Genomic DNA, 72,089 nt, shown 5'->3' with positions numbered 1-72,089 from the left:
ATGTGATAATTTTTTTCTGGTTTTATTTCTTTTTCCTTTCTGTAAGTTAATTTTCCTGCAGACATGTGGCTGGTAGATTTGGTATGAGCAGGTGTGCAGGAATGCATACYAGAGCACAGGATCACCCTGTGCAGCATCCCGTGGCTGTTAATGTCACATGGACTGGGGCCTCTGTTCTTGGTTAGACTTTGCTGCAGAAGTAGCCAAGCTGGTGGAACTGCCTTGGCATTACTACTGGTTCATTCTTACTTTTTTAGGTGGCATCTCTAGTTTTCAGGCAGTCTTCTAGCATTGGAGAGGAGGCACAGCGGAGGCTGGGAGATGGTCACCTTTAGGATTTGTAACCAGTGCACCAGAGCATTTGAAACCCATCTCTAGGTGGGGAGGTCTGCATGGGACCTGCTCGTTACTGCTGCAGGCTGGAGTTCAGCACCATCACTTCCACAGGGGAAAGTTACTTTATTTCTGTGTCTGTAGATCAGGTTGAACAGATGCTGCAGTGGTTGTAGGTAAGTCTGGAAGTGGTGGCAACAGTGAGGCTTGCTTCACTGTTGAAAGTATGAGTGATTGAAATATTAGTGTTGGCATGTTCCACAAGGTAGGCATTAAACAAGAGTTGCACACTATTGATTAAACCTTGTCTGTGTGTAGACTCAATTTAACTCTGTCCTTGTGAGCTCCCTAACTGCTCCTGGAAGCTGAAGGTGCGATCCTTGGCTCTTGGGCTTGTGCTGTGATTTCAGAAGAAGTTGCTTCACACATGCAGTCCAATCTGAATCTTTCTTCTTCCTCCCCTGCATGAGGTAGGGTGTCCTAATGTTAATGAAGAGCCAGTAATGTAATAATCAGGAAATGTAAAAAATKGATGCAAGCTGCTGCTGTGTGCGATAGCAGCGTGGCTGATGGGGAAACCATTTMTTTTTCTATGCAGRCACACATGAGCTGAAAATGTAACTATGTATGTGGCTGTTTAGTAACTTTCTGCCTTTGACAATTATTTGAGGCAATAGAGGTGAAAGAAGGTAGTGCTGAATGCTTGCAGGTGGTGTTGTCTGAAGTGGTTGAGAAGAGGGAAGGGATGAATTACAACAGATGAAACTTCATGTAAAAAGGAAGTCTCGGGAAAGGTGGTTTGAAAGGTGGGGAGCTGTTTCATTAGTCATGAGTGACACTGCCCTTTCTCTTGGTTGTGTTCATAAGAATAGTTTGGCTCACTCAAGCCCCAGACTTGTGCCTGCAAGCAGACACCACCCAGCAGAGGAAGAGCAGGGCAGGCGTGTATAATACTTCCCACAAACATACACCCAGCCTCTGATTTTCTTTTTTTTTTTTTTTTTTTTCCAGCTTGGGGGATTGCTTGAGCCTGATGTAGTTGTCTGTTTTATAATCCTTTATGGATCTTTGATCCAAGTACTTTTCCAATCTCCCTTTGATCCTGTGTAAGGTCCTTGTATCCACAGAAGCCTGCGATCCGTCAGGACATGCTGCATGCAGACCTCTGTCYGTTTTGGACCCTGCTCTGTACCAGCCTTGTTTGGCAGCCCCTGGTTTGTGTAGTGGAAGAGATAAGATTCGTTATCTTTTTTCTCCAGGCTGCTTAGGATTGTGTAGATGCTGTGCCTTCCTCTGCCATACACTTGTCCACATGTTGTGCCATGTATAGTGTGGACCTGTGGTATAATCTGGTCTTTTAAAATTTCCTGTTATRTCCCAATACTTCTCTTCTTGTTACCATTCTGTTCCTCACTGAGATGCYGTGTCACACTTTGCAGGAGTTTTTCTTCACTACTTAAACTTTCCAAGTCCTTTCTGGATGCAGGAAGCAGGGCTGTAYGTGCAGAGGTGTTGGCTGTGGCTGTTTTCCTTCCTGTTTGTTTCCAAACAGTTCCTAATGCCCACTTGCAGCAAGAGCACAGACAGGAAATATTCCTCCCTATTGGCACTGAGGGCTCCTGACCTTTGTCACAGGAGCAGAGTGAACTGCAGCAGGTGGTATTCTCAGAAGCCACACAAACAACTTTGTTTTTTTTGGCTAAAATTTACCCATATTTTCTGTGGTTCGGGAGGTCAGGTGCAGTAACTCACACACTTGCTGTGAAAATGCTTTCTCAAAAGCAGAACCTTTTTTTCATTCTTCTGCAGCATGAAAATCTGAAAATTTGAACATGTTTTGAGGTGGAGACAGGTTAATTTTTAGTGTTTAGCTATATTGTAAAAGAAATTTAGTTTWAAGCCTCCAAACAAGCAAACTCAAACCCCCAACAACTTCTTGTCAAGCTGTCCAGTGCAATTTGAGTTGGTGTTAGAGCTGTGCCAAAACTGCACGCAAGTTTACTAATTCTAGGAATAGTATCAGTAAAAGAGATGACATTAGAAAGTGYGCATAAGGCCTTCCTAGAAACAACCCTGCTGTTTATTCAAGCAGGAAAAAAAGCCGCTGTTGCAAAAGATAAGGCATTTCTGCAAAGTGAATAAAAATTATCTTTAAGCATGGGACAAGTTTCTAGCTCATGACATTGCTGAGCAGTAATAATATAAAGCCCCTGTTTTGAAGGAACAATTGTACGTGAAGTTTATTTGTAACAACAACTTGGCCTTGTAAATTTTAGAAATAACAGCTTGAAGAGAAGTCTAATTCACTGGGACATTGTTACCAGTTGCTGTGTTTAAATAGTTTATCCAGTGAAAAGTGGGTCATGCAATGGGGTTTTTTTTAAACCAAATATTGCTTTTTTTGGCTTCTGGAAATTATAGGTATGACATACATTAAGTAGCTGATTTYGAGCACCATTAGGCTGTTGTTGGCTGTAGAAAGTACGTGGAATATGTGCTTGGTGGTCAGCAGGTAGCTGAACACCTTGCCAAATCAGGATGTCTCTGTGTCAGGGCCTTGTTTGGGACACCCAGATGCTGCAAATGCACATGTGAGGGATGCAGCAAGTGGGTTGTGTTTTGATTTGTACACTCAATGTCTGCTGGGTGCAAATTAAGAAATTCAGCTTTTCTCAAGTAATGTTGCTCGTCTCTAGCAAGGTTTAATGCTGTGCCATTAAAATAAGGACTCAAATAGGACAATGACATGGAACAGTAACTGTATTTGGTAAGATTTGGAGAAAAAAAATCATCTCACTAATTTGTGAAGAATGTATTTGGGGAAATGACTGCTCCCTGGCCTRCCTGCCATGGGGAGGCTCCATGTGGAACTTGCTGCTGTGCTCCTGCCCAGGCCCAGCCACAAACAAAATGCTTTTGGATGCCACATTGTGTCCTGAGGTTGTGCTGGGTTTAGTGCTTTCCTGAACAACAGGAATATTGTGTGGCCATGTGCACAAAAAAAAGTCTAGGGCTGCTCTGCTGCTTTTGATCTGCRTAAATCAGATTAATTCTGATTTCCCCCTAACCTGAAGTTCAGGAAATGGAGAACTTCAGCAATGTTCTCCAGAAAGCATTAAGCTGTCTTAGTCTTTGACATGGAGATTTTAATAATTTAATTAYCTTAAATTAATATCTTCTGTAAGAAAAGCTTTTATCCTTTTAGGAATCGGTTGTAGAATTATGTCAGTGAAAGTCTTTCCTGCAAAAACAGGTATTATTTAGGATGTATTTCTTTGAGAGAATTAGGGTATGTCTGCTGTGTTCTTAAAGCGTCTCAGTATGTTTGAAAGTGTCCTAACTTGTATGGCCTTGATAATTCAGATGCAGGAAATGAAGTGTAAATTGGCTCTATTCTCATCTGATACATTTTCAAGTGGAACACACTGGGTTTGCATCTAATGAATTAAAACTGATTTATCTCTCTGCCCCTAATTTTTGTAAAACTATGTGATTTTGCGTAGAAAACTTGTGGTCTGCTTTCTCAGTGTATTCCTTAATTTTAAATTGAGCAACAGCATGCTGCCATCCTGTTTTAAATATTTGCCCCTTAGTTTTTCTCTTCTGCCCTTGTTTTGTTTTTCCTCTGTTCCTCAGCAAAATTCAGACTACTGCATGTAGTTTTATAAACCTGATYCCATGCTAAACTGATGAATTGAAATTTAATTGTGTAATGAAGAGAACATTGCTTCAGTTTTCCAAACTTTGCTTGTATATTTTGAGAGGTGAACTCTGAAATTTTTTGGATGCTTTCTAGACTCGTTTTCCTTATCAAATACTGATTAGAAGTTGAATTTGTATTGTCAATAGTCTGAAGCAGTAGAGGTAAATTTTGAATAATGGCTGAAGCATTTGTGCAAAATCTGTTAATGAAGTTTGGAGCCCAGTGTAAGGTGCAATGCAATGAAAACTACCTAGAGTAGTATATTTCTGGGCTGCCTTGAAAGGTTTTTTTGCAGTGGTGTTTTTTGCTGCTTGTTTGTTGTCATGATCAGTTATCAGATTTTTTTTTTTTTAATTTTTTTTTTTTTTTTGACTGAGTAGATTTTCTTGGAAGAGCTTGTGACAGTACAGTCCAGGAACAGCTGTGTGTTTACACTGCAAGTGAAAGTTCTGTCTGATTTGGCCACCAAGTTTTATTTGGTGGCATTTATGTTTGAGAACTTYGGGGGAATGTTGGGTTACTCTGTGAGCGTTGTACCTCTTGTCTCTGCTAGTTCACATGTCATWATTTGTTTATCTTACAGAAGAACTTCTTCATCCCTTTTTCTGACAGCTTCCTTTACTATTCAGTCAGTTCTGAGTTAAATCCATTCGTATGGGATCTGGTATGAAGTGCTAATCTGGTTTTTATTGTTGATCAGCAATTCTCATATYTGTAGTATTAACACAGAAAATTGATGTCTGRTGAATCTTACATWATRAGACTGATATAAGAAGATTYAGTTTCAGAGAAGYGCTGCTGTTTTCTTCAAGCACTGCATGGCTTCATTAGGTTTTCTTCATCAACTGGTTAATGAAAAAATGGAAGCAGATCAGGTATGGGAGAGAAGAGCCACCAAGGAGCTTAATTTATCAGTGCTCTTGCAACCTCTATAAATCAGGCCACGTCCCTGCCAAAGGATGCTTCTGCTGAGGGGCCGCAGCGGTGGCAATCCAGGTAGCAGCAGCACAACAGACACTGGCCTTTACAACAATATTTCATGTTCTCACATTTAACCCATTTTGGACCTCTTTTGATGAACAACTCTCGTGGTGTAGGAGCGTCTTGCTAAACCACCCTGGTGCCAAGGTGACCCCAAGGTCCTGCTCTCTCCCGGTGGGCAGTGGCAGCACTGACCTGAGACTCAGTGAGGGGGGTGCTGTGACCCAGCACAGCTCCAGGGATGTGTGGGGAATTCAGGAATCAGTGTCAGGGCTCATGACTGTGGCTGCACAGCTGCCTCGGCCTGGGCTGCAGACCCCACTGTTGTGCCATGGGATGGATGCCTGGAGGTTGTGCTGGGTGACCTGCAGGCCTTTGGCTGCGATCCTGCTGCAGCAGGAATGGGCTCCTGAGGACAGCCCTCGGGAATGTTGGTGACTGCAGCACTTTGCAGCAGTGATCTCGCAAGACTTCAGTCTCCTCTTAGATTTCAGATGAAATTATTTTCTTTTATGTGGTCAAATTTCACAAGTTGCTCTTTGCTTTTTCTATCTGAGGCTGGTATATGTGTCCACACACACACACACACACACACACACACACACACACATATATCTATAAATGCTTGATACTTTTATCCCAAAAAAAAACCTGATGACTGAGGTCACCAGCCAGTTGTACTGCTCCAACTGCAATACTGCAGTTTCCAGTTTTAATAAGGGGATTAGAGAAGTGGTGACAACCAATAGCTCCATGCATGAAAGACTCAAGGCTTTATGAGACTGACATCAGCTTCTAGGCAATGTTTATGTGAAACTCCCTTATGTTTATTTACAGGTCACACAATTCTGTCTTACTTTAAAAATGAAGAAGAAACGTGTTGAAGTGTAGTTTGTAATCACAGGGGCAGCAAATTAATGAGCTCTCGTTTAGAAAGTGCAGAGTTTGGGAACAGAGGATGCTGCAGGGAGGTCCCAGGCTTTCTTCTGGTTTCCTATAAATTAATCTCTGCTGTTTGGGGTTCTGCTTGYGCTCTCGYTTTAGAATTGGTTGTCATGCTGCTGCCTGAGTACACCAGGCTGGTTCAGAGAATTAAACTTAGGACTTAAGCAGRCTGGGGTTTTTTTTGCTCTTAAACCTTTCCCCTCCAAATATCTTAAACATAATTTTGCATTAGTTTATGAGAATTTTCAAAATGTTTTAGGTATAAATACTGAGTTCTGCCATATGGGGTTGTCTGATTCAAGCAACTGGGCCTTTGCTCTTCAAAATGTTTTGGGGATGTGCTTGRAGAGATTAGAATAACTTGTCGAACAGCTTTCAGGTGTGCCTGGTGTGTAAGGCGTGGAGGAAAAATACCCTGACAAAAGCAGAGACAGTTTTTGAAGTTCCTTTTATGTGAGCTTACAGGTCCACAGCAAGGAAAGGGTGGGGGGATGCTGGTAAAGTTAATTTTTATTGAATATAAGTTTAATATAGAAGCTTTAAGTGTTTTAATGTTTGACTGGTATGCATTGTTGAGGTGTGATTCATTGTAAGCTGTGGTGCATATTTTTATCCTTTGGTCTTGCAACAAAACAATATTTTTCTAAAGAGGAAAATGATTTCAAAAATAATAGCTTCAGTTGGCTTTTGTGAAAACAAAGCCATTGCTGACCACATCATGCTCTGTGTGTACCAAGCAATAGCTTTTTGTAGTGATCTTATGATGTCTGTGAAATAACACAAATAGAGATTCTCAAGTTGTGGGTTTATTTTGGCCATTTCTTCCTTTAATTGAGGAAAACTAAGTTGCTGTATTTTTGAAGTCTCTGAGTATTTGTGGAACTAAACACAGCAGCCTGGACTTTGGTGAGAGCTGGGTAGGATTAAAAGGGAGTTTCTCCTGGAGGGGAAAGGACCCCTCTGTACTTCCACACTGCTGCCAGTTCTGTCATCAGTTTTGCCTCTGTCCCTGGGCCATGGGCAGCCTTTGCTGAGGGCTGGAATGGGCAGGGCTGCTCAACTGAGCTTTGGGTTGGTTGGTTTTTTTTTTTTAAGACACGGTACTTTTAGCTAGACAGAAATCAGAAGTTCTTTAGCACAGGGTGGAGTTTGTGTGTGCATACCTCATGATTGGTTTGTAAGTAAACATACAGGTTTGCACTATTACACATAATGCTTGTTCTTTCCGTGGTTACCTTTTCTTTAGCGTATCCCTGGGGTAGAGGCAAGGAAGAACTGTGAGTTCTTTAGCAAGGAGATGTAACTGATTTCCTTGGGACCCACCAGAAGAGCATGGGCAGGATTAAACTCTGAAACCCCTCCTCGGTACCAGGGGCCTGTGCTGCCATTGCTGTGCTGTGTAATGAATTGTTCTCGTATTGCAGCTCTTCTCAGGCAGCTCCCAGAGCAGGGAGAGAGCTGGCACTGTGTGGCTTTGAGRGAAAAAGTAGCTGACATTTCTGTATTTGTTGTTTCCTGAAGACAAAGTCTCTTGCACTCGTTTCTCAATGAGAGCAGCTGGCTGTTTCCTTCTTCACTGTACTGCAAGGAAACATTCTGCAGGCACACACCTCAAACTTGGAGAGAAGGTGAGCACAGCCACCTGACTGGCAGAGGACAGTGCCCTCAGTCTTGGCTGAGAGGACAAAAATGGTGAAGAGGATGGTGGAACAGTGGACAGTCTGGGAGACAGAGAGATCCACTGTTTTGATTGGCAGTAGCCCTRCAGACTGAAAATTAGAGCTCACATTGGCTCAGCTGGGAGCAGAAGGGGTTTTGTAGGGAGCTGAAAAGTGACTTCTTTTGTGTTCCTCAATTGTGTTCACACAACTGCAGAAAGCATTTGCATGTCCTTCATCACTTTTTTCTATGTTGGGAAGCTCCCGAGTTGCTCTCACCTCAGCATGTGTGGGGTTAATTGCAGAGCTGGAGGTGTGCTTTGAGGGCAGACTCGCTCCTGTTGTCATTTCTGCCTTGTCACCCATCTGTATCTTCCTGCATGATGTTGGTTTTTGCCCATCATTTTACCAAGTGCTTTGACTTCTGCCTTTTCCAGTCAGTTTGAAGCCCCTGAAGAAGGGAAGTGGCTGTAGCCTTGTGCTTTTGTATTGGGTGCCTTCAAAAACAGATGAGTGTACTCTGAGGTGTTTTAAATTAATACTAAATAAAACTTTTTTCCTGAAAAGCTGAGGACAGGGCATGCAGCTGTGATGATTTGCTGCTCCTTGTTTGGAGCTGGAGGTGCAGGGAGTGTTGGTGTTGCAGCTCAGCCCTGCTGTGAGTGGCAGTGTTGGCCACAGCCCTTGTCACTCGTGTGTGAGTGGTCCTGCCTGGGTCCCCTGGCCTTGGCAGTGCACTGGGGGACAGTGCAATGGCAGTTTTGGTCCATCCCCAGCACGGGCTGCCAGGATGCTCTGGCTGCTGCCCCAGTTCCTGTCCTGTGTACACGTGTCAGTCTGGCTGCAGCAGCTTTTCAGCGCTTGCTTCAGACTCCATCGTTCTTGCTTCCCTCAGGATCTCTGCAGGGYTGGCATTTGGGAGTGTCCCCTCCCTCTSCGAGGGACCCGTGTTCTGCAGTCAGCAGCTCTCATTCCTGCAGTGGATAAGCTCCATGTATTTTCCTCCCTGGAAAACAATTTTTTCCGATATAACTTGCATTTGAAATGTCACTGACTTTTTTTTTTTTCCCCCCTCCTTTCTAGACTGACTGCATTGCCATGGAAACCATTGTTGAAAGAGAAGACTTTTCTGCTGGTAACTCCAGAAACTGTGTGGTGCTTTTGGAAGCAAAGCTCAGCTCCAGCCGGCTACTTTCATTTCCACCAGCACGGACATAGACACACATCTTTTTAATTTTTTTTTTTTCATAGACATCAGCTCTCTACAGTTGAATTAATTTGAATTGAGATTTTTTCATAGCTGTGCTTTGGTGATGGAATTTGGTCTTTCATGTCATATCTATTTGGGAGGCAGTGTGAATGCTAATAGGAGATCCCTGTATGTCCCTTTCTTCTTCCTGCCTCTTTCATTAATTTTTAAGAAAAATTTATATTCTGAGAAGTCAAAGCTGGTTTCTGATTGTCTGTTTAACATGGGTTTTACTTCTCTGGTACATTAACAAGTGGTTAGCTTAAAACATGTATTGTTTAGAAATATTTTGGCAGTTCAGGATTTTTCCAGGTAACKGGGCAGAAGGAGGGAGGGAGAGGTGCACATTAGCTTGAGGGGTGAACCCGTGGGACTGGATGGGTCTGAAGAAAAGAGACCTCTTCTGCCTTTTTTTTGTTTTTTTTTCAAAGGTTTTGCTTTTATGGTACAAGAGGTATTTCTTGAGCATAGGCTAGAGGCTTTTAAATCAAGTGTCTGTCAGAGCTTAAACGGAAATTTTTTTTTGCTCAGAATTTTGGTATGTACAAAGTAGGATTAATGGGCTGGTTGTCTTGTAGATTGTTTATGTTCTTGTTTATAAATATGAATTGTGTAAAATGAGGTTTTTGTTCATGGATTCGAATGAGAACTGCGGAGTCGTATCCAATGTTTGTGACTTCTGCATTAGACTTGTCAGTTGTAGCTTTTTAAAGGGAAACCACCCTAATTGATCTTACTTTCAACCAAAGTCCCACTTTTAATTTGGGACTATTTTTGTTCTTTCTTTCTGRCATAATAGGGAAAAAAAGTAAAAAGTTGGCTCGTGAATTGTCTTTATCCCACTGACAGAAATGTGAACAATGACTATTTGACATTTTTAAAATAAGCCCTGATTTTTCTACAATTTAAGTGCTTTACTCTTGTACTGAATTTTTTTTTGGTTGAAATGAGTTTAGCTTTTTAACACTGCTATGAATTTAAAAGAGCATGACACTAGTCATTGGTACATGCAATGGATTCTAAAAGGCACTGATGATTGCTAAAGGGTTTCAAAGTGGTACACAAATCCTCATGCTGTACTGCACCACACAGCTGGGAATCCTCCACATGTATATTGTACAACGGATGTGCCAGGCTGCCTCACCTCCAACAGACAACCTTTCGATTGCCGGTACAGTGTGTGTAACAAATTAGACACTGTCAGCTTGGATTGTTCAGTGATGTGTACCCTGGTCCATTGCTGARTAGTATTGAAATATACATGTCACTAAAATATGAGGTGATTGTTTGAGTTCTTTGTTTTAGGATACATGATACCAATCAGTTTATGCAGTGTCTAGTGACAGGGAAAATTGTTGCTACAGGGTTTTAAAGCACAGACCTGTTTTTGATTCTGGAAGAGAAGTTTCAGTTGGTACAATTACTTGCTGCTAAACATACAGGAATTAAAAACATGACCACTCTTACAGACCATGATACTGTCTTGCCATATAGCTGTTGGTTGGTCTCATAAATGAATAATGCAATACGTAGACAGCTTTTTATAAAGCTTTACATCTTTTCTAAGAAATCAAAATTTGGATGAAGATAGTTCTAAACATTTAATGTGAAAGGAAAAGGTTGTTTTGAAGAAATTTGTTACATACTTATTTCATATTAGATCCCTGAGGCTGCCATTGTACAATATACAGCACTGATTTAATACATGCTGAATAAATAAGTAAATGGGTAACCTCAAGTATAGTGGTACAAATACTAATAGGTACGGCATAATAAATATGCAATCTTTTTGAATCTCTTAGTTTACAGCAACTAATTTATTCAGTATTGTGCTGGAAGAACATTTTCAGATGATGTAAAACATATCACTATATATACTACCTTCCAGCTACCCGTTTATGCTGCTGTATAGTACAAAAATACCAATGATAGAACAATGTTTGTCCTGTAAATTTAATTTGATATTGGACAGTTATTGTCTGTACAAACTAAAACATATATGGTTGAAACTGTTCATTATATTTGCTATTTCTGCTTCACAGATCTGTTTTAAAGTTGAGCTGATTGATCTGGCTTTGTCTTCCATTGTAAATATTGTTCTGTTGTTTTCTTTGTAAAACACATCGCGTTTGCGGTTTTGGGAGACTGGCTTGAAGCTCTGTATAGTGTTTATATTTATCTGACTTGGCTTTCCATAGAGCTACTTGCAGTAAATACGTGTTCATGTACTGCTGTGTCTGGGTTTTATTTTTAAACAAACTTTTGGGGTTTTCTGTCAGAAGTGCATTTCCTACTGCTGTGGCTGTGTCTCCTCAAAGTGTCCTTGTGTCCTTGAAAATTTTTCAGAAGTTTTCCTACTCTTTCAGAGCAGTGATTGCCCATCTCTCCAGTGTTCTTTGYCTTTCCACTTAGTTTAGAAGGTAACATACAGAAAAATGCTCAGAAGTTTTCTTTGCCATGGATTCATAGTGCCTGYAAACAATTAAGCTTTGTAGTGAAAAAAACCCAAACAATGCCCARTACTTTTTCCGCTTTAAATGTAGAACACTGGCAATTTTTTGTTCATAACTTTGTCCATGACTGGATGTGAAAGTCTCATGATCCAAAAGACTAGTCCTGTGAGAAATTTTTATAAGTTCATTGTGAAAGAAGGGCCTGACTTTAGGGTACAWGGAAACAAGTGTGTTCTGCTGTTGTATCTTTTGCAGTGACACTCTGGTTTTAAAGTGTCACTGCAAAAGGTATGTTAAATAGGTCTCAGTATATGAAACGCAAATACAAATAGAGAATTTCATCATTTCAACTAATGTACCCACCTGTAAAAACAACTGAAGTCAGAAAATACCAACAAAAGGTAGTGCTTATTGACTTGAAGGATAGGGCAGTAATTTTCTACAGAAAAAGGCTTTGCTTTCATCCACAGATAAAGGTGGGTGACAGTAATCACTGAAATATGTTGGATGGGACCTTTCTTTTAAAATTGCCTGAATTAATTCTTATCCTGTTACCCAAATAGTACATTGAAACAACCCCCTGGAAAGGTCAAGTTTGCTGTAAGAATAGGCTTTTGCTCAAATAAAGCAGCCCCTTTCTCAGGGCCCCTTTAAAGAGTGTACAGCCTATAGTGGGAGGGAAAAAAGGAAAGGACTGCTCAGTCACAGCAGAAAGAGCCCTACCAGCAGCACGAACAAACAGTGATAATTATCCAAACTCTGTCCAGGCTCATGTGACAGGGCCACAGTAAGTGCTTCAAAATATCTTTGACTGCATCTGAAATGGGCCAATGACTGGAGGTTGGTGGGGTTTTTTGTTGGGGCACACGCAGTTTTACACTGATTTTTCAAACGCCTTTGGGTGACAGATCTCTCTTGCATCTGAAGGATGGAAGGCCTCAAAGCCAGAGGGCACGTTAGACTTCCTGACTGAATCTGAAGACGGGCACTAGAATACATCTTAGAAGTCTTTGGCAATGCTTTGAGCAATTCTCATGGGCTGTGCATYTCCATGAGCTCAGTGGTACTGGAAAAAAACAGTGATGGGTTCACAGCAGGGGAGAGTGACCTTGTTAGAGGTACCAGGTTTCAATAGTCTCTAGTGCATTTTTTTATCCCTGCATCCTGTTTTGGCTATAGCAGCAGTTATAGATTTATAGCAGTTATATATTACCTATAGAATTAACCCTTGATTGTCCATGCAGAGCTGTGGAGCAGTATTGTCTTGGGGGAGAGCAAGACATCGTCTGAGCTTGCTGTGCATGTCTGGAAAGTAGAAACTTCTCCCCATCATCCCCTTTTGGTGAAGAAACACACCAAGTTGTGTCTGGGTTAATTTACAACTTCTAAAAGCACCATTATGGTTACAGTGTGACAGCTCAGGGGGCACTGGAGCTGCTGTTGGCAGAGCAGCCCYGACCCCCATCCCATCTACACCCGGGGCAGAAAGGCCTTTGGAAGGACAGCAGGGTCAATTACTGACCAATTACTGTCACCTCAGCTGAGGCTGTCCCCAGCACTGCTCACCTGGCTGCTGCAAAGGGGTAGAGTTAATCATCTTTCCAGAGCTAGGAGTTCTAGATACTTACCCTACATTTTAAATGTGGAACACGCACTGCTCCCCTGAGCTAGTAACTCCCCGGTCTCCCAACAGCAAGTGCCCTGCTTTCTGTCAATAGACTAACCTGAAAAGACTAAATTATTCCAGTGTCTTGTGCAGTTTTCAGCTTGTGCTTCTAGTGGAAGTAATCATGGCAGCAAAAGTATTGTGTGCCCAGCAGTGGTGGGTTATCTGAAGAATAACTTTACTGTTAAAAGGGAAGGATCTGTTAAAAACACATAACTGCGGCTCCCAGCATCAGAGTCCTGAACCTGGCACAGCCCTCCCTCAAGTGTGTCCCAAGGATGGCACAGCAGCACAGTTCAGGCAGCAAACTGCCTAAAAAAAAATGCAGCTGGGTATCAAAGTACATAGAAAATAATTGCAGAACATCTGATTTTAAAACTTGAGCATTTGTTGCTTGCAAAACCAGTATGTTGTTTTTTTCAGGTTCTAGAACTACTTTTAAAAATAGATCTTTCCTGCACCCTTTAYTGGAAATGGTCCCTAGAAAGAAATTTTACAGCAGAGGACAAAATRCCACAGACTCAGAGCTTCTGCAGCATGACATTTGTGTGTGACATCTAGTTCAGGGTACAGAAGTGTTGCTGCACTGCCCTGTGTGCCCATTTTTGTCCTTGAACTGCAAAGTGGTGAAGTAGTTTAAATCCCACCTTAGAAGTGAATTTGATGTTGAAGGAAGCTTTTTCTTCTTTATAATAGGATTTTTAGAGGGAAGAAAGATACTGGAAAGTCTGCCTTAAGCAGTACTCTTTTTAACATTAGAAGAGTGTAACTTCAGCCTTGATTGCTAAATCCCAGTTTTAGAATTCAAACTGTTCCTTTAGAAAAATACACTTTTTAACTCATCATTGTGGTTGCAATTGACAGCAGCTTACACGAACGGGGCCTGGAGGGGTGAACTGGGCCAGGAAGGGTGATGACCCCACTCCTGGTGAGCTTTCCTGCAGCCCAGGGCCAGACCTGGCTGTGCTGCTGTCACAGCTYGGGCCAAAGCCACACGGTGCCCTCGAGTGGTTGCAGTGTGTCCCCAACAGCTCAAACCTGCCAGGTGCCTGTTGAGATTAACTAAAACAGCCTAAAGTCTATGAGAATAAAAGGTTTCACAAAAACCATACCAGACATCAGGAAAAGAGCCTTAACAGGAGCTGAAGTGGTGTCCAGAGCTGGATCGTGTTCAGGTGTTGCYGAAGACTTTTTTTAAGGCACCAATGTTCAAAGCAGTGTTTTCCTTTTTTAATAATAAAGCTACAAACACAGACTTTTACCTGTAGTTTAATGTTTATATAGTGATGGATAGCACCTAGAGGCCCCAACCAACATTTGAGCCCCCTCAATGTCTCTGCCCCAAGGAGCTTACAGTCTAAGCATCAAGAAGCAGGAGAGAATAATACCATGTTTTCTTTTATAGGTCAGTGACTCCRATCCAACACAGGTCAAGTGATTTACCTGCTCTAAGGCACAGAAGRTGTAGTGGGAATTAACCCAACATCTCTTGAATTCCTGCTGCAGATCTCAAGTTAAAAGATGTTCCTTCCTCTCTGGACCACTTTTCTCTTAGTAAAATGTAGCCCCTTTGGGATACTGAGCCTGAAGCTGATTAAGTTCAGGACCCTTCTCCAGTCAGGGCCAGAGCTGCAGGGACTGAACAGAGAACAGAGCTGTCACAAGTGCAGCTGCTTTACACACTTTACTTTTCTGTGGTCATCTCACAGCTTTGGGCCCTGAAGCTGCCACAAGACCAGCAGGTCTGGGTGCTCTTTACCTTAGCCAGGGAATGGGATCTCCTGTCTTGGCTTTACACCCTGTGAGAGAAGCCCAGATCTTACAAAGAAGCACCAGTKRCACACTGCTGTRACAAACATGGTCCACTGTATGTCCCCACATCTGAGCATTTAGTGTTGGYAAACACAAGATGGGGTGGTGGTAGGGAAGGGTAGGAGAGTCCTTTCCTTTGAGAGCTCCTTGGCCTTAGCATCCATTCTTCTGCTTTTTTGGGGCAAGGGATTGGCTGCTATGTTCATTTTAGACTTCTGCAGGGCCAGCAGTAAGATAAGGGCTTGTGTTTACATGAAGAGACTTACTATTTTATTTCAGCTTTGGTAACAAGTTCCTGACTTGGAGGTAGCAGCAGGTTCAGTTTATTACTATATGCATCAGCAAACCAAACTAAACAGCTGAAAGATGCACATTGCTGAATTGCCCACTCTCTACCAACGTATATAACTGCAGCTAATGGAAAAAAGACAAAGCTATTAATATTTTGCACTTTAAACTAAAGAACTTCAGTTTCATACTCAGGTGAAAGCTTTTGAAATCAGCACCAATCTCATTGTATATCACTGCCACCTGCTTAGTCACCAGTCCTATGTCTTTTGTCAAATGTGCATAAAACAAGGAGATGTCGGATGCTCTGTGTTTACAGGGATAACTGGAAGGTAAGAACAAACAGCCATTAGCAGATAAATTACTTAACAGTATCCAATAAACAAATACACATCACCTGTATAGAGCAGTACGTGAATTCACAAGTTAGCTTGTATTGATAGTCGAGGTGGCAATATACAACGAAAATATTAAAGTATTGTCACTTGACAGAGTCCTGCATTGTCAGGGAGCTGTTTATACACAAGGGTAAATGAAACGCTCTGACCATAGAAGCTGAACAGTCATGCATACAAAAGTGATCACTTTTCAGCTATTGCACAAGTAGTGACACTCTTTAGACATACACAGGAGGATTTTTACAAACTGACATCAGAAAGACTGCATGCACCATCTTTCAAGGCCTTATGTGAACTATACGTACACAAGAGTTGCTGCATACTGTAAATACATTGTGGATGTGTATAAATTCACATAAGATTAAAACATTAATTTGTAAATAGGAAGGTTTCCACCAGCTTATGCTTTATTTTATTCAGAAGGTTTCTTAGTGTATACACTATTTTGGATAAAACATGAGACCACTTCAGACTTGAAGTTTCATGTAGGCATCATCCTAAATGCWTTGGTAACTGGATATTCCCAAAGGACAGGTTTGGTTAAACCAAACTGGTTACTAAAATGTGAATGTGACTTGTATTCTTAAAAGAAGGATACAGAATATGGCTAATAATTCACATATTTTCACAAGATATAAAAACCCTTTTCAAGTGGATTGGGATTTCTAAGCACAAATAAAAACCACTGATAGCTTGGTGTACGACATTTAAAACCCTGATGAAAATTACTTCAGAATAATTGTGCATTCCCCAAATATATCAGGTTGGCAACTGAGGAAGGAAATGAAAAACTAAATGAATAAATTGGCATAAGAGGGGTGAATTCTCTCTGTACCACAAGTTTCATAATAAAATACTGTCTTTTAATTTTAGACATAAGGATTTTTTGTATCAATCTGGTTTGTTTCTAAATGACTGAACGTTTAGACTAAAAAGGTGTTTACACAATATACACATTTCATTACTTACAAAGAGAAATAAGCTTAAAATTTCATATTAAAAACCTGGGATACAGTAGGGTTAGTAGCACCATGAAAAATTTTTTCAAAACTGCAGTCTTGTTATTTTAAACATAGTCAGTGCGTCGTGTTCTTCTCTGTTCTCTTGGTTGATCAAAAAGGTGCCATTTTGGTACAGGGAGAGAAATGAAAATTTTCATCTTCTGATTCTTTGTGAACCTCGAGTGTTCTTTTCTGTTTCCAAGAGGTCAATTCTTTCACCTTAGTCCTGTCGTCAAATACATACTGAACAACCCTTAGTTTGGCACGTGAGTGAGGTACACTTGAATTTGCACGGTTAAAACAGTTTGGATTTGTTTTTTTTCTTTTCTTTCTGCACAGTAGCACCATTGTTGCAGCTGGAAGACAGTGCATCTTAGGAATTTTCAACTGTTTTATAAAACATTCTCCAAGACGTTACGTCTTCTTCATGCAAACTTGACAACGACTAATACGCGTCCTCAAGTCTCCAGCTTTCAGTGTCTCTGACTGAGGTTTGCTGGTTGACAGACACAAAGGAAAGGTTGGATTAGCTTTTTCTTTGTTTCCAGTTCCTTTCGACTTCTACTTAATTCACAGTTTCATGTAATACTTAAGCATGTGAGAGTGGAATGAATCCTGAGAATTTTGAAATTGAGAAAGTTTGAGGAGCTGAGAGACTCCAGCTGAAATGCTGACTGCAGAGAAGCTGAGGACAGAATGGCCCCTGGCTTCCTTGCAGCCAAAATGTCATCCTGATTCCTTCTGCACAGTGTGGAAAAAATGCTGGCCATGGAGGGTAGGAAACSTTCATACAAGATTTTTAGCAACAAGTTATATGAACCTCTGCCTTAAAAGGTTTAAGTAGAGTTGATCTTGCCTGTCACTCCTATCCCTTGCATACCTGTGAACTACCTGTCCAAATATTTGAATTTATTGAAAGGTTTAGCAAGAAAAAAACCAAAACAAATCAACAAAATTGTTGATTTTGGGCTCGGAATATAGTAAACACAGTAGGACTACTTTCAGAGGAGGTACTAACAACAAAATGTGAATAAGAATTGAAACAGAAAGAATCTGACTCCTTGCAAATCAGAATGTGCCCTAGCAAGTTTTTACATAATATTAAAGGCTTACCAAAGAAACACTTGAAAAACTGGTTGTGAGGGGGAAAACAAGCTAAATTATTTCCCTATACTCTGTAAACAAATCTCTTTTGATCTTTGGAGTAAATGCAGTTTCCAAAGCATTCATTCTGGAATAAAACAAGAGACAAGAAACAGGTTTTCTTACCTGAACATTTCTGACACCTCTACAGTTGCCAGCCAGAAACTGTATGAATTGGCATAATAATTACAGGTGCCCCGACCATGGCATTCGATGAACGGTGCTGAGCGGAATTCTTCCAAACAGGATCCAGGCGATGCCAAGGCCTGTCCAGAGCCCTCTGCTCCTGCACTCGTGTGCTGGTGGAGGAAAGAAACACACAAACAAGGATCTTAGGTGCTAAAAATGGAATAGCACAGCAGTCAGCTGTGGAGACAGGCGGGCAGTAGCTGCTTCTGGGGTAGAAGGCAGTGCTTACCATCATGAAAGAATAACCAATCCAGAGGGAGTCCCAGCCTGGAGGACATGAAGGGATCTGAATGGTCTGGCTGTGGACAGCTATCACCATGGCAGGAGCTTCACAYACAACACATCTGCAMRCAGGGGAAGTACCACAGAAACACATGACATTACAAYGTAATAGTARTATAATATCATGTTTTATTAAGAATTCTTACACTGAGAAAGGGAACAAAATTCACCTGTGAGAGACTATCCTATTAATCTAGATTTCTACTTCTTATGTATTTTGTAACTGCAGTAAGGGTGTTTTGGAGCTCAAAATCTGTATTTGAGATCTCAAAGTCTGTATTTTCACTGCATTGGGTAAAATASTGCAGCAGTTCCTGAAACAAAAACTGGAAGCTCCCCATGAAAGTGCCTTAATCCTAAAGCCAGTGGCTCCCATGTGCTCCTTCCAGTCCACGGTGATCTCACACTGCTGATTAGAGAGATTGTTTGGTTGAGGAGAGCTCACACAGGCTCTCATCATCACTGCTGCAGGAGATGAACCTCTGAAGACAATGAATACCTTAAAATAAGCTATTTTCCCAGACCAAAACATGACAGATTCATCTCCCAATACCCAACCTGCATGCTGGMAACACATGGACAAGATGTGCCATTTATCCCAATATTACGGGAGATGCTCCTTTGCCTCACCGGCTAATGAACGGCTGGATGCTCTGCCCAGTCAGTGGCTCCATGCTCATTGGCATTGGCTCTGGGGTTGACAGCCAGTAGGAATAGTCATTCCTTGATGCAAAGTTACAAACATTGTTGATGTTGCAGAACATGAAGGGCATGGTGCTGAAACGTCTAAGACAGCTCCCAGCAGTACCTACAAAGTAAGACACATAAAACGTGACAGTGAAGTTTTCACTTCATTGCTTTTTATAGCAATTTTTGAGAACAATAATTGTGAATCCTTCCTCTCCCCCTGTGAGTGCACAGCTTGTGCTATCAGATTGTCACAYGGGGGAAACTTCATTTCTCTGTTTTGGTTTACATTTTGTCATCCTGAATTATAATGTGCAACCTCTGGAGGTAGCAGATCTTAGTATGCAATCCCCATCRTCATCTACAAAATCTCTTAAGACTCTTGTGTCTTCAGAGAACCAGAGCATGAGAAGAAGCTCTTGCAACTTTTTTCCTCTTAAAGACAGAGCACGCAGAACAGCTCACCCAAATCCTGGCCATGTGCTCTCTCATTTCCTTGCACRTATAGAAGAGAGAATCCATCATATATTCTTGCTGTTCCCTGTGGACAGAGTGGTGTATCCCTGGTCTGGCTGTGCCGGGTTATAAGGAATCCATGAGCGACAGAGGCTGTTCCAGGAGGACCAGGTGGGCCCTGTAAGCCATCAGGACCAGGAGGTCCTTGTATTCCTCGTGAACCTGTTCACACAGGAGAAACACAACACACACTACTGATTAACACCATTGCTCGCTCTTTTAGGACCACCAACATAGCTCTGGTCTTGTGTTGAGTGCTTGTGAGTTGGGGCACCTCATATTTGCTAACACTGTCTTCCTGAATTTATTTTTTTTTTCCATTTAAGCTTGTTTGAATCAGGGAGATTGTCACAGGTGGTTGTAACAGTGGAACTTCTCTGTGTTGTGGAGGTGTTGTGAAGTTAAATACACTCAGGGCTGTCAGGCACTATGATAACTGCAGAGGACACAACAGCCACTGGAATGACTTCAATCAACTTCCCACTTCTTCAGCTATGTGTGCAGCTTAAGACAGTGTTGAAATATCTTGCTCACAAAATAAATGGCAGAGTCAGAAACAGGGGCAAGTCTCACTCCAGGGCATGCTGTGGTTAACACCTGAGCCAAAGCCCATCAAAATAAATAGAAACKCTGCTGCCCGTTTTGGAGTAGGTTACAAAAAGTGGAAATAAGCTTAAACAGCCTTGAATGTGAACAAAAAACAAATCAAATGACTAAGCAATATATCAGAAAAGGCTGTTCTTGAACAGCAGTATCAGGAAATATAAGTACAAATMCTTAGAATGTGTTATTCTGTAGTCATTACTTACATTTTTTCACTAAAATAATGCTAACAGATTTCACAGAGCTTCTCAGAGAAAAAGAAGAGCCATTATGAATTTTTATACTCTTTTTAACTGTTTAAATTCTAATATTTTTTCTCACAAGTTGCAATAGAGAGCTACATAATATCTTTAAAATATTGTCCCAGTGCCTAGACTGATTTCTCAAACCCTAGTTCATTGGTTCTAAGGAATTACCTACATGGGAGCCCAATTTCTGCCTTTTGGTGAAATTGTTTTATAAAGTCTGTTTTTCCCCATTCATAATTTCCATGGAAAGTAAGTTTTATTAATTTTTTTCTTGAGTTTCTTACAATTTTCATTATCTCCTGTGCATCATCTCTGCTGCAAAGACGATACCATTAAACTTGAGATAAAGCACTTGACAATGTGATTCAGCAATGACCAGCAATGTGTTGGTGCTGAGAATATTCCAAATCAAACTATGTTCAGCTGCTTGTAATATTTTTGCATTACAAAAACCCTAAAATTATGATTTTATCATTATTCCCATGAAGCAAAGATCTTACTTCCCAGTATTAGCCTCCACTCAGAAATGGGAGACTCTTTTTCCAGTGAGTCCTCATAGGATAAACGCCATACCTGGCTGGCCTGGAAGGCCTCGCTCTCCTTTACGTCCTGCTGGACCATCAAAACCAGGAAGTCCATCTCGCCCTGGGTCACCAGGAAGACCAATTGGACCTAGAACACACAAAAGCAAGACTGAAATAAAAGCTCTTGAAATCTCACTACAGAAATCWTTAAGATGTCTGTGACTGATCTGTTGCTTCTTTGTGACACCTAAAAAAAGAACAGCCCATTAAATCAGACATAGATGGTGTTTATCTATTATCTATTAACCCTGCATTTCTCTCTTGCCTCTTGCTGAGCTCAGTAACATCTCTGCAGCCTRTGCCATGTCATGGGCACTGCCAGCTGCACTCAGATACACGGGYGGGCATTTCTTCTGCAGCCACCTTGGATCATACCTGGCAATCCCTGTGGCCCTGGCAATCCAGGTGGMCCTTTGGACCCAGGCTGTCCTGGAGGACCCGGGGGACCAGGATCACCTTTGACGACAATGCTTCGTCCAATGGTACCTGGTAAACCTGGCGGACCTGAGAGAGAGAGGATTAGTATTAAATAAACCAAGGTGGAAGACAGCATTAAAAACAGGTTATTTCAAAATCAGATGCCAAGAGTTCCATCAACCCAAAAATAAGTAAGTGTATATATRGAATAAAAAAGTGCTCCCTCAAAGGACCCCTCTTGCAGGAACTAATCCATGTAGACTAGATACAGAGTACAAAATACATTAGAATTACTTGCARAGGTCTAGAAAGTACAGCCTGGAATTGCACTGAAGATCTCGCTCACTTTGCTGGCTGAGACCAACTCAGTCCTACACCCGTATAACAAGTTCTACTGGCAGAGAGCAAAAGYGACAGTGTCACTACCCAGGACTCCTACCTGGTGGGCCTGGCAGTCCCTGGCTGCCTGTGAGGCCAGCGGGTCCCGCAGGTCCAGTGGGACCCTTCATACCTGAAACATCAAATTCACACAGTTACCCAGTGAAAGAACATGCTGTTTTACAAAATCTGCTGCAGGAATGGCCTAAACAGGCTGTTACTGTGTCTGGAGGTTTTCATTTGAAACGTTGGTTAAATASCTGGGAATACCCAGTGAAATACCTGGGAATCCTGGAACGCCTGGAACCCCRGGGTCACCCTTCATTCCATTCAGACCCGGACGACCAGGATCCCCCTGAAGAGAAGAGCCTTGYGTTATTCCCTCATTTCAGCAGCTCCAGAGAAGCAGAATGAACAGGTGGCTGGGGACAACCAAGCACACTCGGGGCTGGGGAGGGCTGAGGCCACGGGGGGCTGTCAGCAATAGTGGGAACACGAGGCTGCATCGACAGCTCCAGCTCCCATGGGAATGTGGCACGGATATCCTGCCCACACACTGGGGGATGGCTAAGGAAAAATCCTCATCCTTGCTACAAGACAGGGTGTTACCTACCACATTGTGGCTTTCATTTTACAATGTTAAACCACAYGTTCCACCCAAATATGTACCATTTTTATTGAATTTACAAAAACTAACTAGGGGAAAACTCCATTTCTTGTCCTACCTGGCGTCCAGGTGGTCCTTGATCTCCCTTTGGACCAGTCAGGCCAGGTGGACCAGGTGGACCTGGGTTCCCTTTTTCTCCTTTAAGTCCTCCAGTGCCTGGTGGCCCTCGTGGACCTTCTGGGCCTGGTGGACCTGAACATTGCAGAACAAATATGCACAGATCAGYACATATCAATCATTCTATCAAGTTTTTGCCTTCAGTGTTCAAAAGAAAGAAAGAAAAAAAAAAGACACTTTGGATTAACTTCCCAGCTCTATTTCAATGCTAAATTCAGGGTAAACGAAAAGGAATTCCACCACGGAATTATTTGCACTACCCAAATCAGGAACCAAGGCTCCTTATCTAGCTGATGAAGCAGGTCTTTCCAGAAGGCAGTGCAGCTCAGCTGCATTAGCAGCATGTAGTCACCAGACCAGTGCCTTTACTAGGAGCCAAGAAACCCAAAATTAGATGGTACAAATATCCCCTCTACTGATCTGCACTTCATTCACCATGTCTTAAGTGCTTATTAACAGCCTGAATTCCTTTTGTAAGCTAGTCTCAACAATGTAGAGTACTGCTGCTTTTTTGTTAGAATTTGRCATACCTATTAAGGAGCACACGTGTACTGTCTCCTGACTGCTAGGCAGCAGGAAGCCCATCATTCTGTCTTGCCTAAATAACAACCTGAGCTGCAGGAGCTTCCTTAYGTTGCATGACTCTCCCTCCAACTGATTTTTTTATCTTTAGTAGAATTACACTGTATAAATCTAATAGAGAAACTGGGCTGGTCTTTAAATATTTTGCCTTTTTTACAACTACATTAATCCAAAGCAAAGCAATGGGTATAAAAGAAACTTTGATATGTAGATRACTGAAAGATGAGACCTCCACCTTTGTCCCACCATCTAAATGGAAGGTAATCAATTTWAATTGATGGCAAATTAAACCATAAGCAAGTGCAGCAACAGCTAATAACRTTTTACAAGTCAGATCTCATAACTGGATTAACAAAAGGATTTATTTGCAGGACAGTGCTCTAGAACATTCTGTCTTGTAGTACACATCTAGCAGCATTTATCAGCGTGCTGGATTTTCAGTTCTCCTGCAGCCTTGAGTACCTTAACATCTCCTTTGACATCCTCATAGTCTAAACTCCGTGGATAGTATGATTTGTATCTCCACAAGCAAATTCGGGTGCAGAATTCCTTCCCTTTTTAAATCAACAGCATTTTTGTATCAGATTTCACACATACCCTGTAGCAGCTTCMGCTACAGAAAACATCCCATCATGAGAAGACTTTTTGTGTTCATTTTGCTTTTTTATCCTGGTCTAGTACTGCACACATGCAAAATAATACCAGGTTACCATCTGGKACATGCTAATCAAACACATACGGTCTGCAGGGTAACCACAGCCCTTGAAAAGACAATCACAGCATTATAGGAAAATATGYTTCTCTTTCATCAAGTGCAATGAAATAAAACAAATTGCCCGAGTTAAGAGTCTAACCTGGAGGACCTGGAAGGATCAGAGTTCACCAAAGCCCAATGATCGATGTTAGAAGGGTCAGACATCACACAGTACAAAACAAGATTACTAGTTAGAAATAGTACAGATGACAGCATATACACTACACAACAACCCAATTCACCAGCATATTTTGTATTTACAGTGCAATCCACATGCATGCATAAAACCACACATGAATACACAAACATAGGTATTTTCAGATACAAGTTATTCTGGTGACTAGGCTCTACTAAAACGAATTTCATTTAAAAGCAAACTTACAGTTTGACTAGAGAATGTGTTATTGCTTTAACATTACAGCTAARGCCTATAATGGGTCAGTCCTGCTTACAATAGGGTTTGGACTATGCAACCATTTCACTGACAATATTCAGCCTCACAGGGCCTGGAGCTTGGCAAATAGAAATGTAAATTGTAAATTACAGCTTACTCTGGTGCAAAATTCTGCTTTGGGTAGAGRGGCAGTGTAGTTAACAKAAGTGGTTATCACCRCTAATCAGGTATGAGYCTCAACTATCTGTGAATACAATTCYAGAACTGAAAATTAGTTTTACCCACTCTTTGAAACTGTAAGCAGTTGCAAATGATGTAAGCAAAAATACAGCAGAACTTACAAATTTAGAATTTGTTGTCTTTACTGTTGGCATTATTTTGTCTTGATAAAGATATTCCAAGATGCTAATTCATCCGCTTAAGGTTATATGGAGAATGGCATGTGATAACATCCTTACAAAAATGATTTAAATGTCCTCTTTCAAAAGGTAAGCTGGTTGTCCGTACCATTCTCCTTAGTTAATATACATTTTAGCTCCTGTGCCACTTGCATCTTTCATGTCAGTGAAATGATTAAAATATATCAACATATCACCATGCAATTTGCAGCTAAAACTACTATAAATACACACCAGGTTTACCTCATAGCACTATTTCTTACATATTTGGTAAATTATTTTAAATACTAACTGTAAYACAATTGTTAAAAAAAATGACATGGACATTTCATTGTTACTGCTAAGTACTTATAAACTATATTTCACTGATAGGTAAGTTTTGCTATGATTTATAAATCATCWGTTCATCACTGAATTCTGGCTGATCACAGTCACAGGGTAGAAAAAACGTGATGAAATTGCTCAGTTCCTCTCAGCACCCCATGATGGCAGCTCTCTTTGAAAGTGTGGYTGCTGCTTGGGTGACCACAGTTAAATTAGAAGGTAAAGCCACATTTCCTTTTTTTAAATGGCTACATAAAGATAGGATTCAAATATCAGGGGCTACCACATTTGCTACCTCATGGTGCTTAGGACGGCAGGCTGAAAACTTAAATGYATTCCTTTATTGAATTCTCATGACAGTTCTTTGCTTCCTGAAGTTCATCATAGCAAAACCTAAAGACATCATCATTATTAAATAGATATACCAAGTCATTTTCAGTCTAGACACAGATGCTGAAAATTTGCCCAAGTGCCAGTTTGTGCTCCATGCTGATACTCTAAACTTCTGCAAATGGCCTTGCTCTCACCAATTCTGTCCCACTGCCCTAGTGCCAGTGAGGGGAGGGCTGTGAGCTTTGTTTTCATTAAATACTTGTGAAAGGAAGAACTTTCCTTATTTCCTCTAAATGGGATGGTGAAGCATAACAATGGAAATCAGGATTTCTCTGCACTGAGAAGTTGAAAGGCTCTAAGCTGGGAATCTAAACATCACTGTTAGTCTATATAAATTTTCCTACAGATACTGTTGGTATTAAATAAGCATGTAATTCATTTAAATCACTTGAGAGTGTCCAAAATCAACAGTAGCAGGTGATACAAAAATGAGTACTGTCACTTGCCCAAGCTGCAGCACACAATTATACAGCAAGCCATGGGAGGACAGTGCAATGTGCTTTTTAAAAAAAGAGAAAAACCAGCATATATTGTCTCCAACTGCACTGAGGAAAAAAAAAAGCTGAAACAAATTTCACAGCTGGGGACACTTCAAAAAGCTTTGCGAATCTGGACCCACACAGTCCTTCACTACTCTGTCCTTCCAACGTCAGTCCCACAACAACATGGGGATGTGGCTGAAAGACAGTTTGGAGCATTTTTTTTCCCCACCACAAATTAGAAGGTATGTCTGAAAAATGACTTTGCATATCTACATTTAGACACTAAAAAAGCAATACTTTCTTTTTCATGCAAAGTTATTATTTTGGAGTTACGGGGCTAACCTGAGGGACCTGGGAGTAGGGGGTCAGAATTCACCAAGGTCATCATTAGAACAAGGGGAGAAACATCAAAATTGTTAGAAATATCAACAAACTAACATATTCAACTAAACCTTTCATTTTAGATTTAGCTCAATATTCCTTTACATACAGTATGCAAAACACCAAACTATTATTGTTTATAGCAATGAAAGTAGACATGCAGTAACAGCAATGTTCTGTTGCCCTGGAAATTACCTTAATTTTATWATCAATTAATAAATCCATCTCAATGCCATGTATCAATGTTTATTTTAGGGGTTCTCAACTGGAGTCAGAGAGCTACATCATGTTTGACTTCATCTCTTTTACTAATCTTAGAATATACCCAGAAGTCAACAACAAACAGTACACGCAAACAGCTTCTRGTTTTATTTCTGTCCCTGGAAGGGGTAATTTGACAGCCACACAGCTGCTTTTATGAGTAACTGCCTTATGTTGAAATGTTACAAAATCAGCATTCCAACAATAGACTCTGTTATCGTCGGAAACAAAAGGCTGGAGTGCTGATTGTACCAGAACTGCAATAATAGTTTGGTTTATCCACATTAGTTCACACATAACTGAGCAAAACAAAGTGCTTCACTTTATACATTGCATGCAACAAAAATGGAAATAAGAGAAAGAAAGAGAGAACATGGCTGAGCAGAACCTCGCTGGTTGTTTGCCCTGCTCATAAACCTGCACAAAATGAGTCTCACCATTTCTCCACCTCCCCAGATGATCAGAATCAGTAAACACTTGATTTACACAGGGAAGTGTGAACAGGATGAGAAGCTCCATAAAACCCCAATTCTACAGTTGAGCAGAGAATCTCGGTACTTTTTTTATTCCTCAGAGGTTGCTTAGCCTGGTTAACTCCTAAAGATTTTTTTTTTTGTTTAGAGATAGACTCTGTATAAGCATCTTTTAGAAATAAAAGCCTATACTGTTATGGAACAATCACTGTCCTGGGCCAAAATTTTAATTGCTGCACCACTTTACATACAGAAAAATTACAGAAAGTCAAAAGCAATCTGGATCTACAAAATTGCGGCAGGGATGCTCTACTGGCTGGCTGAAGCTCCTGGGGTAGAGCAGGGAGTCAGCTSCTCCAGGAAAAAGGGGGAGGACATGCACTCCTCATATGCACTCCTCATTCCCCTGACCAAAGAGGAAACCAGGAAGACATTGTGACTAGCTGTGCACTATCAACCCACAGAGGGTTGTTGTTCCACACCAGTCACACATAAAGCAGGTTTAGGATACCACACAATTCAAGTATTTTTACTAGGACTAAAAGAAAACCTCATTATACTGACAAACAGAATCCCAGTTTTAAGGTGCTGTAAGTTAAAAACAAATGCTTATAATTACTCATTTTTTAAATGCACAGTTAGGGTAGATGAGTTCATAGCCTATTCTGCAAAAGGAAAAAAACTCACACTGCCATTGATAATAACAACATAAGATTCAATTCCGGCTCTAGGGAAAATATTGTAATAAAATTCCATTCTAAAAAAYATTTTTCAGTGGGACTGCCTCATCTTGTGTCAGAAGCAAGTATGAGGAAAGAAGAAATCTTAAAATCTTTCTAAGCATATTCTACAAAGCTAAACTCTCCCTTGATACCTAAAAACCAACATATCTGTGTTGCAGCTATTTTGCAAATTCAAAATGAACTTTCCTCAGAAAAGTCTTTAAATAAAAGAATAATTGGAAGGCAAGAAATAAAAATATTACTTCACCATTACTATGCAAAGGAAAAAATCCYTGTCATCAACCAATGGCTTGGTTTGAAAGCTGCCTCCTTTAGCRGAGAGTATCAAGCCTGTTAAGTGAGATGAATCTCAGTGATAGCAAAATACTTCTAGATTCAGGATACACCAGTAAGCCTGAACTGGAGCTGTGACAGGTTCCTTAAATTTGGATTTTTTACAAGAGCAGTATCTAAATGCAAATAAACATTCTGTAACAYAAAACAGAAATCAATTTCTAACACAGGCCAGGTAGCTGCTCAGCAATGTTAACTCAGTAGAGTGTTTTCTCATTCCCAGAATTAGTTGGTGCAGGAACAAAATGCAAACATGGGATGGAAAGATGAACACGGCACGATGGAGTCCACAGGAGCCACATGACACAATGGAGCAATGACTTKTGTTACATGGCCCGGAGATGAGGAGCAGCCATCCAATCTGATCATGCTGGGATGCTAGTGGGAATTGGATTCTCATGACTCTTAGAATGATGGGGTTTGTTACTTTTGGGTTTTTGTGCGCRATGATGTTTGCTGATCGTGTGACAATGCTGCAAAGGTCTCAGATATTCAGAGGCTGGATCGTGCTTGCAAGGTGATTACTGGGGCAGCATGCGGAGAACCTCCCGCGCAGGAACGCCTTCGATTTTTGCTGCCAGGCATCAGAAATTTATAGAAACTGAGGCTGSTTTATTTACAGATACTGGGTTTTTGGCAACAAAATTCTCTTGTTGCCCACACCCCTATGCCATGAGGCTTGACCCTATCAATCCAGATAAACTGACAATTTAAAGGCTGATGACCTACCAGCAAAATATCGAAGTACAGAWGTTCACAGGTATGGATCATGCTCTTACCTGGCCTTCCTGGAACACCTGGTGGGCCAGGGCTACCTTTAGGACCTTCCAGAGGTGGGCCTGGTGCTCCTGGTGGACCTGGTGGWCCCTGCAGACCAGGGAATCCCTGGAAACCTGGTTCTCCCTTCAGACCTGGAAGTCCAGGAGGTCCCGGTGGGCCAGGTAACCCCAGTTCTCCTTTTTGCCCTGTAAAACCAAATGGCCATGTTTGTGACTACTGTTACAAATTGATATGAAGTCCAAAAGTCAATTTGCAAAGCATTTCTCTGTCTTGAAGAAGGCACAAGTCTGGCCACAACTCCTCTTATTTGCACAGTGAGACAGTGTAAAATTGTCTGATATTCAGAAAAGTGCTAGGGCTAATAATTCTTGCAGGAGAAAGTGCTATAGCTTATGACATGTTAAAAAATCTTACTAAAGCAGTGATGCTATWATTCATAAACATCCTTTGAGATTGTAAGCCTACAAATAAGGCTTTCTGTGAAGAAATCTGTCAGTATTAAGACTTCATCCTTTTTTTTGAGATATTGCTGAAAGTTTAGACATACTTGCAAAATTTTCAAACAAGCCTGAGGAATTTAGGAGCTYTAATGCTACCAGAGAGGAGCAATGTATCAAGCAGCTATACTTTCAAAGCAGCTTCATTTGTCATCTGTTGTATGAATGCTTTATTTACTGACACRAATCAGCAAAGTTCCACATAATGCAGTAGGCTATTGCTCTATGTTCATTTATTCTGGCTGCATAATTGCTGATTTACAAAATACAGTGGTCAGTAATAAAATGCCTTTATTGCAGTGGTTAATGTAAAACAGACTGCTGAGAAAAAAAAAATTACTTGTAGCTATAGCATTTATTTGTTGCACAAAATACAACACGCCCTTCTTGGTTTTGGTGTGTAAATATATTTTRCATTGAACCTTTTTAACAAAGAGCATGAAAGAAGGTTTACCTGACAATCCTGGGAGTCCTGGAGGTCCTGGACGCCCAAAACCAGGTAGACCTGAAAAAAAGATAAATTTAAACAAAAAAGAATATTTAGCTTTCAGGTTTCCAGGAATGGAAATATGATGCTTAGAACAATGAAAGTGCAGTTCATCCAAACATTCTTTGAGGTTACTTAGATTCTCATTCACTCACCAGTCTTCCCTAAAGCTGGTTTTGCTATTGAATGGATCTGTAATGTTCGTAAGTTCACAATCCATGTTCCTTCAGATTTTGGGAGTTACTATGTTTACATTTTTTTTTGAACATCTATCTTTAGGGCAGGACTTACACTGCTTATCCACTGTGTAACTGAGCTGAAGCAACACAGCTACCATGGAATACAGGAACAGGGGCTGGTGTTAAAGCCAGGTAATAAAATCCAGGAGAGCTGACTGAATTCTTGTCCTGTGCTTCCCTGGCAGCTTGACMGCACCTTTGTGAGCCACCCACAGCCAGGAACCACAGGAGCAGCTTTGAAGGTGAAAGAGCAGTTACAGCAAAGAAAGAATAGAGCAAGCAGGACATGCCACTGTAGAGTGAAGAGGAGCAAACAAACAAGGACACCTAACCTGGTTCTCCCTTCTGACCCGCTGGTCCGGGGATACCATCTCGGCCAGGCTGTCCCTTTTCCCCTGAAGGGCCAGGAGGGCCAGGACGACCAATATCACCTAAAACAGGGACAGAACACATCAGCACAGTCTTGCCTAACCTGCATTAAAAAAAAAAAACAACAGTGTCCCCTTCCCCACCATCTGAATMTAAAGGTGTGGTAATGCAATGAAAGATTTACAGGGATGTAATCTTAAAATTAAACCTTTCTCTCTTCCCTGAAAATTTAGAAAAGGCTTTTAGGCCTGTGAATTTTCAAGCAGTCRCTATTCGCTAAAAATATAATGCTTCCCTTTAGAATAAATTAGKATTTTGCTCCTATAAAAACAGGTTAGACCACTGGAGTACTTAGCATAAATAAAGCTGTTAAGTRTTGAAACAGGTAACTTCTTGTTTCAATAGCTAATGAATTGACAGCAAATACAAGTCCTCAAAGTTTCTTTCTTTCCTGTTTCATTTCAGTGAGTTAAGTGTGTGCAATGGTGTTTGAGCACCCATGTCCACACAGATGCATTTTGATGATGATAAAAAGATAAGAAAGGAAGTGCCTTCATGTGTTATGTTTTTCACAGARGCAGCTGATCTCTGCTGCACTGTCCATGCTCACCTACTGGCCCAGGTGGTCCAGGCAGGCCAGGATTACCTGGAGGGCCCTCAATACCTTTTGGTCCTGGGATTCCTGGTGTTCCTGTAAAGTACAGGCATTTTAATCAAATAACCAACAAAACTGACTTTTCAGCAGATCTTGAAATGCTACAATGTGAGATGCCCTGAGTAACACATGAGCTAATTCTACCGAGATACTGTGTTTATGCTCATTTTGCAAATTTACAGCTGATCAAGGAGATGAATTATAAGGCAAAGAATATACAGAAACAAAACACACTGGCACAACTGCCCTTGCTGTTACTCTCAAGCCAAGCCTCTTCTTAATTGAGTGCCCATGGCCAAGGACACAGCAACTCTGTCAGTCTGCTAGAAAATTACTGTTTTAAAGACAAGTGTTTCTGCTTGACAACAAATTGAAAGCATTATGTACTCTGATTGAATAGTCCTTCCCCAATCCCTTCTTCCCTTCCTGAAAAAGGAACTTAATAAAAATGGTCTTAGAGTTTRCACTGGATTCTCACCCCTACAGCATGAGCTGAGTGGGAGGTAAGAAAAGCACCTGATCTGTTGCAGTGTCTGCTCTGAACAGCACCTGAGCCTGATCAAGGCTGTGTCTCAATACATGTTGGGGCTGTTCAGTCTTTTAGGCATGACATGAAACAGAGGGCAAAAACTGTCAGGTTCATGGTCAGGTTTTGTTCTCTTCTAAGCTTCCTGCTGTCATGACCACAGTTGTAAATTCCCTAATTTTCTACATCAAAGCAGCTCAAGCATACTTGTAAAACAGCCTTCAGTGCTGTAAATGCAACAGAGGTAAAAACTTTGTTCACARGTATATGTCAGTTCTTTCATTCAGAATTTAAAGAAACAATCTCTGTTAATATTTTCAGACMACAATGCAAAACCTAATTTAATTGTATTTGACAGATTTCTCTTTAGAACACATTTTTAGACCATAAATGCTATGAAAAAAGTGSTAAGTTTTCCAGGATGGCACTTTTTAATTGATTCACGAATTAAAAAATAAAGACGCAAGTATTTGTGGATCAGAGGAGATGTGAGTCTGAGTGCTGTGGGGAGGGACAGCATTAACTAACACAACTGCTTCATCCCCTCAAGAACACTCAGAAGAGATTCATTCCCACACTTTTGCAGTGACAATTCCAACAGCACAAAGCTTAGAAGCCAGATTGCCAAAAACTGAAAAGCTGGAGCCTCCTCCAATTACCTGCTGCATTTAGCTGTTCACACAAACATTAGCAAGAGAGGAAATGAAACAAAAAAAATGTTTTGAGAGTTACCTGGGAATCCAGGAAGGCCTGGTTCTCCTTTTGCACCTGGACTGCCTGGAAACCCAGGCAAACCAGGATTTCCAGCTATACCTTTAGTGCCTGGACTACCTGGGTATCCAGGCAAGCCAAGATCTCCCTAGAAAACATTAAGCAGAAGTAAGAACCCAGACTTTTTAAGATGGGAAAGCCCTCATTGTATGTTCCCCATCTTACCCTCACATAAAGATCACCATTACACTGTGTACACCTCTTCTCATATCCAGTTAATGTGAATCATCTCAACACAAAATTAAAGGGAAATAGCAATAATAAAGACTTGGACAGTTTTCCCCTCTAATTCTGTATATTCCTCAGAACTGGCCTACATTAAAGAAAAAAAAACTATCTTCCTTTCTTCCTGGAGGAACTGAGATTTTTATCCYGTAATAGTAGAATAAAGAAAGAAACCTGTGGAGCTTTAATCATATAATGCTTTTGCTAAGTTAATTGTGCACCACATCAGTCGCAAGGCATCACTGAAGACTGCCAGACATTCTGAAGATCTTTTTGGCACTTTTTTTTGTGGGGTGGCAGAAAGGATGATATAGGTAAATATTTATTCAAATACTTTACACAGATTTTGAAATTTTAAGTAGAAGTAACCATGCTATATTATTAGTAATTTGTTCTTACATGTACATCCTAATTTCTTTAGGAATTAACTACATAATTAGAGTGGCATGATAATATTAATTGTATAAATCCCTACCAACTACCAAACTATCACAGTGAAGATTAGGCCACTAAGTAAACCCAACYTGAAATGTCTGGCAAACAATCTTCTCCTTTAACCTGAGAAGTTATATATAATATTTTCACATTTAAAATTAGAAATTTTTATCACACCTGAAAAGTCAACCCTGCTTATTTCTAATATATTTATATACATATTTATGGTTATATGTAATATACATTAAGTAATAATTGGGGGGGAAAAAATCAACACAAAATCTAATTTCCTCATGGAATTTTCAGTTGAAGAATTTTGTAAAGGTACCTTTGGCCCAGGGGGACCAGGAATACCAATGCCTGAAAGACCAGGGTCTCCTTTCTCCCCTTTCAATCCAGGAAATCCTGCRGGCCCAGGCTGCCCTGGACGTCCTGCTATTCCTTGGCTGCCTTTAATACCAGGAGGACCTGTCCAAAAGAGAAAATGAAAATCTTAAAATTGTAAATAAAACTTCAGCAGTAATTAACAGAAATATTTCAAAGTACAGCAATCAAACTAGAAAGGCCTAACARTATGACTGGCTGGCCTTGAATACCTTATGTATTTTTACTTTTAAAAACAAACTAAAACAATTATATAAAAACCTCAATTATGTATGTAGAGCTTTATACATTCCTCATCTTTATTGCTATTTATTATTACATGCTACATACAAGCAGMGTAATCTTTGGAGTATATAAAAGGAGAACACTGGCCCAAATGAAGTAAAATTCAAGCAACAGAAACTCACCTGGAAGGCCCATCTCTCCCATAGCTCCTTTTAATCCTGGAGGTCCTGATGGTCCTGGCTGCCCAGGAAGCCCCATGTCTCCCTTGATGCCTAGGAAAGGTGTGATTGAGTTAATTAATGGCAATAATTAAATGTTTCTGATATTCATGCACTCTCATATGAACGTGCTGTCATCTGATTACAAAGGCAACGGTTCAGAGCTGCATTAGGGCCTCACACTGCTCCTCCATGCTTTTTCACACTTATTTGTAGTAAAATATTCAACWTCTTCAGTTTGTTCCAAGTGAAGATTTGATCAGGGCAACTGCTTATTTGTTTTGAAGATGGGTCAAATTTGTTTTGAAGAAATAGGTCAAATCTCAGTCTGTGATTTAGTCACCATCTGAAAGGATTCAGTACTGGTGTGACTTGGTGTCTCATGAGCTCCTCTGCAGAATGAACACAGCTCCTTCCTATGTGTAACAGGTATTCAGCAGCTTTATTACAGAATTAAATGCAACCTACAATGCCCAAAGTAATTTGAGTGCTGGATGGTTAACAATGTTCCCCAAGCCAGCAAGATATTTAGAGCAAGGCCTACATTAGACACAGTAAGTGAGGATTCAAGATCTCAGATAAAGTTTTATAGCTATAGGGAGAAGTAGTGCAAAACAGAACTCGTTTTCTTGATCAYTGCAGTTCTTTAAAGCAAATGTGACACTCAGCCTTTGCAATGCATCCATTTGGCCATTTGCAAAATATAATGATTAACAATATATGAAATAAAYGTATGAAATGACAATTCCTTTTGGCAGATCCTGCAGTCACATTGCTTGCTCAAGCAGCAAGTACTTTTCCAGTCATCCTAAAAGACACCTTAATCTCTAAGGAGATCAGTTTAAATCTGCTCTTGGGTCTGTTTGAAGGAACGAGCTTCAAGCATGTTGTTTGGATAATGACTTTAAATGTTCCAAAACTGTGCTGCAGTTTTAAGTGCAAATCCCTAAGGTTGGTTTAGAAATAAGTAGATTAACATCCCAACTTCATGTGAKAGAAACACAAACAAATCTTTATTCATCAAAGCTGGCAAGCTGAGGCCTTGATTACTGACCTGGCAATCCTGGCACACCTGGTGGGCCACTAAGTCCTGGTGGGCCTGGGTCACCTGGGAGACCTTGATAACCCTTCTGTCCTGATAAACCAGGAATACCTCATGGGAAAGAGAGACATTTGATTATTATTACTATTACTGTATGTTTTCTTTTACCTTAAGAGAGCAGATATAGCTATGGATGAATAAAAATCAAAATAGGGATTTTTCTTCAGGTTAATGTAATTCTTCCTAGTTTAGCAAAGAGAAATCTCACAAAATGCAAGATATATGTTCTGTAAAGTTTAAAATTACTACAGAACAGGAACAATGTAAGTAAGTAAAGAAAAAAATTAACTTCTTAACTAATGCCAACAGACTTCATTCAGAGAGCTGTCTTCTGGATGAGCAGACTCCATGCTAACCTCTGCATTCACCCAGATTATTTATATATAAGTTTAATTACATTGCTACACCAAAATCATTTTGGGACTAATACATTATAAAAGTTAATGCAGATAGTTTATCATATTTTTACAAATTCTGTGTGGCTGTAATCCCATAAAATAACTTTGTGCTGCCCTGCTGATATAGTTAAACTTGCCCTCTACAGAAAAAGAAAAACAGTGTCTTAATTTCTTGGAAGCTTAGGTAGGATCCTAATACAATAAGTAAATTATCACAATAATGACCAAGACAACATTAGGGAAAAGCATTCTTGTTCTCTCTAGGGTAGAATATTTTCACCCTTCTCAAGATTAATTTTGAGTTCAAAGAAGACATCAGAACCTTTTGTGGGGGAGGAGGGGAAAGGCAGCAAAAGTGAGAGAACACAGACTTGAAAAAAACWTTCAAGCTGCCAACTTCCCAAGGAGAAACAGACACACAGATGACATTTAGCTCAGAGGTGGTACAGAGATACCCAAAGGGAGAATCTGGAGGTGGTWCATGAGCAGGTGACCTGTGCAATTTCACTCTACAAGGCAAAGACCCAAGGGCCTTTGAGATAGAWGGAATGAAACCAGCTTAATAGCTATGAGAAATCTCTCTCACCATGCTTAGGAATAACTCCGAGAAAACKAAATTGTAATCCTGCTGAAAGCACTTAAGTGCTATTATAAAACTGCCATGTGCCAAATAATAGTAACAGTTAATAAGCAARGACATTGCAAACTAACAATAAACAGGAACTAGGTCACAAAACCCCTTTTAAAAAAACTTAAAATACAAGAGCTTTAAACCACATCTATATCCAAGTTACTTTTTTTTCTGTAAGAAACAATGAACAGTAATGGATTCAGTCACAGCTCACTATAATGTGTAGRGAATAAACCACCTCCCCAGAATCACATGCAAAGTTCTTTACCTGGAACACCTGGCTCGCCTTTTTCTCCTTTTGCTCCCAGCTGTTTGGGATCAACTTTTCCAGGTGGACCTGGCAGACCTGCTTCACCTTTGATGCCTTTCTGCCCCACTGGTCCAGGAGGCCCTGGCGGACCAGGCAATCCACTATTACCTACAGTAGGTACAGACAACAAAAGGAAAAGAAATATAATCCTTAAGGAAGGCTAATGTATTTGTAATGGTTTTTCTTATATACAGATTCCATGTTTTATTCATGAAGTTGGAATTCACCAAATGATCAGGCAGTTTATGGAAGGTGGTCCATCTTTAGCCCTGGAACAAAGCTGAGTGGAGTGTACAGGAGTGTCTGTCAGCTCTGGGTAGCAGAGGAAGCAGCTGTGCCTCTCTGGGCCACATTGAGAGCTCCCAGAGCCCCACCACRCTGTGCCACCAGCACAGAGGGGTCACCAACAGCTACAGCAGCTTTGGATTCACAGCCTCCTTGTTCTGTGGAGATGAATTGGGTTTTCTTCTTCCAAACWCTTTCAAAATTCATCTCCAACAAGRGGATGGGAAAATGTAGAGAGAAGAGATGCTCTGTGATACCTATAGAGCTGATTCTAGATGACTCTATAACCCTRAAGTACTGATTTTCTTCTTTCTGCTGTTTTAAGCAGACTTCAAAACACACTTCAGAAAATATTGCCCTACTTCAATGCCATCAAGCAAAAGGAAATGTTTCTAAAATCTCTAACAATACATGACATCGATAACTAGAGTGACTAAATGGCATGGCTTAAAACTGCAAAGCAATTCTGAAAAACAGCACTGTCCAAAGAAGATAAAACTTAAGCATGTCCCAGAAGTGAAAACCTAGATGTTAGTATTACAAAACCTCTTTCAACACAGGACAGGGAAAACAACATTCTGCATCCCTTTCAAGGAAAAACAAACATTACCTTTCAATCCAGGCAGGCCATTTCTTCCAGGAGTTCCTGGAGGCCCTGGAGGACCAGGAGCTCCCATGACGCCCATCTCACCTTTGGCACCTAAATGCATTGAACCACCATTGTTATTTTGAACAAAAACTCAAAACCTATCAGGTACCTTAAATTTGCTCCCCTGTWTCTCTGTGGTATTTATTAATCAGCACAGGCTTGTTCTAAGGGAATTACAATCAGTTCTTGTATAGMTCTAAATCAGATAAATTTGAGAAGAGTAACAATGATGATCAAAGCCAYGTCTTTAAGTTAWGAAAAAGAATAATGTATAAAATATTTAAATCAAGTTACAGGAAAGGTAACAAAGATTTTAATGCAACAAACTGTGTTATCTTCTTTTTAAAGTATGAGATGTAATGGTTACATATGTCCAAATTTAAATAGGTAGGATAAACAGCAAAGCTCATTAAGCTGGCATGGCCAAGCATAAAAAGTTAACAACTGTAACTGCAGTTTGGTCTTTGTCCACAGGTAAAATACATGAACTTACCTGGAAATCCAGGTATTCCATCTCTGCCTGGTGGCCCAGGTGACCCCTGAGGCCCTGGTAGTCCAGGAGGTCCTGGATATCCTGGAGCTCCTTGGTCACCCGGAGGACCAGGAACATCAAAGCCTGGAGGACCTGGGTCTCCTTTCTCCCCTGGAAGGCCTTGCAACCCTAGACAATGTTGTTAAGACACAATCTTTTAGCAAAGAGTCAGGCAAGGCTGAGATCTGTGTGTGTGGGTAGAGTATTGTAGGAATAGTTTTAGTTATAATCGATTTCTAGTACTGATGAAAACCGTGCAATTCTTCTAAATCCATTTATTTTTTAACGACTTCCAAGTGTTAGAAGGCCACATTCTCCTGAAGAGAAGCATTACTAAAATTTTACCAAGATGTAGCAAATGCAATTTAAATAAATCTCAAAAGGAAAACAACTCTCTTAAACAACCCTTTGAGCCTGATTATTAGAAGAAAAACCCAAATTTATGAGACTAGTTTGTATTTTATAATTAGGTATCCAGATTCTTATATTTCCATTAATTATTCCATTTTCCTACTTTCTAAAATAACATGAACTATTTTTGAAGGATAGCAAATTTCTGCACTGCAATGTATTTTCCCTTTATGAAAAAATAATAATAGTCAAAATATCCTAAAGACTGTTCAATGCTAATGACTYTGAGCTCAAGGCACTGCTGAAGGAAGCAGGCAGCTCATTTCCTTTCAGKGCATGGTGTCAGTGAAGGTGCTCACTCTGGAAATGCAGCTGRCCAAAAAGGAGTATTCATAAATCTCAAGTTAAGAAAAGGCTTTGGTAAAGAAACCACAGTACCTGGGGGACCTGAGGTTCAAAAGCCAACGAGTTAGWGCTCATCAGGAAGTTGAGACAGGTAGCAGTAAGGAGTTGTAATAGTCGTTAAGTTAGGAAACAAAATAAAGCACATATAGATTAGAACAAAGACAAAAAAAAAATCTATCTAAAGTTACTGAAAACAGATCCAAGTACAAAGAATTCAACACTAMTGCAGCTAAGAGAAACCAGACTGCAAAGAAACTTGGAAATCTTTTTCAAAGTGCAGCCACCACTGTATGCAGAAACAACAAACAATGTGAGAGTTTCCTAACATTGATGGTACTTGTAAAAATTAAAATTATTTTTCCCTTTTTCCTTGTCTAGTGTCCTCTACAAAAGTGGGGAACAAGCTTTTTCTGATATGTTTCTTACAAAACTCTAATTTACAGATCCTCATGTGGACCCCTTCTGAACACCAAAGTACACCCTACCAATCAACTTCTCATTGATTGGACCCATATTCTGTTAAATCCCTTCAAATATGGACTTTTAAAAAATGTTCCTTCCTATTACACAAAAAAAACCCTCAATATTTTCCCCCATTCTTTTAGTTCTATTATGTAAATGTACATTGTTACACCCACAGATGGTATATTGCATGTTGCATGCCCTGGCATAATCTGAGATAATTGACACCACCTTGCCAAAATCTCAAATAACTCCAAGGCAGCAGTATTCCAAGCCCTGTAATGCTGACCCCACTGTCAGCTGCAGGAACAAGTTTAGAAGTGATGTCATYATGTGCTCATTCCACACTGAAAAGACAGATTGAATTTTCTTSATGGCATCACGTGTGGATTTCCATTTATTTAATACTAAGCATGCTCCTCTCTGGCAGCAGCTTGTCACTGCTTTAAACTGTGGTGTCATGTGCCATGAAGAGCTTACTTTGCAGAGAAAAAAACAGTACCMGATGATGGACAGGGGATACACCTTTTCTGTGTTTAAGGGCTTTCTATCAGCAGGTAGTAAAAAAAAAGGGAACATAATATATAGGACAGACTCCAGTATCTAGAATGGCAAAGATAGTTCTGAAATAGAAATTAATTCTAATTGAATTTCTGGTCTCAAAAATGTAACCACATCATAACTAGACCAATACAGACAATACTGGAAATTCTAAAGTAATTTGTTACATACTCAAAAAAAGAAAAATGTTGAGCTACTACAAGCTATTTGAATAAATGGTGGTGCAGAGAAAGCAAATTCTGAACAAGGACTTCCTTCCAAGAATTTCCCAAATTACCTGAAAAACAAGAGTCCCAGAAACTTTACCCTAATGCTGCATAAAGGAACAGAATCAAAACAGCCTAGTGAAACACAAAAGGATGGGAGATGGGAGGGTAAGGCATTCTGCACAAAACAGAGATAGCCGTGCCAAGGGAAATAACAAGGATTTCTCAAGCAGKACCTTCCACCATGCACCAGATTTCAGAGCCCATGCTGTTAGTAGCCACACAGCTTAGTCAGTATAGACAAGAAGAATGAAAATAGAGGCATTTCAAACCCAACACCTCCAGTAATCATTGCACATTTATCAACATTGGTATTTTGCAGAATAACTCAGCGATCACATGAAATGAAACTCTGGCTAGCACCAGAGATGTTATAGGAAAGCAAATGAACATGCATTGGGTGAAACATTCAAACCYACATTAATACATCCCCCCCACCCCAAATACAGGCCTGTGTTGCCCTTCTGTTTCAGTTTAGCCTCCAGTGCAGCTCAGGAGCCTACAGTGAGCACAGCGAGCCAGGCACAGGACCCACTGCTGCCCCAGGGAACCCCAGGCTGTCTTGTTCCAGCCCCTTCTATCTCTAGCTCTCAATACTGGGCACGTTCCAGGCTTGCTGGTGCCCTCACAACACATTCCTTGCCCCACTCAGGAAGAACAGATTGAAACATGACTCACACTTTAAGCATCTGAGTAGAACTCCAGCTCCACGTGTCTACTTACTCAAGTGCTTGTCTACCTTCACATTCAGCACTTTGCTGAATCTCACCTCAGAGCTGATAAAGATCTGAATATGACCAACCAACCCATGATCCATGGTCTAAGGGCTGGACATGACTTTATCAGCATGCATTGCAAACAATGTCCATCTCAGTGCTGGCACACGAACACATTCAAATAGTGGAGCTCACAAACATGCAATGGAAACATTCTAYAGTCATGGCAGGAACTGGATGGGTTTGGAAGGGCTCGGGGGGAAGACATGCACAAGACCACAAAAAGTGTTCTCACTGTGGTGACTGCCACATATTTGCAACATCAAGTTGGTGCATAGCAAGCCCATTCACTGCATGAAAGGGAAAAGAAATTTCCCTGAACAAACTTTATGAACAGAATGATGTGTATGCATGCACATGTAACCTTCTGTGCAGAGATGAAACAAGTTCATRTCTTCATCAATCACCACTCATTTTAGACAAAAGGCAGCCAAACTCCATTCAAAAACATATTCTTAACTATCACTGTCTGCCTAGCTRGACCTTCAGCATCTTGTGTACCTGTTTGTATTTGCCAGAAATAACCTATGGGTATCATTTGTGCAAGTTTTACCTGGGGGGCCAACAGGACCTGGAGGTCCTGGAGATCCAGGAGGACCTTGACCACCWATGCCAGGGATGCCTGGTGGGCCTGGAAGTCCTGGTGGTCCACTTGGTCCAGGGTCACCTAAAAGAACACTCTTGCTTAGTTAATATTGAACTCAGTTCAGACACTTGCTTCCAGAGCAGAGTGTCTGCACATTGTACTTGAAATCTCATCCTTGCATGCAAACAAACATTGATCYGGCAGAGGAAAAAAACACACTCCAGAGGCTATTTCTAAAAGCCAGGGATTGGTCTCACTCAGTGTGAGATGTATGAGGTTTATGTTTCTAGGTTACACATACATTGCACTAGCATCCACATCAAACTCAAAAGATGCTTGCTCTCCAGCAAACCAGGCACGCTGGGCAGGTCAGTACAGACCATGGTCAAGAGCAGGGAAAAATAAATTGTTAACTGTGCATGTAGAAGCACAGTGCATCTAAATGACAATTATTCTATTGCTAAAGTTTTACCCCCACATAAACATTACTTGTCTTTAGAAGACAGACTTTCRGATAGTGACCCACAAACTGTGATTTACTCCCTTGCCTGCCTTTTGAGAACACAATCTTCCATTTACACAGGTGTGTCTGCTCTGGAAAAATTCATTGGATCCTGAAGCAATTGCTCTAAAGTCAGCACTGCTTGTATTTAACTGCCATATGCCTCCCAGCACAGCCATATTTTTAAAAGTTCAGAAGGGAATAAAAAGGGGRGAGTTCTCAATACCTTTGGGCCCTGGAGTTCCATCAAAGCCTGCCCGGCCTGGAAGACCAGGGCTTCCTGGGAAGCCAGGATCACCTTTGGGACCTTGAACTCCTTTTATGCCTGGGGGTCCTGGGGGCCCAGGTGGTCCTGGAACTCCAAATCCACGGTCTCCCTATAACAAATTTAAAAAAAAAAAAGCAACTTAAAAACGGATTTTCTAAGTTTAGCCTCTCCTAGAAATGTTAGAAGTAGCAAATTAAAAATGCCCACCACCTTAGAGTTCATTTCTATTCTACCACCTGCAAGGTCAAGCATTTTACTTCCCCACAATCAAAAGCTGAGAACAAGAGGTGAAATCCTCCTCATCATCTTCCCAGTGACAAAGAAAATCCTCTAAGAAAGGGAAATTTTATAGTAAACACAAACACAGACCTTCTGTCCTGGGAAACCAGGTGGTCCAGGAGGTCCATCCAGACCAGGGCGACCTGGAGTTCCTGGAGCTCCGGGTGGGCCTGGAGTCCCTGGGAAACCTACACACAACATGAAGATTAGGGCAGCAGAAAAGACACCAGAGAGCATTAGAACAACTCCTCCAGACACGCCTAAGGCCCATGAAAAGAGGTGCTGTGCTAGCCCAAGCATTCTTGGGGGGTACCCATTCAGCTGAGGCAACTTSTGATCATTCAAACTTTGCCACAAAGGGCCTGTGGGACTCTCAGAGAGGGTACTCCCTATGCCGTGAGTTTTTACAAAGATCACAAGCTGTTCACACCAGAAACATTAACATCTTGAGGCAGCATTTGGAGATCATTTGTTGATTCAAGCTCATTTACYGAAGTTTTACCCATTCATTTTTGTGACCTTAGTTTACTGAAGAATGTAAGCTACTGAGAAGGAACAGTGAACAGAGGAATAAGAGCCCAGCACCWTTTTTGTCCTGATATTTCTGAAACTGTTATAAAGATGTATAAATTTAAGACAAACATTTTTTTAAAGGATTCTACAGACAGAARTCAACTTGCTAGGAAAAAGTGAAGAGACACCACCCCTTTATGCCCCCTTTTTCAGCCAGTATCATACAGTAACATGGCAGTAAACATACCCTTTGGGCCTGGGGGACCTGGAAGTCCAATGCCAGGAATACCTGGCTCTCCCTTTGCCCCTGGGATGCCAGGTAAACCACGCTGACCTGGCTGACCAGGATCTCCTGTAAGAAGAAGAACATCAACATAGTTATCCAGAATCAGAATAAAAAAACTCTTTGGAATTTCCTGGGTWTATCTAGCTGCTGCTTTACCTGGAAGGCCTGGATCACCATTTCTTCCTGGAGGACCAGGGGGACCAGGAACACCYGGTTCTGTAATAGTCTGGCCAGGGTCACCTTTTGGACCTAAAACCAAAAAGCAGAAATATGAATTTTGCTTTTCTGTTTTTCTTTTAGCAGACAAAGATGCCAGCCCCATCCAAGCTTACAAAGAACTCAGACACCAGCAACACTTTATTCAGTAGGCTCTCCAGTCCCAAGCCCCACACAGCACTTAAGAGGCTCAGAAGCCCTGTTCAATATTAAGACCATTTTCCTGAACTATTATTTTTTAATAGCTTWATCCTGGGTACCACCATGTGAATAGTATTTTCCATAGCTGACACCAGCACTACTCATTACAGATTAGGATCTGTGTAGTTGACAAGAAAGTAACAAAAGCAAACTTGTTCAAAGCAACCCCTTTTTTCCCCAATCTGTTGTAGCTGCAGTAGGGCTAAGCACACAAAGGTACTTATAATCCACTTCCACTGCACTCAGTGGGGAAGGAGAAGCCTCCTTGGAGGTCAGAGCAGAAGGTGAGGCACGTGCCTCAAGTGACATGGCACAAATGCTATTCTCCCTGTGGTTCTGTCAGAACCCTCAGTGAGGCAGCTCACAAATACCAGGTTTTACAAGGCCTCTAGGAAAAGCTTAAAAGCAGTATTATGTTCTGAGAAGTACCTGGAGCAAAAGGGCAAAGCTTGATTTTGCAGCATTTGCTCAACAGCACACAGAGATCAACTCACCAGGAATGCCAGGAGGTCCTGGACGGCCGGATACACCTTGGATGCCCTTTTCACCAGGTGAGCCTTGTGGACCAAAACCAGGAGGTCCAGGAAGCCCCTTTTCTCCAGGAAGACCTGGTATTCCTGGATCACCAGGAATACCCATTTCTCCTTTGAATGCAACACTGCCCTGAAAAAAGAAAGAGCAGGATGGGAAAGAATTTTTTTACTATCAGAGAAGTAAAGTGTTTCATTGCTTCTTCTTTGAAACCCTTTGGCAGTTTCCATCCTGCCAGCTCTCATTAGCTGCCTGCATCTGACTAACAGGACAGAGAGTCGGCCTAAACCCGGTTGTTTAGTTCCTGCCATGACACAGGTGAAATATAGACACTGGCAGAAGGGACCCTCTGACACTGCCCAAGAGAAGCCTCAGCTTATTTCTAGASCATTGACAGATTCAGGAGGTACCTCAGTGTATCATTACTAGATTGGCACTTACTGAAGAGAATTACTGCCTTACCACACACAGAAAAAGTGCATTGGCCAGTTCACTTATCTGCATCAAATGCATGAAGTGCTTCCTAGAACATCCATCCCATCAAAGACAGCCTAAAATGGGACTCACAGGTTCCCCCTTAGGGCCAGGCAAACCTGGCAGTCCATCTCGTCCAGGAGTGCCATCTATGCCAGGGAGACCTGGAGGTCCTGGGAAGCCGGGGTCTCCTTTGTCACCTTTCATTCTTGGAGAGGTCAGGACGTCCCCTGGGTCTCCTTTAGGACCAGGTCTGCCAGGAGCACCTGGGGTGCCTGGGAAACCCTGAGGGAAAAAGAAAGAGTATTTTAATTTTTCTTTCACTCCCCCTCTAAATTTGGAACAATATAAGTATCATGCATTCAAGGTAGTTATGGACAAAAAAATACGTCTTAGACAAAAAATTAAATATATTGTTTAGAAATCTACCAATCATGCAGGACAAATGAGACACTATTTTCCCACCAGAACATAACACCACCACTTACTGGTGGCCCTACAAGGCCAGTTAATCCAGGAAGCCCCTTTTCACCTTTTGGTCCAGGAAAACCAGGAGAACCTGAGCAGTGCAGAAAAACATAAAAGAAAAACATAAATCTGGAGAGGCTGCAATATCAATAATGCTGTTTCACTGATAACAGCTAAGTTGTTTTAAAACCAAAGTTTACTCTGTTTTTTTTTTGAGAGCTTCATTTATTTGAGCAGAAAAAAATTTGCAATTCCATGTTAATCCAGTAGTGTCAAAACCCCCCCATGCTTTTAAAAAGCTCCAGCTCCTCATTATTCCTGGAACAGCAGTGGTACAAGTTGATTTTTCTCTCTTAGTTACATCTACAGCAGACCCGAAGCCTTCAATATGCAGAATGCTTGCAAGGCTGTCTYGGAACAKCAAAATATTTYTCAAAGACYGGATTTTCAAAGAATGACTGTTTGYTTTACACATGCCCAGCTTGTTCCCAGCACTCCCCAGCTGTGCAAAATACGACATATACCAACTCTGCACTGACAACTGCACCTTGAATTGTGCACAATACACAGACATATTGTTACCATTGTACACAGATACCCTGATAGAAAAGTGACTTTATGGAATATATTACACAAATTAGTGAAGACTCCAGCCTTACCTGGACTACCCGGAGGTCCTGGTGGTCCTCTCTCCCCAGGAGGCCCAGTTACTCCCGTTCCTATGCAGTTGAAGCATGTGTCTCCTCGATCACCTAAAAAGATTTGGATTGAAAAAGCACACTTGAGCACCAGGTTTTAGAAAACATTAAAAGAATTCAACACAACAGCAACTGTTTTCTTGCTACTGATCTGTAATACCAGGASCAAAGTGACTATTTTAAATAATTATTGCTTAAATATTAGAAGCCTCCCCCCACCCCAAAAGTTGAACTGAAGCGTTTTGGTGGCTAGAAGTCAGACAACCAATATCAGATATGATTACAATGTATTTATGACAATGTAAAATAATTAAAAGGAAAAAATGYTTTCAATAATAGAAAATAAAACCATGGACTTTTTTTTTCTCAGCAAAAGCGCCCTCTTTTAAAGAAGGTACTTGACACTTGTAATTACAACTCTAAACCATATATCAAAATCCCAAACTTTAATTAAATTCCAAGAGTGCAAAATAAATACTGGGAATGTTTCATTGATTTGACAATAGACTAAAAGTATTTAATTTTTAAAAAAAAGGATTGGTTTCAAGAAGCTTAGGAATTTCCTTCACATATAGACTTATCTGACATTCATCAGTGTAATATTTGAGCATTTTATTTAGGTTAATTAATTAATCCTTACAACCTCTGTGAGAAAAAAAAAAAAATTCTGTTTGAAATGAGTACAAAATTTAGTGAGATGCCTAAAGTCATTTATGATGTCCGTGGTCCGGCTAGGAAAAGATTCTCACTTACCCRTATCAGCATCCTCATTGCAAGGTTGTCTTTTTGGAAACAAGGATATATATTAAATATGACTTTTTTTTTGCTTAGCAAAGAAACAAACTCACTGCAGATTGAYCAACTCAAATTAGGCATATTATATTTATAATTTCAATGTTGCTTTCCATAAAAAAGTCAAATTTATTCATGAACCATAAAACATTCTCACAAACTTGGCTAGGTCTGTTACAAAGCACCCAGTTTCTATCTGCTTGGGAGACACTCATACATTTCAAGTTCCATTTTACTTTTTTCAAGATCCATCCACTGGCTGTCCCCTCTCAGACTCCTATGCTTTAATATTAGGTGAAGGAATGTCCTACACCCAAAGCAAAGAGCTTCCTTACTCAGAGACAAAATATCTGCACTCCACCCTACTGGGAAGGGGCACTGTTAACCCTTATTTAATACAGGCTTTACATTTTTCAAAAGGCTTCAAAAAGGAGAAAAACAGAAAATATAGTCATGACACTGCACCTTTTTGGCCTCTCTCCCCTGCAAAACCTTGTTGTCCTGGAATTCCTGGAGGACCTGGAGGCCCCTGCTCACATAACCCTTCACCTAAGGAAAATCAAGAGCGGTTTAATGATCTATTTGTGTTACACCGAGAGTGGCACAAAATACATATATTCAGTACAAAAATGTATTTAAATATTCTAACACACCCCCCATAATCACAGCCCATACATTCTGGCAATTCAGACAGGACTGCTGGTGAAAACCCACATGTGTAATTCAATCTCAAAAGGCAACAGTGATATTACACAACCATCAATTGTTTACAACCTCAGCTATCTCCCATTGCTTCCCACAGCCTACGCTCTTCCATCTCTACACTACATTCTAATATTCGGACTCATATCATAAAAACATGCTATGAATCATCATCAGAGCAAAGGCACTTCAGATGCCAACACCACCTAGACACTAAATTCCTCTCTGAACCACGTTAGTCCCTCTCTGAAAAGTCCACTATAGGTTTTCAGTTCTTATATTCCATCTGCCATTCCCTACTCCCCTTATACCAAAGAAGGATCTAAGAGTTTTCATCYAAAGTGTCTCCAAGCTATTTCATGTGATGTACACACTGCAACATTTATGAAGTGAAAGTGGAATTCTGTGAAAAATTACACTTTTGATTCTCTTGCTATCACAACTCTTAGCAGGGAATAGTCTCTCCAAGCCTCTATTAGAAAATACCAAGAAAGCTGAACTTACTCAAGCCAGTTTCAAAGTGCTCGCCTCCTGCTTTATGCACAAATTTTAATGAAACTGTCATTAAACTGAATTAAATAGGATATTATATAAATTGGAAATACACTTGATTTTGTACAGCTGGGCCAATTGTGCCAGACCCTGGAGAATGTCATTATTGTGTGAGTTAGCACAAAGGTCCCTYAAGTCTCTTCTCCTCTAGTCTACCTGAGTCTCACACAACTTCACAGCAGGGCTCATGGGAGGTAGGAAAGAGGCATTATAAAGCAAGACTGCAACTCACACCACTGAATTCCAAATTCTCTAACTGTCCTTAAGTTTAAATGCTCCTACATCTGTCCCAATTTGCAATGGGAGCAATTCAAAGAATGYATAGGAATAGAATCTCATGGACTCCAGCTGCTGATAAATGACATATTTGGAGGCAGAATTAAAAAAAACGCAAACAAACAAACCACAGAAACCCAAACCTAAACAAATGTCAGAGTTGTTTAGTCTCTTCTACTTGCTGTGTATGTGATCATCACTTACCAGGAGGAACAGACGGTGCAGGTGGCCCTGGGGGACCTGGTGGTCCTGGAGGTCCTCGTGGTCCATCAGCTCCTGGTTGCCCAGGAATAGAAACCCCRGGTAAACCTGGATCTCCCTTCTGTCCTCTCTCACCAGGTAAGCCAGGTGGGCCAGGAGGTCCAACAGTAGTGATCCCTAAGATGGGAAGAACTTAGTTCCTTGCTAGTTCAAAGGTTTACATCACAGTTTTACAAGGGTGACAATGATACACATTTTCCATTTTCAGAGATGTTCGTTTGAAAAATTGACCTGAGACTCAACAAGTTTATGATGGAAAAAATAGAACAGGACTAATGAAAGGAAGTATTGATGAGAAATAAAGAACATATAGAAGGTAACATTAGAATCATAATGCTCTTCTCTGTGCACCAACAAGGCACATACAGATGTCACCGCTCACTCCCACTGTAGACTCAGATCATCTACCAGATTTGAGGTACACAAAAACTTTCTCTGTGCAATGGATAATGTATGCTATAGGGAAGTGATATGAGATAAATTACTCCTAGTAGCATTAAGCATTCTCAGGTCACCACAGCAAGGACAATGAATGTTCAGAATTCCTTGTATTATCCCCAGAAGTTCAAGACTACCCTTCAAGCTCAAAGGTAGCCCTAAGTGTTCTGCCTTCATTTGCTGCACAGTCCTTCTGTTACAAAAAGCGTGTAAAGAAYGTGAAGCCAAATATCCAATCAGACCTTTGATGATACAACTTTATTTTAAGCTTAAACTCCTACCTGGAGATCCTGGCAAGCCAGGTGGGCCTGGCCTACCAGAGAATCCACGCTCCCCTTTGGCTCCTGGAAGTCCTGGCAATCCTTTGCTACCTTTTGGTCCCACTGTAGYATCAATGCCTGGTCTTGGAACAACCTGCAAATGTTTCATGCTCATGTGAAACTACTTGCCAGAAAAAGAGTCATTGGAACTGTAAAAAGATGYGAGGGAGGGAAAGTTCAACATACTTTGAACCTTATACCAATGACAGGATGCTTTCCCCATACCACTGAATTACCAGGGAAAATTCCAGTAAAGAGCACTCCCCCATAGGAAGCTGTTTGACTGCCAAGCCAACACAGTTACAACAGGCTTCAGTGAGGCTGACTCAGTCCTGCTGGTCTGTGGTTATAGTCTATCCTGTGTTTGTGACCTAGCAAATCCCAGAGCACAGAACTGATCTTGAAAGAAGGAAACCTTTGTTTCTGTTAGTGAATATATGAAAATTTTACTGGTGCTGTTGGTGTTGTACCTGGAGATAAGAACTCTCAGTCAGCTAAGAACTACAAAGAAACAACATTGTCAACCAAATGCAGAAAAACCCAAAAGATCAGCAACTTACAATTCCAGGAGGACCAGGGGGACCCATGTCACCTTTTTCACCCTACCAATGAAATTAAGAGCATTTTTAAAATTGTACAGCACTATATAAACAAGTTGTAGCAAACATTCCTCAACACTGTAACAGCATAGGCAATGCAATTACTACTCAGGCAGAATTGAACTCGGTGATGGCAGATTTTCAATCTATTACAACGATAACGACAAAAATCCTGGCATACCTTTTCACCATCTCTTCCTGGAGCACCATTTATTCCAGGACCACCAGGTAAACCCTTCAAGAAAGGGGAAACAGAATCACATTCAGATCTTCTCCATATCAGAAGAAAAGCTTATAAGGAGTCTGCTTAGATTAGAAATATGAGTTACTCACATCCCTACCAGGCTGACCAGGTTCTCCATCTTTGCCAGGCTTTCCCTTCAAAGACATAAATATACATTGAAATRAAATGCTTCAGGGGTAAAGAACTCTTATGGAAATTATGTTACTTATTTCCCATTTTTCAATAAACCGAACTGTCTCTAGAATGCAGTCTTTGGGACAAACACATCAAAGACATTAACCATCATCATTGGAGTTACCTAAACTGAGGTTTCCATTTTGAAAACTGGAGCACAAAACCATGACAAGTCTCAGAAAAATGCTGGATGAATATAGCATAAAATGATCTCCAGTTAACTATTGCTGATTCATTGTCTTTACTAACTACACTCTCTATTTTAACATTGGAGAAATCCTTTATCTGGAAAACAGATCCTAACTCCCTACATACTAGAACAGTATATTTAACTAGGAATTTAGTATGTGACCAGTGAAACKAAATGAAATTTTTGCCTTTGAATTTTAACTTTCCTTTAAATGAACTCAAGTTTCTCATTAGTATAACTGAAAATATAAAGTGCAGTTCTGCTCAAAGAAGTGACTTCTAAAAACATTCTTGGTGAACAGATTTGTCACTGCTGCAATAAAAGCAGAGCAAGCTCCACTTTATTCCAGACCATTCAATGGACAGGAGAAGGTGCTTTATTGTCAGTTACAGAAGTCATGCCTGGAGGGCACCTGCTGGAACAGAATTGGAACAGGTGACTGAGCTTCACCTAGCGAATCTTCCTCAGTGCCAAGATCAGCTCTTAAGTCATTGAGAACTTGGTAGGACCTCACATATCTACTGAATCAGAGTATAATGTGATTTGTGAAGTTTTTATTTGCTTGTGATGATTTCTGACTCTCAAAACGGAGGTTTTGACATTTCCTCTGAATGTGCAGAACTATCTGTTTGAATACATAGACTGACATTTTTATGCTCAAAAAATGTCTGAAATGGCTTTGAGCCGCAAAGAATCATACAGAGCCCTAAAATGCAACTTTAAAGTGATTTAATACTGCCCAGATTCAGCGTAATAAAACCAAACAAAAATGTTGGTAAACAAGCTTTTGGAAAAAGACATCCAACATATYCCCTTGGGACTTTTATCCTTTCAGATCTTTACAAATTTATGTGGTTCCCATTTACTTTTGCAGAGAGAAGCAACAATTCAAAACCCACTCAAAATATAATGAGACTTTTGGCTTGGTAAATCTGCTTGTTATGTTCCTYAGAAGAGACAAATCAAAGCCCTTCTATAAATCTCAGCAACTAAGAAGGATTTTATCTAGAGTACCAAACATTTGTTTCCACTGGAAAGTGTATTTATTTTCTATGGAAACTGGAAAACCTACTACCAATATGTTTCTAAACAGTGTTTATATATTGTCCAATTAATCTGAACAGGACTTGTGTCTTGATTTTTAAAGGGGCCCATTTTGTTGAYGAACATACACATTCAAAAGTGTGCAAGTGAAGATACAGAATGTTTTGAACGGCTAACAGCCTCTTTGCTGGTCCAGCTCATTTTGTTTTCATCCTGTTTCTTAGCACCTCTATGATCTTCTTCAGCTTGTCTGAGCTATAATATCCAAGGATGTTTAAATTCCAGGATTGATTTGAGTCTAGTCAGGAACAAAGCAATTCCTGCTATCTCCTGATAAAGCTATCCTGACTCGTACCCTCCCTGGATAGCACATAAATTGAGGCAGTCTATTGGGGAAAGGACTTTGGGCCTTAATGGTGTTCAGAAACTTGGTTTTGTGACTCATCTCACAAGTGAACCCATTGAGAATGAGTTTACATAGACCAGCTTATATATATACACCAATCTCATGCTGCTGGGCAACCCAGTACACAGTAAACTGAATGAAGACCCTTTCTAAAAGGAAACAGAAAACTGCTGCTTCAGACAAACAKTCCAACAACTTTGAAGGCTTTCAGATGTGAACCAGAAAACATAATACAAATTATTTYGTCCTGGCCCCTAAACTAAGATAATTCTACCAGAAAGCACTGAGAGAGCCATAGCTAGAAACACTGTCATGACCCCYGAGCATCATCTATGAGTTTGCCAGGTTACAAGGAAGAAAAAAAGTAGTCTCTTACCCAGAGGCTGATGGCCCCACCTGAATTCAACATTTGCTTAATTCTCAAAGATAACACTGAATGGAAAGATAAATGTTTGGTTAAACAGACTACTTACTCTTTTGCCTGGTTCTCCTTGCTCACCTTTTTCACCTTTTACGCCACCGGGAAGACCCTGGACACACAAACGTCATCTTAAACTGAGCCCACAGGCCAGAGTAGAATGAAGTTACAGTTCTGATACAGATGARCAAAATAGAACTAAGAGTTCTACTCACAGGAGGGCCTGGTGGCCCAGGAAGTCCTGGTGGGCCTGGATCACCTGGAATACCCTGTCAAGCATGGGCAAAGAAAAAGAGGATTAAAGCCTCCATCACTCCCTGACAGTTCAGTTGATTTTTTTTCTTRACTAGAATATATTTTTGCTGTCATTTAGATTCCAAGTTATAAATGATCATATTTATTCTTTGTATGGAATTTCAAGTGCATCYATAAATTTTATTAACTGCTCATCCTGTTTATTTAGATGATTCACTCCACTAAAAACACAACTGCCTCCTGTGTGCACTGCAGCAGCTGGTTTGGTGGCCTGCAGCTGCTATCTAATAATAAAGAGAAGAAAGAAAAAAGGAAAAAGGAACAAACAAATGCCAGATCCTGCTGAAATTATAGGAGCAACAGTCATTAGATTGTGGATAATTGCTGAAATTGAGAAACCATCACGATCAAAGTCTGTTTGTCAGAAAAGTGTCACAGGATCATTGTGTTAAAAGGTTCTTTTTTCTGTCTTGTTGTGCCTTTGTACAAGTTATTAACTCTTTTCTCCATTAACCTAAAGAAAAGTAATAGGCTGCTGAATCCACAGTTTCTGTGCAGTTTCCATTATTTTCTTGGAGTCATCCCAGAMTTTCACAAGCCCATCTGCACATGAGTTTAGTCAGAGGTTGTAGGTGGAAGCACACACCAGAACTTCTTGTGCATTTCATGAAAGAAGTAACTGTAATGCTGACATTTTTTTTACTGATTGTGTACTATGAAGCATAAACTTCATTGAAATAAAAACAGATTTGCCGACTTGGAAATCATTATAAATGTTGGTCAAAGGCAACACACTCAATGTTTATAATTCTTAGTGCTTTAAAAGGAATGTAGGTAGAATGCTTTTACTTTGTACATTTACATAAATTAGTGCCAGTATAATTAGTCTTTCGGGGTCCCTGATGACAGAAGCAAATTAAACTGACCCCAATAAAATCAGATTAATTTTTTCTTCAACAACAGTGTGGTCAAAATGTCACCTTGTGTTTTCTTAGAATTATAAAGACACACAATACTGCTCTTTACTTTCTATCACCCAGTAACAGACAAAAACAGAAACACTTGCAATGCATGGTCATCCTAGAAAGGTACACCAACACTATAGCTCTGACCACCAATGTCTTAGTGGTGCTTAATGTTCTTCTGGAAGGAAAGGTAACAAATGGTTTTGATCAAGAATGGAAAACTGCCCTACACCCTGCTGAAATAAAACAGTGCTGTGTCCCAAAGCTTTCTTTTCTGACACACTTCCCAAGACAAAAAGACGGAAACGAAAAAACTGATCCAAACACCGATGGAGGAAGCTAACAGTTTAAAGTTCAGTTACTACTGTGACATTTGCAAAATAATCAGAGCATAAAAATGATCACTCAATACTTTTTCCTCAAAATATCTACCTCAACTCTTGTTTTACTGAGGTGCTATATGAGAATATCACAAAAACTTCAAGGAAATGGGACATCCAGGCACCCATAATCCGACTGGTTCTGCTCAGACTATGGCACCCAGATTTCAACAATAGTGTGGAATGTTCCCCAGTGAAAAAGAAAGAGAATGGAATATAATAACTTTAAAAATGACCTCCTAGCACTTATGGGTGGGGAAGGATCCATACAAATCAAACCAGCAGTTTGAGCTTACTTGTAGCCATATGACTGATATTTACTTTTGAGAGGCCAGAAAGAGGGAAAGCACTTTATTCAGACCACAAGGAATAAAGATCACTAATAACAAAAAGAAAAAAAAAAAGAAAAAAAAGAAATTGAATTAAAATTTTTGAAAGACTTCTTCACAATGGATGATGCATCTGGTTAATTAGTGGGAATCTGAATCCCCAGACTGCTTTGAAAATTTTCAAGTCTGGGTGTTCCAAGGAATGGGAGCATTTTAACTACTTTTAATGTTACTGTGAAGTGCCTTTAAGAGAATTTCTTTATAATAGTTACTTTACTAAGGGTAAACTGATGTGAACTGAACTAATGTGACTGGCATACTTGCTATTAAAGGAAAAGTACTCAGGCCTGGAATATTCAGTACTCTGAGGAAAAAAAGAGAACCTCTGCTATAAGCAGGACATAAGCATATAGGAGCCAAACCAACAGAGGCTGCAGTTTGATCACACACTCACTGCACATGGGTGCAGTGTCCCACTCACCTGATCTCCTTTCTGAAACTCAATGTCATTTGGTCTTTTCTGTTCTCCAATTTGTCCTGGTGGCCCTGGAGGTCCCTGAAGACCTTGTTCACCCTAATGTGCAGGAATATGCAGTTTGTTACAGGCAGTACAAGCAAAAAAGGCAAGTGTAAGTATTTTCGAAGTAATAAGCAAAAATATCATTATGATCACCTACTCACTTTTTCACCTTTGGGTCCTTGGAAATTCAAACCCATATTACCCTGCAAAAAGCATAACCCATTAGCCCTTAGAAATCACAAACAGAAAGAAAACAGTCACTACCACCATCAATAAGGGAAAGACAATACCTTGGGTCCTGGCAGCCCTGGTGGACCAGGAGGTCCCTATTGAAAAAGGCAACCAAAAACAAGTCAGTCACAACCACTTTACACACCCCTTGCAGAAACATCCCCCACCCCCAACAACGTTGCAACTTTTATTCCCATGTATTATCTCTATGTTGACAAGGCACCTTRTCTTCCTTTGAAAACTCATTCTCATGCTATTCAACTTCACCAATACATAAGAAGCTAGTTCTTCCCTTAAGTGAGAGAATAAAATGAAATTAAATAGTCAGGTTAAACATCTTAGTCTAAATAAGCTAAATCTCTCTCATGTTTCACTCAAATAGGAAGCCTGCGCAACGATTCAGCACAATTTAAAGTGAAAAGATGTCTGGGAACAGGTTGTTTCAAAAGTATCTTATTTAAATGTGCACAGTACCAGCTCCAGGCTGATCTGAATGCATGGTTGCTGTTGTCTTTGTACCAACTCCTGACTACAATGATCTCTGTACTTTACTGACCTGCCTCTAAGAATGTGAGACAAAGAATTAACTATCCCATTTAAGGCTTTATGAGTAATGGATTAAAGAAACATACCGTCAAACCTGGGGGCCCTGGAGGGCCAATTGGACCTGGTATTCCCACGGAGCCAGGTGGGCCCTGTTGAGGAAGGGGAGGAAGGTCATGAAAGGCATCTTTTTATGAAAAAAAATCCCAGTGAGAACTTTAAGCTTGAATAACCCCAAGAGCGGGCATCCCATATGTGTGAAATCARYGTAGCTGACCACTAACCTACCAATSTRTCCTTGTAGATAGGGCYAAAGGAATGTACATCACGTTAGGAGAGTTCTGCCTCTCAAMATCAATGCATCTCTTTGGCTTGGATGAGGGAATACTTTTTGGTTTGTTTTGAACTACTTTTGCRCTTTCTTTCTCTTCATGCACTGAGAGAGAACAACAAAACACTTTGTATTTGTGATTCCTCCCAGCCAGAAACAGACAATAGGGAAGCACAGATCAGAGGACCAGAAATGCTAACAGGCTCAGTCTGGTCACAGAATAGCCTGGAGCTTGCCTCTCTGTACCAGGAAATGGGAGTCTGGCTTCTGTCCAGTTCAAGCCGATAGACTCATTTTCGGCTCCCCTTGTTCTTGCACTAAAGCAATGAATGGCTCAGTGGGGAAGCACAGGGCCTGGAGTCACTAGCTGTTTTCACAGAGCACTGCTGGGAGAGCAGAAACACTGTTCAGGAGGTGCAACATGAGGAGAACAGCTGAGGCATTACCCTCTCCTTCCCACCATCCAAAACAGCAGCAACAGCTAGAAAGCCAGATGTGACTTTGACTCAGAGTGAAGAAGGGAACTCCAGAACTGATACAAAGAATGTCTAGGAARGGGGAAGCAGGGAAAGCAGAGAAAGTGTCAGCAACTGTGAGTACTGCTCTCTGCTGGATACCAYCTTCCTGGCCAGGGGACCTTTCTGGCCTCTATAGGTCACCCTAATAAGAACAATATAGAATCACGCACTTTCCCATAAGCCATAAATCAGAGGTACATTAAATGTGAGACCTGCATCTCCAAGAAAACATACAGATYCCCTAGCACCAAAGTTGTCAATTGTGCTGCAATGAAAATATTTTCATGYTATTTTTTTTGGCAGAACACAGCCTAATAGCACTCCATGCAACTTACAGGTATCCCTGGAAGACCTGGAAATCCTGGGTCACCTTTCTGTCCTGGCAGCAAGGATGTAATTATTTCACCTGCTTCACCCTAGAAAAAATACAGTTGACTTTAACAATACATTTTACAGTTCCTAATCATCATTTTGACTCCAAAGGGCACATAGTGGCCCCTAAGACCATAMGAGACTGAGCTATGCTACACCCTAACAGTACACTTTAGTAAAAGTACTAGATTGTCCAAGAAAAGCTCTTTTTAGGAGAGATGAAGATCCTAAATGCAAAACAACTATTGAAAGGTTTACTTTGTACAAAGATATCAACATTGATCTAAATTCCAAAAGATTAGGGGGTTGAAACACAAAAGAAAAAACCTTCTTCACAAAAGAAACATTCCAGCTCCATGTGAAARCAGTGGATAGGACATAACAGAAAAAAGGCTCATTCAGCTTTTTCCAATGTCCCAGGTCATGAGATTAGTGCTCAGTGTGCTGTTACAACAGTTATGCTTTGTGGTCCACATTGAAGCAGCTTCTTACTGATTTCAGGGAATATCTTTGTTTTAAAAGTCTATGTTCTGATGAGATTGTCCTTTCCTATCTTGAAAASAAGGGAAGAAAAGGAGCTAAGAAAGACAATTCAGCTTAATAGTCACAATTTTCCAGTACCAGTGTTTATGCTGTCCTCTCAGGAATTTAATAGTGTAATTCTGTGGGTCAAGTTTCCTCTTAAATAGATTTGAATCAAAACTGATGCTYTGGCTCATACTCAAATTGGTCAAAGGTACAACAAAAAAACCTAACAAATAAAAGGGCTTCTTAAGGTTCAACATCAGATCACGGGACTCTTTACATTAGGAGAAAAGGCCATCTATGTAATATACAGAGTACAAAAAAACATTTTCAAAAGGAACAAAAGATGTTGTACTATTCTTGCCACTGGATATTTTAGGTCACTATTGTTTGGTCTCTAGCAGTGCTTTGAGGTAGATTAATGTTACATTTGGATGTTTGTAGACATTTTGCTAACTTGATGCCTCACAACACTGACCCTCACAGACCCAAGAAAACACCTTCAGAAAACACTTTGCTACTTCTCAGACTACTGACCCAAAGTAAGCTACTGCACAGCTTCCAGTTAGCTGCACTAGACTGGCCTAGAAACATCAGGACTGTCACTCCAGATTCCAGTGGATTAACACGGTCTTGCATGAAACAAGCAGGTTACTCAGGGCAGATCACACTGCACACCCAGGTCTGGTAAGCACCTGGACATGAGAGTGCAGCACACTTACCTTCATACCGGGCAGACCAGGGGSTCCCTTTGTTTAAAAGAAACAAAAAGAAATAAAAGAAAGATCAGTACAAATAAATCATTGGTATGTTATTTGCAAACCACTAATCAGTTCTACACCATGAAGCAAACATTAAAGATAGAAACTTAAAAAATATATAGAAAGGGAAAAAAAAAAATTAATGAACTTCAGAATCAAATTCAAAAATAAGATAAGAACTTTCACAGTAAATGTTGAACATTAAAAGGATTATATATTCCTTTCTTAGCAATTTGTTTCTTCATTGCCTCCCACTATTCATCCTGTCTACTACATCTCTTTCTGTTTGTACTTCGGTTCTGATAGTCACTTTGCTGTACATCCTTGTGTTTTGTMCTGAAAACACCCTACACTGTCTCTTTTTTCTGCCCCATTAATCACCAGTAAGACTCTTTAGATGTACCAGATGTCAGTACAAGATCTTACTTCTAACATATAGGCATGTATTTGTATTTTTCTGCAGGTGGTAAAGCATCTCAGCATGTGAGAATTCAAAAGGAGGTTTTTGAGCTTTACCACAGCATGCAGCAGAAAAACTCACTTTCATTGGATAACTAAAATGCCCTAATTAACCATTTAAAAAGTCTTTCAGTGTATTACAGGTAGTTGATTGGGAAATACTTTACTTACAGGAGGCCCTTGTAAACCAGGAAAACCTGGACTGCCTGGGAATCCACGCTCTCCCTTAGGGATGAAGAAAATTATTAGCCAAAATCAAACCAAAACAGAACAAACCAAAACAAAAAAAAATTGACTCAAAAGTCTAGTGTCATTATTAGCTTTTGACTCCAGAATAGCAAATTGGAGTATTRGAACAAGCTATAGAATGATCACTTAGTTAATTCACACAACTGATTGAAACAAATTTCCACTGTTATGTTCCTGCATAATTCCAGGCAAAGTACTACACAGAAGAGATAGAAAACACACATAATGTTATAGAAGACCAACTTATTTTCTGGGAAAATCAGAACGTGAAACTAAATAACAGGTCAGAATAAAGTAACTCCCTCSAACAAGGACACTGAATCACTATTTTCAATATAACATTATTAGAAAATTAATAATTAAAACCTCCCACTGTTAAGTAATGAGCTTTTCTTGGTAGCAAGTGCTTACCACAATGATAAGATGCAGCATCTGAGCTAATTATCAGCCACACCTCTCAGCTGTAAGCTATACAATCAAGGATTAGAACACAGAATTTAACTACACTGGCTGCAGAGTACACAATGTTGTGTCTTGGTGCTGGCAACTTCTGGCAAAACTTGTGCTTCAAGTACCAGAGCATGATCCCTTGTCTCAAATGGGTAAGTCTGAGTTATCTTGGAACTACCTGCACAACTCAGTAACAGCAAGTACTGTTGCACACAACAGACTAAACATATTGGCTGCAGCCAGGAGAACAAGAGCTCTTTACCATACTGCTGTTGTATTAAGATTTTAAAAGGAATTCCACCTTTGTTCCATTGCATCCTGGGATACCCTGAGGTCCTGGTGGCCCATCTTGTCCTGGTAATCCCTTTAAAGAGGAGAAGAGGAAAGAAGAGTTAGATTGCAGTTAGATTGCAGGACTTAGAAGCTCTTCTGGGCTTGAAAGACAAAAGAGAACAGATTTGTATCTGTACATTCGTACTCACAGGAAGTCCTGGTGTTCCTGGAAAGCCGGGAAGCCCTGGCGGTCCCTAGAAGCAAATTAACTAATGTTTGAAACAGTATAGTATGAATGGGTGTGCAAAAGGATTTACCAAGATTTTATTAAATGTGACTTATTTGTGCAGATATAAGTAAAGAAATACAGATGCTGACATGGCATTTAAGATTCTCACCAATTTTTCAGGGAAATAGCCACAAGAACATAGAAGAGACAAAGTAGAACAACTAAAGTAATAGCTTATAGATATATAGAGACAATAAATGAACACTCGTGGTGTGGAAAATGGATGTGGCCCAACTAAGTCAGAGATGCATCAATTATTACCAGCTGAAGWGTTTGATAGGAAAAGCCCAGGCACAAACCTAAAGAATTCCCACAAGCCCACCTCTCCTGTATGGACCTAAGACACACYGCCTCTGCTTCAGAATACATTGATACAAAGGTACTGGCACTTGTTTAGGTCCCATATTGCAAAACAGATCAAATAGGTATTGGAGCTGCTCTCCACAATGACTTTATGAAATACAAACAATATGTAAGACTGTATTGCTTACGCAATCTTGACTTAATTATAAAAAGTAGTACAATCTCTTCTAGCTGATAGGTAGATTACTCTTCAGATCTAGGTCAGTTTTTCTTGTTGATCACCACTTCTGTTAGGACCCACCCAATGTCTGACAGTCCTTATCCATTATTCCAACACAATACCCTAAAACTGCATCAATACTTACTCTGATTCCTTTGGGTCCAATAGGCCCTGGAAGACCATCGTCACCCTAAAAAAAAAACAACAGACAAACAAAGGAGACCGCACACTAAAGTTGCAGTTTGTCTATCAAATGAAACAGTAAAGCTAAAGTTTATCCTGCATATTTGCAGTAAGTGGACTAAAAGTTAAAGCAGTTGTCATTTCCTGAGTTAAAGCATTCAAAATTATTTTAACTTTTGGTGTTGGACTTCGAGCTGAAAAGTATTTGTTCCAGCTGATTGACCATGACTTCAATGAAAGTTTTCCCAAAGGCCACGGTGCTCTCGGGTCGCTGACAWTCCCAGGGTCAGGCTTCCCATGGAACAGCCTCCAGCGGCCTCTTGTGGGCAGAGCAGGGGAGCCACGATTAAACACGGATCTGATTGTACCGGTGTTACTTTACATTATGATCATCATAGAATCACAAGACAGAACTTCATATCAGAATCTTAAGAAAATGCATTTATGGAATAAAAGKATAACAAAAGTTTCTAGTCCAAGACTCCTGTGCTCTTTCACTCTTGCTTTAACCAATTAATCTTCTCTTTTAGGGCAGAMTTCCTTTATTTTTTTCTTATCAGCTGCCTATCTCTTCCTTTGCTTCTTTTTGATTTGCTTCGGTTAGGTTTATACTGTGAGCATTTATAAAAGAAATGGCAGATCCGGAATACCTTTATCTATGTTAAAGGCAAATATATTCAGAGGAATTTTACTGCTGAATTACACCATCTGAGTGCAATGTTGCAATTCARTAGTAAATAGAAATAAATGGAACCCCTCCAGGGAAAGCCAARAGCATTCCTCAGCTCTCTGCACACAGGTTCAATGAGGCCTTCATTTGCATCACCCCACCCAAACCGAGCCCAGGAATCCCATTCCAGGAATGCCACCAGGTGCAAACAACASTTTACCTACCTGGTGGGACCCCTCAGGGCAGCTGAGAGCACAACTCCACTCTTATCAGTAAAGTCAGCTAAGCCAGGATCTCCTTAGTGCAAGTACTAACCAAGCTGCATCACAGCACCTTGCCAAATCTGTTCTTTGACCCTAATCTGCAGCACCTAGTGAAAGAATACAAGTGCACAGGTAGTGCTGGCAAGCACCTGTGYAAGTGAAGAACTGGGCACGAAACTCAGAGCAATCTTTTTCCACTGGTTGATTATTCAAACCTATCAACTGAAAAACCTGTTACATTTGAAGATTTTGACTATTAAACCAGTGATAATCAGATGTTCTGATTATTAGGAATTACTTAGGATCAGCACTAGAATCAAACTAACACTGCCCAGCATCTTCATGCCATTCAAGTGGATTGGGATTTACCTTTGAGCCTCTKGGACCAGGTGGTCCTTCTGGTCCTGGAAATCCAGGCAAACCTGGCTGTCCTTCCAAGCCTGGGAATCCCCTTTCGCCCTACAAAAAGAATAGGTGGTGGTGGAGGTGGAATATGACAGAAAGAAAATACATGATAAAAAAATTTAGAACACACATTATCTTTCTGCTTCTCTGTAGGAAGTCATCACACTGACAAACTAATGTTGTGACTAAACATCTCACCCGCTTAACTACAAAAATTCCTGAACACCGACACTTATTACCTTTAATTACATCACTTWAACTAATTTTATAGGGTGTTTATCCCATGCAAACCCAATACAAGTACTTCTGCATGGAGCTATACAGCTGGCCTGCTACCTCATCCGGAAAACAGAGAATGTGGAGTGTTACTATCTCAGGCCAGGATAGGAAAGGGTTAGTGTGTCCCTGAAGAAGAGAGAATGAGGAATTCGGGAGTGTCAGATAAGGAAAACATTAGGCAAAACCAGATTTTGAGCAAGCTCTGGCATGAAATGTTTTTGCACACTAAAAAAAAGACACCACACCTGTGTACAAGAGGCATGTCAGATGTGTGAGGGGCAAGCCAGCTTACAGAGTGCCTACTAATTTCAGCCTGGGCACTCTTCTTCCCATATTTGTTAGAGCAAATAGCATCTACAAATGATGCTAGAACAGACTTTGAGCAACTGTTGGCGTTGTGTATCATCTAAGGCTGAAGCACTGTTCTCTAAAACACAGCTAAGCCAAGGTCTCCACTCAGTCACAGAACAGGGAAGCCAAGGCCTTGAAAGAAAGAGAAACATGAAGCCAAATAGCTAAGATAAATAGAAGAGGCAACAACAGATGCTAGTGAACTGTAGTATTGAAACTAAGCATTTTCCAAGCCCACTTTGCTGCTCRCTTTCAACAATGAAAGCCTTGCATGAGGAAACTGTTGCCAGGGCAACTCCTGTGGAGTTYACCAGCAAATTACCCCTCAAAGCAAACAGATGATTTGAAGGACTATGCTTGGGGACAGGTGAGGTACTACACCAGACATGTCCTTACTTAGGTATAAATTCAAAATAATTCCAGTGGAAATAGCTGCACCATAATCCCTATTTTTGATAAAAAATTGGTGAAAGAAATGTGGGCATATTGGGTGAGGGAAGAAACCATGCTGATTCAGTTCTATTTGAGGGGGGTTTTTTGTGTTCTATTTAAACAGCCTATAGAAGATTCCTTAAGTGACAACAGTTTTCAGATGTTACTTCTGCCTCCAGATTTTTCCTATTGCCCACACCATACTGCTTTTCATGAAGATCTGGATGCTATGAATTTGGCAGAAAAAAACTGCCTCCTCACTGCAGTGAAAAGAAACATAACAAATCTTCCACAAAAAGTCAAGCCAAAAAGGACACTATATTGTTGGGGATAGAATGAGATTGAAGTCCTCAGTTAGTGTACAATGAATTGTTTTTAAAATACAAAAAAGTCAGTTTCACACAGAAAGAACTGACGAAATTTGGACAGTTCTTTTTTTCACACTGGAACCTACTAAACTAAAACAGAAATAGCAAAGGTTTAGGTCAACTCAGATCTCCTCTTCCAATCCTGAAAATACAGGATTGCTTCCATATTAAAAAAAAGAAAAAAGCATCAGCTATAGAACCATCATTTGCTTGGGGAATGGGTGAGGAGTCAGACTCTGATCTCAATTGCCCTTTATCAGCTACACCAATATGGCAAAACTATCAGCTCACAAGCTTGAACATGACTGCTGCTTGGAGCAAAGAAAGAAAAAAAGTACCGTTGGGAAACACCCTAAAATTATGCTTTGCTGCAGCAAGATATAGCCAATTAAACAGGGATACAGAAAAATTTGGCAGAGTTCCATATACTCTAATAATAGGACACAAGCAGGGATAGATGCAGTTTTAAAGCATGCACAATTTACATTTCAGTATACAGAGCCATGTTAGCACAGCTCAGGTCAACAATTATGAAGCACATMCACCAATCATATAATTATTCTTCATAAAATGATTAAAATCTGAGAAGTTCTAACTACTTCTTAGGAATTTGTACACAATAGTGAGAAGAAAACCTGAGGCTGGGTCACAACTGTAGTAAATTTTACCATGACAATGGCAGAAGGAAATAGGGATCTCAAGGACAAATACTGATAATTTTCTTCTGAGACTCAGAATTCCAATGAGACCAAGATTATATATCACAGAATATGTGGCCTCACCTTGAAGTGATCAAATTAGATCAACCGTCCCTAGTATTCATCAAAAATAGCACAACACAGTAGAGGCAAAATTAAAGAAGAATCACTGTCAGCATGGGAGCAGTTATGTTAGAGCTGTGGCTCCTCAAGGCAAGGCAAGAAAATAGTCTTCCTATTTGTTACAGTTCAATTTGCAGTCTTACRTCTGACCTGTTAAAATTGGGATATCCTAAAAGGAATGCTTAGGGTGCTACTTTTCAGTCTCAGAAGGAATGCATTAGGCTCTGCTAAGCTGAACAAAGCAGCACTTCYCTGAGCTGACTTAAGGCAAGTGAGCAGTGCCTTGGATGCAGATACTRGTTTAGGGCCAGAAGTGAAGCCCAGTGGAACAGAAACACTCGGCTCAGCTGAGTGCATTACACAAAGCTTTTCCTGTCTTCCCAGCACAGAGCCAGGTTCCATATGCCTGYCTTCCAGTACTTCTTCAAATATATTGCCACACTTCTAACCAAAGAGGGGAAATTATATAAACAGCTCTTTGCCTAATGCTCTTCCCACACGCATCAGGCAAGGAGCTGTAGMGTGTGACTCCAGGTTCGGGGGTCACTGCAGAAGGAAGCAATGTTGGATTTGGAAACTCTAATCAAATGTATAACTGAGTTTTACACTGTAGGGGATCAAGCTAATCATCTTAAGGCAGCCCTTCAAGTGTTGCAGTAGTACAAGAACCCAGGAAGATTCAAATGAACAACTCAAAATCTAAAACCAAAGGAAAGAATTTATAAGACAAAACATTAGGGTATCAGTGACAGAGAGATCCTGGGCTTCCCTAGASCTGAACTGCTGAATCCAGCAATGCATCATAATACTGAGGGCTTTGTAATTTTTGGGCAACTAACATAATAAGGTATGTCCATGTATGCCCAAACAAGTTCCACTATCTAGGAAATCACTAGATCATACCTAGGAAATACGGGCTTTGCTTTTCACCCTTCCTTTACATAATATACATGACGGTCTGCAAGCTTCAGAAGGGCTACTTAGAAACCCACTGGCATGTCTCAGGATCATGCTGTATTTACCTTGGCTTCAGTGGAGATGAATCATCGTCCCCCACTTTCTAATCCATTCTAAGGACARATTGCATGATATCCAGACTAGCCAGACAACAGCTACTTGCTCAGTGATTTCACAAAATAGCTGTGACAAGTCCAAAAAAAGCCAGCTTAGAATTACAGAAACAGCTTTGGAGAACCTATCTGCAACAACAGTATTGGGCATGGAAGTCTGATGTTTAAGTGCCTTCAAACTGAACCTGAAATAACTTGTGACTAGTGTTAGGATACATCTACTTTGGGCACCTGCATCTGAAGATCCTCTAGGAACACATTAACCAGGTTCATGTTTGGCTAACCAAATCTAACTTGGAAATCTTGCCATCAAGGGAATACCRTTCTTCACTAGGTATGTAAATTGGGAATATACTCAAGTGAACTGAAAGCAAGTAAATGCCAAGGAATGACCTCATCTGTCTGGAGCTATCTGGATGGCAGGTGTGGCACCAAGCACTGAATTTTGGACAGCTGCCTTGTTTAACCAGAGCCAATAGTAGAACTCTGCATCAACACATTATAGTGCCAGTGCAGTGACTGATTATTTTGCATTACTTTTGTTCACTTAAGGTTACACTTGCTTATGCAAGTCAAAACTCCCCCTTGAAATTGTCAGAAATTCATCYAGAACACTGAAGCCCTCCTAGAATCTTACTAAGATAGGTTAAGTAGCTTGATAAGACAAGTTTATCAAACTCTGCTATCAGTTCACATCTTTAAGACAATTCCATTGTATCTCAAGCAAACTGTTTACAAGATTGAGTATAAGCATTACTGACAGCCTCTGCCCCTTTGCAGTGATCATGTCCCCCTCATTCGGTGTGACAACAGCAGTTACATGGGAACCATTTAACCACAATTTACTTACAACCAGGCTTCCTCAAACTTGAGAAAAGCTCAATTCAGGAAAAYACTGAGCTGTGTATCTACAGTGCATTGTAACTAAGAAATGCTGGGCACCTGCTGYTTCCTCAAAGAAAAAAATTGTAAAACATTGGGAAATAATGGTGACAAACATGAAATACTGCACAGATATACTGAGAACAGGCAGTGAGACTGGAAGTCAAAGCTGCAAGSAAACAGGAAAGCTCCAAGATGTCAACATGCATCTCTTGGCCTTAAGWCACCATCTGCACAGACCAAAACAGCTTGTTGCAACTGAATGTGGCACACAGAGATGCTTTTTGGAGTAGGGATGATTTTTACTCGGCTTGATCCAAGAATACATGTTTGGCCATTGACTAGCTGCTTACTTGGGTGGCAACTATGTGTGTGAAAACTGTATCTGAATTTTGTCACTTCCATGGTCCAGCTCACATCCAGATAGGACAGAAATCATCTTTGCATACAGCTGTAGAAATTACGAGGTGAAAAGCAGTACAAGTTGAGAACACATTAGTAGCACTAACCACTTATGAGCTGGTAGTGCAAGAAAAGAGGGAAAACAACCCACACTCACTCTAWTTTAAAATCCCACTGTAGTATTACTAGCATAACCATTACTGTACATTCCACACCTTAGCTTGTCAACACAAAGTACTTAGTGTAGGCAGGCCTTGGCTGTAAATAGGAATTATGTTTTAMTAGAATTTGTGTCTTCTCTGTTTYTTTGTTTKTWTTTTTTAATGGTCAGATAGAYKGAAAAAATYTGTACCRTCATTCCCCACTCTTCAGAAARCAATGACATGAAAATCTTACACTGTCAGAGTGACCAGTCAGTCTAATTGAATACCTGAAACTGTTAACACAGCTCTGCTCTTTGTTGCATGCCCAMACTACCATCAAAGAAACAAAGATATGAGCAAGAAGCAAAGGGTTATCCCCATAAGCTTCAACTACCTGAAGATGGCATATGGGTCAGTGGTTTATGTGCTAGTCTGCCAGTAAAACAACCAAAAAATGARTATTTACCTTTTCACCTTTTACTCCACTGCAATCACATTTGGATAAAGATGTACATCCATGGCAAGCCTTTAAAGACATAAGGAAAAAAATACGGTTTTTAATTGTTATAAGACTATACGAAGTCTTTAACATTGTCATAAAAATTTAAAAGTTAAGTCTAAAACGTAAGCTTACAAAGTTTGTTTTCTAGCCATTATACAAGTGTTCAAAGCAGACTCAGTTGACTGAAAGTTCAATCACCTTTGATAATACTTTTTTTTTGCAAGTATTTCACAGTTAGTTTTAGACTTCCAAATTTATGCTTAAACAGTACAATCTAACACCTATAGCCAAAAGCACTTCATAAAACATGCTGGCTGTTCAGCACATCTCCAACTGAGAAGAGYCCAGTTATGCTTCCCACCAGTAGATGTCAGGTTTTGCACAAGAGTTTAATCAAGCATGAAGCTTATGAGCATATTTGTGTGATAGTTATTAGACAAAACCTTACTACATGATTATTTATTCCCCACACTGCTCAGTTACTGAGCAAACACATTTTAAGAACTCTAGATTTGATATAGCTACAGTCAACACCAGTGCAAAGCATGACARATCAGCTCCAACAGTCTCCAGCACAACGTAACAGTCAATCTGACTGAGTGACAGATTTTAAGGAGTTCAAAGGAGAGGGATATAGAAGCTTGGTTCACAGAGAAGATCCAAGTTAAGTAACACTTCTATACCATTTTTGCTTAGATTACATTCTTCTACCTCCACTCTAACTTGGGATATTCATTAGAGCTCTGTGTTGAACTCTGAGATTAACAAATGTATATACAGAAGTGAGATTTMTAGAAGAAATTTTTGGTACAATGTTTCCACATAATACATATTTCAGACCTCTTTATAGTTAAAAACTATAAAGCCATATTAGAAGACACTACCAGAAATACTTCAGGGTTCAACTTCTTCTCAGAACAGGTGTGGGATTGTATTAAAAATACAGATCATATGCTTTAAAAGTTAGAAAAGCTTAGCATTTGGGGTGCACCCCTCCAGTAATCGACAGARAACATTATGTACAAAGTTTCAGTGTGTCAGATCTAAAATACACCCACACTTGAATTCTAGTCTTTATTACCACAGAAGCATTTAGAGATGTGACCCATCCCCTACCTGGCATAGGAATGTCCTGGCTCTTGGCCTGAACATACTACCAAACATCAGACTGAAAACTAAGTAGTTCAATTTACTTGGAGCTATAAAACCCCATGATAAATTAAAGCATCTTGCAGCAAAAGGCAGAACTTTGAGATTTAAATACAGCAATAGTACCACAAGACATGATTTASGATGTCTCTCCTGATCTTCCATTTGGCTTTTATAACCAGTTTCTTGATTTTATGTATATGAAAACTCAAAAGTCTTAGTTAAAAGGGATTTATTGAGCCATTTCCYAAAACGAAATTCAACCTTACTAGCGGTTCAGGCTTTCAAAGATCAGATTGRACAAAGGCCTGAGTGACCTGGCCTGACCTAATGGCTGTCCTTGTTTGGGTGTTTGGTCTTCTGATGTCCCCTTTCAATCACAGTTATTCTATGAATTTGGTATCTGATCTCTTTCACTTTTAAAAATGGGTTTTCAAAAACCAAGTTCCTTGTGAACCGTTTTAGGATTAGTCTCTTTAACAAAGCTTTGTTTAAAAGGGATTAACCTTAGTTACATGCAATATCCCCTCCCCTCACAGTACAAGCCTGGCGCACTGTGACACACTGCTGATTCTGTACTACAGGGACAGAACATAGAGAGCAACATGGAAAACCTCTGCTGCCTCCAAGAGGTGGGGGGGAAAAATAAACTAAAGCAGTACTCATCAAAACCGTGGCAGAACACACAGAGGCTGAAATAACACATACATGGAAAGCACGATCAAGATCCTACACAAAGAGGAAGATTTATTCAGCCAGTGRAACAGAAGAGACTAATTTAGTCTTCCTTACAGCTTTCACAGAATGTTCCTAATAGAAATTGTCTCAGTTTTCAGGTACAGGGGAACTATTGCATGTCAGACATACACGATGCCGTGAAGATGAGTTTTCAGTTAAGCTTAGGGGTCTCTGCCCTCTGCCACTCTATCTCTACAGGAAAACTGCAGAAAGCTATTTYGTTAGTGCTAACACATCTTTAATAGTGATTCCTTCAGCATCAAGACCAYATGAAATAGATCCAATTCATAAAGCAAATGAAATAATGAAATAATTTGGTATGCAAGGAATCACTCAAAGCAGGGCAACCTAGGCAGGTTGCACAGGTGCTTGTGCAGTTGCACATTGAATAACTACAGTGGCAGAGATCCCACAGCACCTTTAGGCGCTGGATTTGGTGTCTGATTGCCTTCACAATGAAGCTGTTCCTCCACAAAATACCTCCCCAGAACTCCCTATGCTGCAATTTGTATCCATTACAAGTTTCTTATATAAAATTTCTGAAAAGTGTGCTTCTCTCCCTTATTCTCTTTGCACCAAAGCACTTTGATTTAGTCAATGTAGGCMCCCTTTTTAAATCTATGACTGTCTTCCAAAGCAATTTATATATTCAGACTGGATTTCTTATGCTTTGAGCAGCCTCTTAACCTACATAATTAGCCTGTCGTGGAGACTCAGGAGTGCTTGCTGAATGCCTTTTGACAAACACTTTTGAATATCCAGTTCAGAGGCATTACTTGCAGAAAGGAAATATGTTTTTTTCCAGACAGCAGCGAAGGGAAGCTAAAGGTCCGTAATCAGAAAACTCTTCAAATACCCACTGTAATCAAATGGTRGTAAGTTTTTGGCATAAATCCTGGGAAGATCTATTCACCCACATGCTTATCAAGAAGTCCTCCCCCAGCAGAGTCACTTATCTTCCTGTACAAAAGCTGTGTTTGGCAGATTGTGTTTCTTATTTGCATTAACTTGCATCTGMACCAAATCAAGGTATTCTTAATTAAACAGTTTGAAGCAAAAAAGTTCTGAGACTTCATACTGTATCAAGATCAATTCATGCCACTGACATGTCTTACTGCTGTAGAGCTTAAAAAAAATCCCCAAAGTAAAACATGATGGCACAGAGAAAAGAAAAAGCTTAATGACGTACYCTGAGTGAAAACTTTCTTCTTGTTTAGACTTTTCAGTAATCTCAAGGCCTTTTTTTTTTTTTTTTAACTTGGCAGAGCAGGCACAAAAATTGCACTACAGGAGATTGCATGCTGCATAACAAGTTAGTACAAGTYTGAAAGCCACTCAGCAGCCACAGGCTAGAGATTTTTGATACCACAGAATCAGTTGTGTATCTCACATGAATGCCAAGAAAATCTAGGCTCCATACTCTGCACAGGAACATTTGGAATTTCTCCTGCACATGAACAGTAAATTATCTACATTTCAATTAAACAAAGTGGATGCAATGACATTACAAACGTAGAAAAATCTAAATTAAGAGCTAATTAATTTACATGGTTACCACCAGTAGTTTCCCCTTAGTARCAGTTTAATCATCCCTACTTCTGAAAATGACATGACCTGGGTTTCCAGATATGGCAAACTGAAAGACTACAAACTTCAGGGGAAATCTAAGTTACACTCAGYACATGATGCAACTGGAAAACTGAGCAAGATTCTTGCCTTGTATCATTACTATGTAACCAGAAGCCTTCAGCAGCAGTTCAGTTCCGGGCTCTGGTCAGTAGGACACATTGCCTTAGGTGACAGAAGATGATAAAAAATATTTGATATAACAGCGAGTTGTAGCTTGATCATAAGGAGTTGGTCACAATCTCTGTATCTATCAAAATCTTTTCGTTTTCAACTACACAAAGATGAACAAAGCAGCTTTTAAGAACTCAAGACAAACTGCTTAGATTTACTCCTTACTGTATGCCTGTTGTCTCCCCCCTCAGGTACCTGCAAAGCTGAACTCACTATCACTGCTATTTCCTATGCTGTAACTTTTCCATAGTAAGACATAATCAAAGGCTCTAATTAATCTATTCAAGTTTAGCTAATCCTTTCACTGGATTTTCCTGACAGCTTCTACCCCATTGAATATGTGTGTGGAGAGCAAGCTCTTTTCATTAGTATATAAAAGGAGGGATGGTATTGGTTTACTGGTCAAAGGATAATTCTTCCAGAACAAGCTCAGTCTTTTGTGTCTCACATGAACTGAAGAAAACTGTTTTATGCCACCAACAGACTGGGGTTTTGTTTGTTTGTTGTTTTTTTTAGTTTGAAGAAAAAAGTACACATTCCTACTCTTGGACATAGGTTTGCTACAGTCAGCTCAGTGAAATGAGTAGCCAAAGTCATCCTCAAAATGTGCTGTGCTTAGAAGCCTGCCTTGTGCATTGGGCACATTCCCCTCCTTTCTCATCAGGCCCACAGATGCTGCTTGCAAGGCAATTTCAGCATATTCCGTTCCCACCCCACCTCCCTGCCGCCACTCACAACAGTACAGGACAAAATATTGGTAAGAACTRTCAGGCAGATGAATGCTGCTCCTGGAGAGAATGGTAACTTGGGACTTCACAAAATTGTGAAGTGAAAAAGAGGTGATTTACCACTACAWAGACACAGCTGCAGGGAAAATTAACAGTTACTAGTGTGCCTATAGACAGGGGAATAAGGAAGTTCCTAAATCCCTACACTAGAATATGCATCAGTACCTAATGTATTTGTATTAAAACATGTAGGAGTTTAACACTATTTTTACATGTAGGAGTTTAACACTATTTTAATACTCTTTCCATGGGCAAGATTACAGAGAGAAGCCAGTCATCTACAGACCTTGACACAAAATGTAACAATCCAATTATAACAATGATAACCCCTCTCATTTCTAGAGGAACAAAGTGACATTACTGAACCCAGCAGTGTAGTTTGTACCAACAGACTGCATTCTTTTCTTAACAGCTCCATTCTGATGGAAGCAGTAGGTTAAGTAAGAATAAAAATCCTGATCGTGGACAGCCACTGATTTTAAATGCTGGTGTGGCCTGTAATGCATTTAGATCCCCTCAGAGATTTAAATGATGAAGCTTCAGTGGGGTTTAACTTGCACATACTAACTTCACAAATGGATAACCTGAAGGGAACCAGTTATTTGAAATCACAGCATTGTAAGCTTCCTCATCAGGTGAGGATAGTTTCCTCTTGCAGGAAAAAGAAGCACTTTGCCCAAGCAAAGTTGACCAGAATATGAAAACAAATCAAAAWCTGCAACGGACACAAACTGATGGCAGGAGTGTAACTGAACTGTGGAACAATATTCCACGGTTTCTGAGGGAAGAGCAGAAAGCAAGCAATAAAGGCCAGAAAAAACAAACTAATATACACTCAAGTTACATTGTATAGCAATTCATGTTTGTGTCTTGTATTTGTTTTTTCCCATACTTTTTCCTAAGTGTCGGAAAAACATCAAACCCTTCAAGTTCTAGCACAGCATGCATCAGCCCCACCAGGTTTTTACGGCCAGAGGGGAAGGGTGAGAAGAGTCAGACACAAYGGAAGTGTTAATTAGGCTAAAATCAATATTTTTGAAGCCTTCTAGTCCAGAAA

General features: G+C 40.3%; 2 protein-coding genes across 2 annotated transcripts in view; one reads left to right on the top strand and one right to left on the bottom strand.

The window, feature by feature from the left end:
• Positions 1-11,116, top strand: part of LOC130573325 (insulin receptor substrate 2-A-like) — a 22,160-nt gene extending 11,044 nt beyond the window's left edge. Inside the window, exon 2 of the mRNA XM_057365685.1 lies at positions 8,704-11,116. Within this exon, the coding sequence (XP_057221668.1) occupies positions 8,704-8,708 (5 nt within the window). The 3' untranslated portion in view covers positions 8,709-11,116. The remainder of the gene's footprint in view (positions 1-8,703) is intronic.
• Positions 11,117-15,502: 4,386 nt separating this feature from the next.
• On the bottom strand, positions 15,503-66,593 carry COL4A5 (collagen type IV alpha 5 chain). Its single transcript, XM_057365684.1, has 50 exons — positions 66,522-66,593; positions 61,272-61,361; positions 59,932-59,976; positions 59,184-59,228; positions 59,003-59,065; positions 58,174-58,227; positions 57,505-57,531; positions 56,221-56,301; positions 55,126-55,188; positions 54,553-54,588; positions 54,424-54,465; positions 54,224-54,316; positions 52,029-52,082; positions 51,869-51,925; positions 49,671-49,715; positions 49,519-49,572; positions 49,299-49,340; positions 48,700-48,832; positions 47,924-48,097; positions 46,655-46,738; positions 45,359-45,451; positions 44,720-44,790; positions 44,325-44,516; positions 43,721-43,889; positions 42,966-43,058; positions 42,771-42,875; positions 42,101-42,198; positions 41,690-41,840; positions 40,929-41,042; positions 37,516-37,683; positions 36,984-37,073; positions 36,047-36,196; positions 34,702-34,800; positions 33,612-33,701; positions 33,149-33,288; positions 32,122-32,248; positions 30,819-30,899; positions 30,172-30,270; positions 29,568-29,618; positions 28,616-28,801; positions 22,260-22,393; positions 21,817-21,889; positions 21,596-21,667; positions 21,115-21,243; positions 20,729-20,827; positions 19,254-19,466; positions 18,732-18,909; positions 18,049-18,163; positions 17,757-17,929; positions 15,503-16,983 (listed from the first exon to the last, which is right to left on the bottom strand). The coding sequence occupies exons 1-50, from the start codon at positions 66,591-66,593 to the stop codon at positions 16,902-16,904; spliced, it is 4,989 nt and encodes a 1,662-aa protein (XP_057221667.1). The 3' UTR covers positions 15,503-16,901.
• Positions 66,594-72,089: the final 5,496 nt, after the last annotated feature.

Source organism: Malurus melanocephalus, unplaced genomic scaffold (genome assembly GCF_030028575.1).
Source record: "Malurus melanocephalus ecotype Western Australia unplaced genomic scaffold, MMel_1.1 scaffold_56, whole genome shotgun sequence".
Lineage (NCBI taxonomy): Eukaryota > Metazoa > Chordata > Aves > Passeriformes > Maluridae > Malurus > Malurus melanocephalus.
This window is presented reverse-complemented; position numbering and strand designations above follow the sequence as displayed.